The 72,089-nt window shown below is 39.0% G+C and overlaps 1 long non-coding RNA gene across 2 annotated transcripts; it reads right to left on the bottom strand.

The window, feature by feature from the left end:
* Positions 1-50,151: 50,151 nt before the first annotated feature.
* Positions 50,152-56,533, bottom strand: LOC121395230. 2 transcript variants are annotated; one of them, XR_005962350.1, is made up of 5 exons: positions 56,404-56,533; positions 55,527-55,632; positions 51,796-51,921; positions 51,564-51,626; positions 50,152-50,763 (listed from the first exon to the last, which is right to left on the bottom strand). It is a non-coding gene; the product is annotated as an uncharacterized LOC121395230 (long non-coding RNA). The 2 variants fall into 2 exon arrangements; XR_005962349.1 differs by lacking the exon at positions 56,404-56,533 and having other exon boundaries at positions 55,527-55,842.
* Between the last annotated feature and the right edge of the window lie 15,556 nt (positions 56,534-72,089).

The following is a 72,089-nucleotide window of genomic DNA, read 5'->3' as shown; positions in this document are numbered from 1 at the left end:
TAAAAATATGGATGTCATATGAGACCTTCAAGTATTTCTAATCAATCCCCCCCCCTTTTTCTTTTTTTTAAAAACTGCTTTATATATTTGCCTTTGGGCGTTCACTTAGGCTTTCATTCATCCTTCCCAGATAGACATAAATATCTATTCTTCTAATTTTATTCTGCCTAAGGATTTACAAGACCTGGTGTTCTCTTACCTGTAACCATTCTGCCATTTATAGTGTCATCTTGCTACAAATAATACTCATATAATATTTAAACTCCTGCTACTTTCACTGGTGAACCTAAGGAGATATTGATGCATAGTAGCATCTACATATACATACTGGTATTATTATTTAATGTATAATTACCATGCACATTTACTCTGATTTACAGGTGGCCTCTAATATGAGGAGAATGCCTGATGCAAATGACCAATGCTCAGTTGCCAGGGTGAACAAAATAGGGGACAGGGGGCATCCCTGTCTTGTTTCCCTTGTCAGGGGTAACATGGGCAGGGGGGAAACTAGTCCATAATACTTATACATTTCATGCTTTAGCCACTTTGCACTCACAGGACCAAAAATAGTGAATGGGTCGGCTTAGTGGGATTGAGTGTAATTTGTGGTTGAATGCTTCTTTGATGCCTTAGATCAGGGGTCCCAAACCTTTTTTACTCGTGAGCCACATTCAAATGTAAACATAGTTGGGGAGCAACACAAGCCTGAAACATGTTCCTGTGAGGTATGAAATAGGGCTGTGATTGGCTATTGGCTAGCCCCTATGTGTACTGGCTGCTTACAGGAGGCTCTTTGTGGCAGTACAGCAGTTTTTTATGCAACCAAAACTTGCCTCCAAGCCAGGAATTCAAAGTGCTTTGAGACCACTGAGAGAAACATTCAAGGGGTTGGTAAGCAACATGTTGCTCCAGAGCCACTGATTGGGGATCAGTTGCCTTAGATGTTAAAAGCAGAAGAAACCTCCTCGCTGTAAATAGCATCTGCTGTTACTCCCTTAGACTGACTTATCATTTCCAATTCTATACCATTTAAACTCAGTAAAAGATGGATCTGTTTGATGTTTTTGGGATGCCCAATTTTTTTCTGTTTATCAGTTTACATCGGTTACTGATTCTTTTTCCTTTGTGGTAGAGAGCTCAGTAAACTGTTTTGCACTTCATAAATAGTCAAAAGATTTTAACTTAGTTAGTAATATTATTTCAATTCAAAGAGACAAGAGCTCATTTATGCTACAGAGAGTGGTGGAACTCCTAAAGCTTTAAGTTAGGAAGTGAGCTTGTGGCCTTAGAAATGGGCTCAAGCTAATTATATGTGATGTTCTGTCAAAAACAAAGGGTATAATATTTTCATGGATGCCAAGAATATATACTTACAAGGAGCCCTTCATTTTCACCAAGAATAAGCTTCAGCAGTATTTTTATTTTTTTGCCAGGAAAAATGGATGAAGGAAGCATTTGTTAACAATTAATATAGACAATATTAATTTACTGCAAAGATCAGTTGTACTCAGAGTACTCATTAGAACTCAGATAAACAAAACCACTGTTGATCTGTCTCTGTTTGTATAAAATCTTAATGTGTTCACTTGGAAAAAAATAATGCTCAATATACATGTTTCATCAATCATTCTATTCATTTTGGAATTTATAGAACATGGGAAAGCTGTGGTAAGCTTCCTTCGCTACAGCAGAACCTAGTGGTGCTGACCTATTAACTTGAAGCTAAAAAACACAGAAGTTGAAAATATTGCCCTGTTCCAGAAATCTAGTTGTTTAGCTGCATATGCATGCCTTTTGCCTATGTAGAAATAATTGTTATAGATAGGGCTGGAGGTTTTTGAAAGTTGGCCCAGATGTCTGTCACTTTCTGTACAACAGATGTGAGGCTGATGCATGAGGCCCTTTAATCCCCATCCCTGATGTTTTCATCTACATGATTTCCTTTTCTTTAGAGAGGAGAGGAAGGGAATGCTAACAAGATCAGATAAGAATTATGTGGTTCCACTCTGTCCCACTTCAAGATAAAATCTTGATAAATAGCTGTAATTATGAATGGGAAGTAAAAAAAAAGTTACAAGAAAGAGTATAACATCATAAAGGACCAGGCGATTCAGTACACTGAAGGGATGTGCTGGTGCCATGATGCCCTCCATTTCCATGTTGTTATCTAATACAAAATGAAACATGTTTATGGTAGGATTAAATTTCAAGTTACTGCTAGGTTTCTGGTTTGCTTTCCTTAACCATTGACCTAGGACAGGAGTTGAGTTGTCTCCTGTAAAGTAAGGCTTGCCACCTGCCTTTTTTTCTTATGTAACAATTCCCAGAAGCCATATTGGCTTATTATGATTGTTATGACTTTGGTCCTGCACTTTACAAACCCTCTTTCTCTCCCTCTGTTTTGGGGCTTGAACATTTTGGTAATCGGGTCAGGATACTCATTTCTCATTAATTTTCCTAACTTTTAAGAATCCTGATATGAGTAACCTGGCCTGACCAGTATGTTCTTGAACCTGCATGGTTACCACCTGTAAACACAAACCTAGTCCTTATTACACGGAACTTGCCAACAACTTGTTGGTAATCCATGACACATATAGTAACATGATGACTTAATGGATACAAAACAACTCAATCTCATTATCCATGTCTGTGAGTTAATGACTCCTTATTGTGCACAATAAAACATATATTGTGGGCAGATTTACTTAAGAGTGAATTGTGTTTTGTTTGGTAAATATTCACCAAGATGACAATTTGCAGCTACATCACCAGTTTACTAAAAGGGAAATACGACACTTTGCTGGAGATAAACCTCAGCACTAGAGAACTCTTGTTTGGCAGTTGAATTTTTGCTCAGGCAAAGAAACACAAAGCCGCTGATTTGATCAAAGTGTGGACGTTTCTGTCATTGCCCTTTTTTGCCAAAGTCTACTTCACCAGGTTCAGGTGGCAGAACTTCCATTATAAAGATAGAGCAGCCACTTTTAAATCACAATCTATAATGCCATTTCCATGCTAATTTTCTCCATGGCCAGAATTCTCTGGTTAAAATTCTTTCGAGAATTTTCCCTACTTTTATTGTATCGGGAAATATACTGGCTAATTTTCACAGAGAATTTACACCATGAGAATATTTCTCTTGAAAAAAGTGAACTTACAATTTTTAGCAAATATATGCCCCTATATATTTATATTTTTACAAGTACAGTACTATATGACAGAAGGTGGTTAGCAACAGTGTTCACTTGACTCCCGCATAGGGCCACATCACTGATAGGGTCCATATACGTGTTTGAAGAGCAAGTCCTACAGGCATAAACAAATTGTGCAGCATAATGTTTTGGCTTGCTAGTAAAGGTAGTGCAGCAGCCAGGCTTAAACAGAAGGGGATGGGGACCCAAGTCACTCCTTTGCCTGGAGCCAAATTTGGTAAGAATCCATTCTGTTATTACTGTTAGAATATCCGGCAACTAAATTTTAAAGAGATTAAGGTGGAATCCCACCTACTTGAATTTCTGAGGTGGTACAGGTATGGGATACATTATCCAGAAACTTTTTATAAAAAAGGCTCAAAACTATGGGAAAACCATCTTCCATAGAATCCATAAAACTATTTCACATTTATTTTCTTTTTCTCTGAAATAATAAAACAGTACCTTGTACTTGATGTTAACTAAGCTGCACAAACCCATATTAGTGGCAAACCATTCCCATTGAATGATTATATAATATTTAAAATTCTTTAGCAGACTTAACATATGGTGATCCAAATTACAGAAAGATCCCTTATCCAGAAAAACCCAGGTCCCGAGCATTTTGGATAATAGCTCAAATACCTGTACTGAAATGTGAGGTGGAGATGGAGAAATGCACCTAATGTCTGTGATACTGTATAAGAAATCATCTTGAAGTCAAATGGCTTTTATGGTGACATTAGAGCACAGGTCTACAGTTTGCTAAGAACCTCATGTCTTTAATAAATATTTTGGCCCAGATTTAGTTCAAACGTATCTCAAGTTTTATCAAGTAAAAACTCCATTCAAGTCTATGGGAATCTGAATTAGGAGGATTTATTCTGTTCCAATTGAATCTTATCTCTTTGTTCGCTTTATAGTTGGCATGTCATACTGGTATTTGGGGGGCTTAAATCTCATTGCCTCCAGTGTTTGTGTAGCCTATTGAAGGGGTCTTTTGTATTACGCAGCAGTCATGTTGTCAATGTTGTAATTTTTTGTATTTTTATTTATAATTAGAGGTAAAACTCTACAACAATGAAGAAAGGTTTGCTAAGCATCCTATCAAACCCATATATATGGCATGTACTGTAAAATAGAACATTTTGCTGCAAACTATAAGATATTTTCTCAAAGTTCTGCAGCCTTTATACTGACACTTGTGTATTCTTGCTCCCTTGTGTTGTCATGGATAGTGATGGACGAATTTCTCCCATTTCGTTTCGCTGAAAAATTTGCAAATCTCCCACGAAATTCACAGTGTCGAAAAATGAGCAATTGCAATTTTGACACTAGCAGCAATTTTGAAGCCAGTGTTAAAGTCAATAGGCATCGGTACAGTGTCGCCAGCGAATTTTCGTGGCAGTTTTGCGAATTTCAAAACAAATAAATAACTGTCAATGAAATATATTTTGACAAGTAAAGGGTCAAAGATCAATCCATTTTCACATTAATCGGTCATTTGTTGAAGAAGACGCTCTAAAATCAAAATAATGATTTCAGTTAGGTGTAAAGTAAATGAAATAGCCATTACTTGGCACCAATTTCTAGGTTTGTATTATTAAAACCTAACTAGACCTCACAAAGCTTTCAGTGTTCTCTGTCTTGGCAAGTATGTGCCATTTGGAATATTTATTTTAATCAGGCTGATATTCTCTAATTAGTATTCTCCATAATTATTTTCTTTCCTTGAATTCCTCTGCTTTTAAGCTTACTGTTTGTTTGTGAAGTTGAAAAGACTAAAAAGTGTATGTGATGAATTAAGTTATTATCAGATTCATAGTTCAAATGCTTGGGTTGCCACTAACTGTAAAATCAATTTAAAGAGAAATTGTTTGATGCAATACGTTTAGTTCATCGTGTGTGGTACTGGCATAGGTTAGAGTGTTTTTGTAATAGCTTTTTGGCTGCGTTTCAGCTTTCAAGGATTACGTTTCTTACTTTTTTTTTTTTACGGATTCTGTGGACAACACAAGGTATCATTTTTAAACAAAAACTGCACCCTAGTCACTAACGGGTAGAGATGGGCGCACACTTTCTTCGTGTCATGTATAGTTGTTATAATGGGGCCATTTCTTCTTATGTCCTGCAAGTGATAAGTATCATTAGTTTCCACTTGATAAAAAAAAAATTATTCTAAAGCTCAAAACAGCTTTAAATAAGGCTACAATAAATTCTAGCCTAGTATTAGAATAAATTCCCCAAGCATTAAAGCCAGGATTCTCTATTGAGATGATTCACAATCGTTGTTGGTATACACCATTGACCATGTCCAGAGATGTTCAGCTATATTAAAAGGCAAGAGGTTATGAACCAAATATGGCTTATCTAAAGTATTTAAATTATTTTGCAGATATGTACTGCAAATGATGGTTATATTCTATTCTACTGAAGAGCAATTCCCAAAAAAGGATGACATGGATAAGTAGGGATGCACCGAATCCACTATTTTTGATTCGGCCAAACCCCCGAATCCTTCGTGAAAGATTCGGCCAATACCGAACTGAATCCGAACCCTAATTTGCATATGCATATGCAAATTAGGATTCGGATTAGGTTCGGCTGGGCAGAAGGATTCGGCCGAATCGGAATCCTGCTGAAAAAGGCCGAATCCTGGCCGAATCTCGAACCGAATCCTGGATTCGGTGCATCCCTATGGATAAGTGATATATTTATCTAGAAGGACACTATACCACACTGCCTTTCTATTAAATTATTTATTTTTGAAATGGTTCTCTACTCATATCTAGTGATGGGTGAATTTATTCGGCAGGCGCGAATTTGCGGCAAATTTGCGCGATTCACCGCCAGCGAATAAATTCGCGAAACGCCCGCGAAAAAACGGACGCCGGCGTCAAAAACGAGACGCTGGTGCCGTTTCGCAAATTTTTCACCATTTCGCGAATTTCACGCGAAATTCGTGAATTTTTCGCCAAAGTGAAATGGCGCAAATTCGCCCATCACTACTCATATCTGTTTTTGGGTTCCTCGATCCTCTATAACATTGTTCATAAGTTATATATACAGTATCTTAATAGCAATGGAGTCAATATTTTTGGAATGTGATTTTCTATTTCTTGAGAATTGAAGACAAAAAAGTGTGTCATCTTTTTAAACCTCTGACGCATTTAGTATATATATATATATATATATATATATATTACATCAGTCATTTTAAATGCTTGACATTTTTAAACATATGGTTTGCAATGCGATGGGATGGATTAATTAGTTTAGGACTCAGTATTAGGAATGTTGTTAGGATGATGATGTGGAGCTGGCCATGAGATGGAAAATGTGAGGGTGGGTAAGAAAGAGCAAAAAAATAACATGTTTCCAAATGCCAAAACAGCTGGTGATTGATTGGAGGCACATGGGAAAGTGTCCTGCATGCTGTGCTGGCCAAAATCCATATTCAGTTCAGTGTTCAGAACTTAGGTGAAGTTATGTTTTGACCACATGGGTAAAGCAAGCAGGGCCCTAGTCTTTTAGAGCACCACAAGGGAAACTGCTCTCGGCTAAGCAGAAAAATTCTAATGCAGCAGAGCAGAAGAGAGAAGTGCTGATGTTGCTTAGAGGGGTGAGAGAAGTTTTTTCATATCTGCCTATAATATAACAAATCAGAAGGGGTCCCTGTCTGATGTGTGTCATTGCTAGCTTAATGTATCTCCTCATACACAGTTTTATGTTACCTTTTAGTGTTACCCACAGTCCAGTTCTGCAAGGGTCAAATGTGTGTGACCTTGGAAGATATTTAAATGTTCTACACATCTTTCTGGTGGCAGAGATAACTGTTTAATCTCTAGCTAACAATTTGATCATCTTATTATAATATAAGTTTCACCTTGGTCTTTTTTCATTCAGTTGTGGTTTTTAGTTATCTGACACAAAACATTGTAAAGAGTCTGCAGTATGGTGCACCACCAGGCATGAAACATGTTAGGTTGTTTATGTTATGTTTATTAATTATTTCTACTGCTGTTTTCACTCTTGATGGTTCTCACACGTATTGCAGTATTACTGGGACAATATTCCACTCACAGATCACTGTCAACTATAGCGCCTTTGAGACGATTTTCTCCAAGTGCCACTAGCACTGACGTGATTGAGTAGTTATATCTGTGCATTTTCTTACTCATTTCTCGACTTCTGCCAGTACTGACATGGCCCTGCACCTGTAATAACTTACCCCAGTGGTCTAGTGGGAGGGGGTAGGCAGGGACACCTGCTGCCCCCTCGGCGGGGACACCCGCCACGCTGAACAGTTTCCTCCATAATGTGCGCCTCCTAGGGCGCGCGCTTTGCGCGTCTCCTCTGTTTGTGGGCACAATGCGCGCTGCCTGTTTTGGACGGTTCTGACTTCTGTAATCCTGACCCTGCCTGGTAACCGACTCTTCTATGTCCGTATCCCTCCTGATTGATCTCCTGGTCTGACCCTTGCCTGTCTGACTCCATTTTTACTCTGCCTGCCTCGACCCGGCCTGATTTGACTATGATTTCTGCCTACGCCTTGGACTGTGACCTTCTGCCCATGCTGCAATTTGTTTAATAAATTAGCAAGGGTTTACCCTGCTAGCAATACCTGTGTGCCAGTTAATTCTGTTGGATCCATTGATACAAGGTGGGATGCCGATTCCTCCATTGCTGTGCACCAGGGGTTATCAGACTTGAAGGCCAGGGTGTGCGAGTGCAACTCGATTCTTCTCCCCAAAAGACTTTGCTAACGATTGTGCCCCTTTGCTTGCCCAGAACCCTTCGCTTGGCACCTCTCTTAATAAGACCTGGCGGCATCCGATTAGCCGAGGGCTCCTCCCGAGGTGAAAGGCGGCTGTTAAAGGCGGAAGCAAGAGCCGAGAACAAGGTGCTTAGCATTGGTTCTGAATTTAGGGTGCTGACCGTGACAGCACCCTCATAGTCACATATTCTCCAACTTAATTTAGTTGCATTAACATGCCCACTCAGATTGCTCAGTGTTATACCTTCTGTTGACAACCCATACCATTAGTGACCTAGTGGTATTAATGGAGCTTTAGTACATAGAAGCCAGCCTACTGTTTATTTACTCTTTAAGCCATATAAGTATACCAGCCTTGGGTTCCCCTGCATTAAGCAAAATTTCACTGGAAAATTGGGTTATATAGCGAATGTCAATAGAGAGTCTGAGCAACAGTCTGAAAAATGAATTTTCAGACTTACAAAAATATCAAAATATGAAAAAAAAGCTGATGTTTAGCGTACAGTAGGAAGTGGCTTGTAATAAAGGGAATGCAATACAACAAACCTGGAAAGTAATATTGTTTGATGAGTCATATGTTCTTATTTAACATCCGGAGCAGTTTGTGTTTCCAAAAAGCCAAATGCATCAAACTTAACTGACTCCTCCAGTCTGTCTAACTTGTGTGGGAACAGTTCTCATACTCGTAGCCAACTCATGGAAGTCATTGTAGAAATACGCCCAATCAATTCAAAGCCATTTTATTTAAACAGGTATAAATGAAAAATCAACAAAAATCATATTGTGTTCATTAGGATGGCTCTTACTGCCTACCATTCATTTGAATTGGAAATGTCTGTTACTGTTACACTTTTTAGATTCTCTTTTACAACAATAGGGAGTCAGGTGGAAATTCCATACTTAATCCATATGCATTGGGTTGTGGACTATACTAGTTAGGATTAGTGTGAAATGATAACACTGTCCATTTACATAAGGTAAATGGAAAACAGAAAACTTTCCTCTTAATAGATGGTATTCATTGGAACAAATAGTCTACCCTATGCCCAATTATCTCTAAAGAGTGTGTTCACTGTTCTGTGTCAAATTAAACAAGAAATAAGGTATTTGTATGAATGAAAAACACACAACTGTGTATTGTCAGTTCCTTTAAATATTTTCCTAGAAGGCGCGTGAGAGGCATGCGGCAGTGACGGGATGCTCTTTCTAAGGTTAATTTGCACTGAAAAAGGTTTTGTACCTCTTATTATTGAGTGGTTTACCATGCAGTTAGTGATACGGAAAAATACATTATTTTCACATACATTGACTTGTAAAAACATATTTGAGGTTAACCTAATGAATACCAAAACTGGCATGCACATTTTTCATTGAAATTACAAAGTTTATTCAGAATAGTATTATTATTTTGCCACTGTTGAGATTTGAAAAGCTTAACAGTAACACAATTCTTGCAGCATTGTCTCACACATTGAAAAAATATGCAGAATGGGGTAACATTATGCATGTGTGATAGCACATGTCTGTAGATCAGGGATCCCCAACCTTTTGAACCCGTGAGCAACATTCATAAGTAAAAGGAGTTGGAGAGCAACACTAGCATGAAAAATGTTCTTGTGGTGCCAAATAAGTGCTGTGATTGGCCATTTGGCAGCCCCTATGTGGATTGTCAGCCTACATTGAGGCTCTGTTTGGCAGTACACTGGTTTTTTTACAACCAAAACTTGCCTCCAAGCCTGGAATTTAAAAATAAGCACCTGCTTTGAGGCCACTGGGAGCAACATCAAAGGGGTTGGAGAGCAACATGTTGCTCACGAGCTACTGGTTGGGGATCACTGCTGTAGATAGTGGTGTCACTACTGTAGTTAACAGGTATAGTTCCAGAACAGGTATGGGATCCATTATTCAGAAACCCATTATCCAGAAACTTCCGAATTACAGAATGGCCATCTCCTATAAGCTCCATTTTAATCAAATAATTCCCATTTTTAAAATGGATTTCCTTTTTCTCTGTAATAATAGGACCGTAGCTTGTACGTGATCCCAACTAAGATATAATTAATCCTAATTGGAAGCAAAACCAGCCTATTGGGTTTGTTTAATGTTTACATGATTTTCTAGTAGACAATGTATGAAGATCCAAATTACAGAAAGTACTTCAATAAACTCAGGCACCATATACACGTCAATGTATAGTTCCTTCTTCCTGGATATATTTTCCTTCTCGTATGGAGATGGGCATAGTTAAGGTACTTTCCACTGATTTATTGGACAGTGAAGAGCAGCTCAAAGTGTTTAAGAAATTGCTACCAGGACTTACTTATCTGGGCAGTATGATTAATGGCTTTGACCAAGAAAGTAAATCAACTTCTTTGGTTTCCCTTCTTGGTCAAGACCTAAGTCTTTGTTTCTTGATTCATATGGATACAAGACACCTAAGATTGCATATAATTCAATAGGAGAAGTCCCAAAGATATTTTGATCTGCACTGGGTTTCGTGCATAATCCAAAGTTTTCGTGCAAAAATCCCAAAAAAAATTTCAGGTGGAAATTCTGAAAAAATTCATAAAATTCGGATTCGATTTAAAGAAAATGATGGACATACTTGACCATAGGAGATACTTCAGTTCTCACCAGCAACTGACTAGCAGTGGTAAAAAAAAAAGTTTCCTAGAAAAAAAATTAAATTTATTTTTTGTTGACGTTCCGCTGTATTATTTTGTGTCTATCCTGTCTTGAAATAAATCTCTATTAGAGAATAAACTATGACACTACCACCTGCGAGAGAAAGAGTGCAAAATATTTAAAAATACCCGGTGACATTAAAAGAAGAACTTTTAATCAAATACCGATGTTTGGCAATTAGTCTCCTTGGGGAAGCCATACCACCAACCTTTATTTTCCTCATCATATGCCAGCCAAAATACCAGGTGCTATTTGTGCCAGAGAATTATACAGAATTAATCACGCTAACACTCCAGATGTATGAGTTATTTTGTGACTGCAGAGAAAACACGTCTTTACTTAGTATGTACAGAAGTGTACTTTTCTCCAAATTAGCAGCAGTATTTTCCTTCAGAAAAATAAGCCTATGGAATTTGCTTAAAGAGCAAGAATTAAGCACATTCATTAACATGCAGTGGAATATCTTCCTCTGAAACAGGCATGTGTGTCAGTGGAAACTTGCGTATATATATATATATATATCTCCACAGTATAAGTAAGTATTTCTGTCAATAAATACTTAGATTTTTCTTGGGAAATTAGTATAACAAACCCGACGCCTACTGATATTTCATGTTATGCATTAAGGATCATATTTTTGTGCATTCCTTAACCCTGGTGGTCTTTATTTTAACAAATCTAATTAACACAAATAATGTTATTGCATATGTTGCCGGAATCTGTGAATCAGGGAGAATAGCTGGCAGATGATGTAGTGACTGGTAATTTGGCTATGGCTAAGATTCTAATGAAAATGTCTTCTCCCAGGCAAGCTGTTCTGTATCCTGCATCACTCAGACAAATAAATCAGCAAGCTTTTCAAGTGAGGTGAAAAATATTTATGCACTGCTGTGCCCCCTATTGTAAAATATGAAGCTATTAGAATCAAATATGTGTTCAATAAAATATATATATCAGGAGGAAGCACAATGAGTACTTCTATACAAATCGAGGCACATTTACTAAGGGTCTAACCATCGAAGTAAAATCCTTCGAATATCGAAGTCGAAGGATTTAACGCAAATACTTCGAAGGAAAAATTGTTCGAACGTTTTGAAGGATTTTAATCCATCGATTGAAGGATTTTCCTTCAATCAAAAAAAGCTTAGAAAACCTTATGGGGAAGGTCCCCATAGGCTAACATTGGTGCTCGGTAGGTTTTAAGTGGCGAAGTAGGTAGTCAAAGTTTTTTTTAAAGAGACAATACTTTGACTATCGAATGGTCGAATAGTCAAATGATTTTTAGTTTGAACGTTCGATTCGAAGTCAAGGTCGTAATCAATGGTCGAAGTAGCCTATTCGATGGTCGAAGTACCCAAAAAAAAAGTTTTTTTAGTTCAAATCCTTCACTCGAACTTAGTAAATGTGCCCCATCATGTTATATCTTTATATTTTATGGAAAGCGTCATTAAGCACTGTTGTTGCAGGACCTTAAATGCTAGGATGAGTGCAAATAATATTCACAGCCTTGGCTGATAAACAAAATGGGTAACATCTAAACTTAAACCTTAGTTGCAGGTAATAAGATGTTTAACAATATTAGAAATAAGGACCTCCCTCTACTTGTTGACTTGCTCTCCAATGCACATCAGCTAAAACTTGACAAAATACTCAGTGTGATGCACTGTCAGCATCTAGTGTCATGGACAAATCTCTGTGCCAGCCATCCATTCTCTTCTTTCCCTACAAGTTTCATTCCATTCACTCCACCTTGGACATTTGGCCAGCATTCCCTCCAGGTTCTAAAATGTCATGTACAACTCTGAGCACCTTTATGTTCATAGTTAATTCCAAGGACCAGCCCCTTTGCTGCTTCACTACAAGTTCCACTGCTCATGGTACCCCCTGGTCAACAAACTTTTAGGGGGGTTATTTACTAAAAAATGTTTTTCTGGTCTTAGTTTTAAACGGGAAAACACATTTTCTTCATAGAAAAAAAACCTCAAACTTTTCAAAGGCTGCTAAAAGTCTGAATAAAAAAGTACTCCATCTCAAACCGGCCAAGATCATGTAGAAGTCAATGACAGATGTCCTGCTTACAATCGGAAGATATCATGATCTGTGATGGGTTTCATACAATAATCTGAAGAATTTGTGGTTTTTGGGCGATAATCCAAATCCAAAAGTTTTTTCCCACACCAGATTTTTTCGAGTTAATTTATTGAGAAATAAGGTAAAAATGGGGATGGGAGTTTGGTCGAAGTGGTTTTAATAAAATAATGAGAAATAATCGGATTTTAGTAAATAACCCCCTTGATGTCATCTTCTTCAATGTTTTCATAAATTGTAGTAACTTTACAGTCATGCACCACTCCCTTCATTCCATCTTCACAATTCACGCAGCCCCCTGCATCCTAGATATCAGATCTGTCTCCCTCTACTCTTTGATTATGATAGACTATTAACTTGAACATGATATGCTTAATGTTTAGCACCAGGCTTTTTCCTCCTGCCTAATATTATTTTTTTCTGTCTACAGCCCCCCCCCTCCCCATCTTCACACCATACTAGTCTCTCTTCCTCTTTAAATTTTATTCTGCAGAGAAACCACAGATCTGTCTTTTTTGTGGTGCACTCATAGTAATTGCTGGTGTAACAATCACATTATCAGGAACTTTGCACAATGATAAGTACCTTCGGATGCACAGGTGGACCTTGTGGATTCCGGTGTTCACTGACACTTTTTTGGGGCCCTGGGCTTTCTGCTGCGGACCCAACAAGGAAGTGTGTAACAAGTCCGTAAGCGAGGTACTGGCAGTGATTAGGAGAAGACGTAGTCAGTCAGGCGAAGAGTTCAAGGCAGGGGTCAGGAATCGTAGTCAGGGGTCGGCAGGAGTCAAAACCAGGATATCATCATCATTTTTCATCATCATTTATTTATATAGCGCTGTCAAGATACGCAATGCTTTAATATCAGCAGGAACAGATAAACTGAAGCCAGCTTGGGCATTCTCAAAATGGTGGACTGGCCTTTTAAGAATGATTTGGCACCAAAATTCCAATTTTGTCATGATTCTTAGCATCATGACACATGCTTGGCTTCAAATGCCAGCATCACTGGGGCCAGGAACCCGGAAGTGCACGCCTGCGCACCGACAATCTTGGAGCGACGCTCCTGGAGGTAAGGGACTGCAGCAATCTCCCGGCATGTCTCACAGCTGGCAGCACTGCTATGGGCAACAATATGTATATAATGTGAGAGCAACACATAAAAAATGCCAAGACATAATGCACCTTTTTGTGCCAGCTTAATGGTGGTTATATTGTCACAGTAGATGAAGGTTGTCCAGCTGTAGTCTTGCAGGACATTTATGTGATTCGGTGTTCAGAAACACTGGAACATTACAACACTGTTGGACTGGCCCACCGGGATACCAGGAAAACTCCCGGTGGGCCAAGGTGTCTGTGGCCCCTCATGCTGCTAAACATTTGGCCTATTTTATGGCTATTCCCTATTTCTATGAGAACAAAGAGACTAAATAGATGGAATAACAGAGTATAGTATGTAAAGAAAAGAGACTAGGAGAATAGAGGTTGAGTGAGTAGAGGGAGAATAATAGTACTGAAAATGAGCCCCTTGTCTAAGATTAATTGGTGGGCCCCTGGTCAAAGGTTTTTGGGTGGGCCCCTGGTGTCCCAGTCCAACACTGCATTTGATTACATTTATATAAAGGGATATGTACAATGGAATAAGTATTAGATGCATGCATTGATTTGTATAAACTTAATGGAGATGTTATTTAGTATATGAGCAATGGTTATATGTTCAGCTACCTGCACTCACGTCTTAGAAGCAATAGAAGCCTGGGTAAGTCCTCAAGGTGCATATATCTATATATTTATACTGTTTATATAATTGCTATATATAATTCGTTCAAGAACAGGCTTTTAGAACTCCTGGAACTCCAATACAGGAGCAGGATTTGGGCATGATGGGATTTGGTGATTTGGGAAGTCTATCTGCTTGCCTTTATATTTTTTTGTTTGTGACATTTCAAAGACCTTTTACTATAAACCAAACATTATTAGTTGGAATATGCCAGAGGCACTGTATTGCTTCAGATGCTCGCAGCATTAAAATAGGACAATGGATTTCTGTGCATCCAGCAACATAGGGGGTCCATTCTTAGCAAACACTGTAGACGAAGCCAACTACTATAATATTTCTAAAGATCCTTTGTAAGCTCTAGTAAGTTGTAAGTTCTACCACTGGGCATGCCTGCTTTCATTGGTGTGCTGGGTTAATATATCATAAGTCAAAAACATACAGTATTACTGTATACTGTAGCTACAGAGCTCAGGTTTTATGTTATCTATAATTATGTAAATACATACTGTAAATAATTTGGGTTTTAAATTAGCAATGAATGTAATAGGAAAGTGAGCTAAAAGGGTCACAGATATAAATACATTGTAACTGTAGGGGGTGCTTTATAATTATTTTCACAAATAGCTTTAACTTTTTGTGATATGCATTATTTCTGTGCATTTATTAGTGTGTTTCCTCAGTCTAAGATTTTTCCTCTTCAGCTAACAACTCAAGCATGTTGTTTGTCTGATGTGCAGATTGCTGATTCATACTGGAATCAACCAGTTAAAATGTGTCAGGGCCTCACAGCATGAGTGTGTTGTTTGCAGCTAGAAAAAATGGTGTATACAGTATATTGTGGTAGATTGGATAAGAAAAGCTGGAAAAAGATCACTCTAGCCTTTAGTTTCTACCCAGGGATCAAGATATGCTCCAGGAATGGAGACTTTAGTAGTGAGGGACTCCATTCTGCAGATCCAGTGCGGTCATTGGAGCTCACCTTCCACAGGAAGGCTGTCCTGTGGAAAGGATATTTAAAGTTTATTAGTATGCTGGAACATGTCTCTCAGCAGTGCACAGCAGGTTGGGGACCTGGCTGTGTAAAGTACTCCCAAAGGAGCTGAGAGTGCTGCCTGTGTCTGCACGAAGCAGAAGGTGACCAGGACTGAACGTAGTTGTTACTTTGGCCAAGAGTCTGACTAAAGCTGGCCATATGATTTTCGGATCGTGTGTGGAGAGTCCCGACATTTTTCGCCCAGCGGAGATCGGTCGTTTGGTCGATTGGACAGGTTAAAAGATTTTTGTTGGCTGCCGATAATATCTCTGCATGTATTGCCGATCGTACGATTTTCAGAGACTGTCACCAGCTTTGGTCGGACATAACTTTCGTACGATTGCTGTCAGGGGCAGAACATCGGCTCATCTGTTCTTTTACTACTTTATTTGAGGGGAAAGGATAGTGGCAGGTCGGGAGATGGGGAAGTCCGATCGTACGTTGTTTCGTACGATCGGATCTTTGCATCTATGGCCAGATTAAGAGAGTGAGGGAGCCAAGAGGCTGAGGACTAGTGATGGGGGAATTTATTCGCCAGGCGCGAATTCACGGCGAATTTGCGCGATTTGCGGCAAAAAATTAAAAAAACAGGCGCCGGCGTCAAAAACGAGACGCCGTCGCCGTTTTGTGAATTTTTCGCCGTTTTGCGAAATTCGCTGATTTTTCGGCAAATTCGCCCATCACTACTGACTTTACAAAAAGGAGCACTGTGAGTACAGGGGTGAGCCAACTGTTTTGCTGGTTGTCCAGAAGGGGTCCAATCTAGTAAGGGACTTCTTCAAGTGTGTGAAGGTAGTGCCCAGTGGGCAAGGTTTTTGTTTTATGATTTTTGTTTGTTTGCCACAATGGTCACCCCTGGGCTGGAATGTACTGTCTAAGTTTGAAACTTGGGAAAATAAACTCTTAACTCTTTACTCTTAAGAGCCGTGGTGTCACTATCTTTCTGCTCCTTTGTCCTATGCTGCCTGTCTACCATTGTCTAAGTCCCCCAGAATTTCCATGTGCAAGCTGCCAGTTTGTCACAAATTAAAAAAGCTCCCCTTTGTTTTCCTGGCAAATTGGTCTTTTTAGTTGATGGACAATTCGTACGATCGTACAATGTTCTCACGATGATGATCAGATCTTCTAAAAATCTCAACATCTATGGCCAGCTTAACTCATTATTCTGTTCTCTTCTACATCTAAACTGAGGCGCACTGCACAGAATTGCCAATCATTTGCTTAATGACTCCTCATATACTGACATGAATGGTTACTACTCTCTAGTTTTTGAGGGTTTGCTTCAGTTTGAAGGAGAGACCATGCATACAAAAAACTGCAATATGTGGTATGTATATCTATTCATTTGATTGGGTTTCCAAACAAGTCAACTTGGTGGCCAAATTCTGGTGAAGTATTTGGGACATCTGACCTCAGGCAGACCCAAGGCTTCTGATAAAATGTGCACAAATCCAATATTTTCTGTTACTGTTGGATTATCCTAATATGATGCAAATGCACAGACTTTGAGAAACAAAAGAAGGGGATAAGAGCTGAATATTAGCTACATAGATTTGCTGGTTTATTTGTATACACAGACCCTAAAATGGTACGACAAGAGCTAGTTAAGTTACAGATATAGTTTATATTTTTGAACATATTAAAGGACAGATACCCTCATTATAAATAGATTTTATTTTTCATTTTCCATAAATGGAATGGGGAATGGGGTTGGCCATACACATTTCTCAATATGCAGCTTGTTTAGAAATTCCCTTGAAGGTAAGAAACACTAAGCTTTTCTTCTGCAGCTTCCATCATCTTTCAAAGTTAAGCATAGAAGAAGTTCCTTCCCATGTTAGTTATTAAGCAGCAGCCCTGCAAGTATAAGCCATTATAGTGAGGTGCTAAATATGCAGCTTTACATGAGAGGAATCCTCCATTACCAAAGAAGCCAACTACAGTATAAAAACATCATAACTGCACTCATGAGTAAAAGATACTGTAGCATAACATTTAAGTTACAGTTTATTTATGGAGAAATAAACACAGCTTTGGACAAGCTATATAGACATCCAATATACTTTCAAGAAGCAGAAGAGAACTTGAGAACCACTATTCCTTATGGATACCTATGTCTGTCATTAAGTTTCCAAATAATATACAATGTTCTCTGACGCTGCTTGTTTTAATTATTGCTGTGCATTGTGTTGTGTTGAATTTGGGGCTCTGGATCTAGTCCTGGGTCCCTTGGGGACCTAACAACACCCCTGCCCATAAATTATTATACATTTTTCTGAAAATCCATAGAGGGACTGAAGTACAGTATAAACACTGCTCATAAAACAGAAAATTGTATTATGTTTTTCTATAACTCTCTGAAACAGTGCAGAAATCTTTTTTTTTACGTCATTCTATAAATATAGGTTGAAAAATTAGAACACTACAAAGCATTTGGAGAGGTTTATCATGAGATGACTAGTGTGCTATACAAGTGGGGGTTTATAGTAAGCATTTCTTGGCAAGAGAAAGTTCAGCATATGAGCAGCAATATCACTTTGGTGGAGCACTTGTCTGGTGAATCAAACATTTAGAAATTTGATTATGAAAAATACTTTCCAGACTCAAGTGAAGGGAAACAAGTAGGTGCATGCATATAGGATTGCTTTGCTGCAATAAACACATCATAAGATATTTCTATTAAATAAAAAAAAAAAAGAATACACAACTGGAGTGCATATATACATGATATGTCACTTGGGAAATCATTTGTATCATGAGATCATATTTTAGGCCTTATGTAGTGTGAGTATGCCAAGTCCTCAGTGAAAATAAGTAGAATGCACTTGATGGTTGTCATTATAGCACATACAGTATAGGGCCCAAGGGTGTCCGCAGATAGGGGCAAGGGGGGTTTATGCCTAGTGAAAAGTGGCTAGTAGTGATGGGCGAATTTGCACCGTTTCGCTTCGCTGAAAAATTCACAAATTTCCCACGAATAATTCGTGAAACGGCGCCAGCGTCTCGTTTTTGACACCGGCGAACTTTCACCAGCGAATTTTCGTGGCCGTTTCGCGAATTTATTCGTCGGTGGCGAATCGCACAAATTCGCCGCGCCTGGAGAATAAATTCGCCCATCACTAGTGGCTATTGATCTTACGCTTAGGTCAATTTGAATAGGGCGGGTATATTAAAGTTGTATGGACATCTTCATTATTGATGTTGGTGCAAATGCTTGAAATTACCACTTTTTATTACAAATGCCAAGGAACCTGAATAAAGACAAAAGAGATCATATAATGCCTAGTGATGGGCGAATTTATTCACCAGGCGTGAATTCACTGTGAATTTGCGCGATTCGACGACGGTGTTAAATTTGCAAAACGGCTGCGACAATTCGCCACTTTCATATCTCACCGATATGTAGTCATAGTCTCACCGATACGAAACGCGTCAGGACTTTATGTTTTAACTGACTGAAATAAAAGCTGTTTTTACCTACGAGTGGTTCCAGGAGTGCTTGCCGTTTTCTCCACTTATACAAAAAAGCCTTGAACACAGTTAAGTCATGATCACATTTGTTTGTTGATGCACTTCATTGTAAAGAGTTTCATTCTCAAGGTACTTTATGATCTTCAGTTATCCTTGAAACCATAGTCAACGAATATTGGCAACACAATGTAGCAGTAGACTGAAGCAAATTCAGTGACTGGCCTGTTTAGGGTTTTGTTAATTAATTATGCCTAATAATATCAAAATAATTGTGGAATTTAACTTATTTGTGTTTAGCTGTACTTTATTTTTATTCAAATAAAGTTCAGGAACAATTCACTGGAATGGAGCTTCTAAAGCAGTCCCGTATGCCTTACTATTCCTGCTTGGTCGAGATGTCCAATATATGTAAGAAATCTTCCATACTTTGAGTTGCACGCTGGTATTATTAGCAGTTAGCTGAATGTACATAACAGGGATAAGGAAGGAGGGTGTATGTGCGTGAAACTAAGTATGGGTCATATTTGCTAATTTTGTCTTAGGACTTGACTATAGAAGAAAGCTGATGAGATATTATATTTAAAGCAAAAAATATTACAATATTCTGTAATTTTTTTTTAGTGGTTGAAAACAAAATATGGCATAATGTTAAGTAGTGTTTAAAGAAAGCAGAAACGTTATTGGTACATTTAAAACTGGAACCTATGGCAACAGATCAGTGGATGGCTTTCTTCAGCCCAAGGCTAAAACATGACTTGTTGGAATAAATTCTTGTTGTTTTTATAGGAAAATATATTTCTTTGCAAACACAGAATCTTTTACTTTGAATGCAGAATCAGAAAAGCAGTCCTTGCTTCCTTTATGGCTGGCATGAAGATTCATAAAGACCCCAGCACGATCAATTAGCTGAATGATTCAGTGAGCTCATATTTAGCAGTCATTTACAGTAACTACAGAAACCATTTAAATAGCTGAGCAGAAATGGTACCAATAACCTTAAGCCTCACATTTTTCTAGTCAAGTTTTTAAGGGGAAAAACTCAAATTTTCAGAAGAAAAAGATCTACATTTTTTTCGAGATTTATTATACTCCAAAGCTGCTAAAAATCCAAATCCAAAAATAGTCCAGCTAAAACCTGTCGAAGTCATGTAGAAGGCATTGGCCCCCCAGTCCGACCCTGCAAACATGTCCAAGGAGAAGCTTCACCTGCAGATCAAAAAGTAATAAATCAGGACTCAAAATGTTATAAAATCTTCTAAATCATGCATTTTTAAAAAGGTAACTTTTTCTTTTCTAAAAATACTTGGGATTTGTTTTCTAGAAACACGTCATCCAGAAAGGTCCATTTTATGGCACTGGCATTTCGCATATTGTCTAACTTAAATAAGGAATTCTTAAAGGGGTAGTTCACCTTTAAGTTAACTTTTAGTATGTTATAGAATGGCTAATTCTAAGCAACTTTTCAGTTGGCCTTTATTTTTTATTTTTTATAGTTTTTGAATTATTTGCCTTCTTCCTACTTTAAAATGGGAGTCACTGACCCCATCTAAAAAAACAATTGCTCTGTAAGGCTTCAAATGTACATTATTGCTACTTTTTATTGTTCGTATTTCTATTCAGACCCTCCCCTAATTATATTCCAGTCTCTTATTCATATCAATACAGGTATTGGATCCGTTCTCCAGAAACCCATTATCCACAAAGCGTCGAATTATGGAAAGGCCATCTCCCATAGACTCCATTTTCTCCAAAATAATCCAGATTTTTAAAAATAATTACTTTTTTCCTTGTAATAATAAAACAGTACCTTTACTTGATCCAAACTAAGATATGATTAATCCTTATTGGAAGCTAAACCAGCCTACTGTGTTTATTTAATGTTTACATGATTTTGTAGTATACTTAAGGCATGAAGATCCAAATTACAATAAAGATCCGTGATCTGGAAAGCCCCATGTCCTGAGAATTCTGGATAATCAGTCCATACCTGTACATGGTTTCTAGGATAATTTAGACCCTAGCAACCAAATTCAGCTGAAACTGCAAACTGGAGAGCCGCTGAATAAAAAGCAAAATAACTCAAAAAACACAAATAATAAAAAATTTAAAACCAACTGCAAATTGTCTTAGAATATCAATCCATACATCATATTAAGACAGAACTTTGTCTGTTAATTGGCTTGTGTGATCTAACATTTATGTTTGTGTGCATCATGAATTGTACAATCTCATGGGATGGCCCTTCATTCTTAAAATAGCAATTTATTTAGGATTACCCAATGTCATATGCTATTAAAATATATATATTAATATGAAAATGGTTTATTTATACAAAGCAGGGTTTTTACACATGAGCTGTTTATGTTATATAGCTGACCTTTACTGTTCAGGGGTACAGATTTCCTTTAATGTGGCATAAAATGTAATCAAAATCCCTTTTAGCATCAAACATTTGAATAAACTGATAAGTTATCTATAATTCCAAGTCCATCAACGAAAAATAAAAAGCATAGGAGGATAGTTCAAAAATGTTAACTAAGTTCATATCTTGACATATTGCCCTTGGTCATAAATTAAAGAAGCAAAACAGTGGTAGATAAAGAACGCTATGGGCAGTGGAATCAAATTATGTTGAATTTATGCAAGTCTAAAATGTTTTAGCAGCTCAGAAATATATTGCCCATTATCTGGTTGCTACACGAAAAACAATTGAAATAAAATAGTAATTTAAGGGGAAAGTAATCTTGATAGGGTTCACTTATCAGAGAGAGGTAAAATGCAAGAAACAACCCCAAAGCACATGCTTCTTACCCTCCCACAGTTCCACTTGTCTCTAAGCAGTTTTGGGTCAAGAGCTCCTTTTTCTCTCTCCTTGCTTGATATTAGGGATGGGCAAATCAGACCCATTTCTCTTTGATGAAAATTTGCAAAATGGCAAAAAATTGGGCAACTGCATTATAGTCAGCGGTTTGCAACATTTTTCAAACCGCGCAACTTTTTTTCATACTATACAGTAGAGTGAAATAGGGGATTTCTCCACAAATAATAAAAATGTGCATTTCACAATGTAATATTCTTCGTTAGACTGTGATTGCATTGTGAATTTTATTTGCGCATTGCAAACTTTGAAGAAGTGCTTGAAGGTGGCATAATCTTTTGGAGCAAACATAACAGCTTTTTTAGAACTTTTATTACATTCACTGAGCACTGGCGCAAACTATAAAATTCGCCAGATCATCTCCCACTGTCGGAAGTGGTCGGCAATAAGTTTCGGGGTTATATATATATATCAAATCTATATTAAATTGGCGCAAAGGAAAATTTATTCGGGGAAAGGCATATATTTTTTTATTGCAAACGGTTATTCTGTTACCTACTTTTTATTACATTCCACCTTAAGGGCATTTTTTTTTTGTGGTTAAACGCGGCTAAATTTTCCGCGAATCCCAACTTGTTATATTTGTTGGGATGAGTAACTTGTTATCATTCATGCAAAGGAAGGAGAGTCAGGGCACATAAAGATCTTCAAATCCCTTTAGCTTCTTCTCAGAGCCTTATGTCAACGGATCCAGTAGTCTGTCTCAAGCCATTGCATTGCTGATGGTTGCCATTATGTGCCCATTAGTGCTTCCATCTGCAACTGGTAAATAAGCCTTCTAATTATAATCCTCCTCTTAGCATGTGCTAAATTGTTCAGTTTCATTTTGAACACGTCTGACTTTAGACAGCATGAGAGGAGCCACACAGAATCTTTTTTGTTAATGATAAGAAAAAAAAATACCAATAAATATATTGATACATTAAAATTGTGTTTGATAAAGAATCCTCTTTAATTGACCATGTTGGAAGTGGCAGATATTGATATTATGCCTATGCTAGTACCCCTGCCCTGCCTTCTGTACCTGTGCCTACAGCAGCCAATCAGTTTGCTGCCTCCTATTATTCCACTGGTTGCTTAGTGACTGATTATGATTATGGATTTAAAAAAAATGAAACATTGAGACAAGCAAACCTGTCACTAAATGTAAATTCCCGACACTGCTGTTTTGACATTTCTTTAAGGCAGTTGGAATTTATTCTTGGTAGTACAGACACACTGTAGTAATTAGTTATGTTGAATTAAACATATAAAATAGTATCTTCTTACATATTGCACAGTCGGTGATTAAATAAACCTTCCAAACAACTGTTCCTTTCTGCTTACAGTAACATTCCAGCTAATTGATTCACACAGTCTGCCTTGCAAGGCGCTCCTGCCGATTCACCATCGCAGAATTCATTTTTGGTGGTCTTAAGGTTTTATAATTGCTTCCAACTGAAATTCTAAAATAAATAAAAATAATAAAAATAAAGGAAGTCTTGGAAATAATGCTTTGCATAATTGTAGCAATGAAGTGTGCAACTGATATATAAAGTCTTACCAAACCACAAAGAATTTAACATCTATTCTAATGGATTTATGGGGGAGATAAATGTGAACCTTCTGCTTTACCGACGTAATACTTGCCATGGTATTTTTAGGGTTTGTAGCTGCATTATATATTACTACCAATAGACCAATGTGTAGACCAATAGATTCCCATGATGACTTATGTATTAGCCAAGCCCTTTACATGTTAGTGAATTACGAACACAGCATCTCTCAACATCCAAAGGTGGGTAACCTTTCCCACATTCTTCCTAAATATTTTTGGACAATGATTATTATTTGTCTCTCCATGTTGGTGGTTATTGTGGTTGAAGGAGTTATTGTGGTTAAAGGAAAACTAAACCCTAAAAATGAATAGGGCTAAAAATGCCATATTTTATATACTGAGCTTATTGCACCAGCCTAAAGTTTCAGCTTGTCAATAGCAACAATGATCCAGTACTTTAAACTTGTCACAGGGGGTCACCATCTTGGAAAGTGTCTGTGACGCTCACATGCTCAGTGGGCTCTGAGCAGCTGTTGAGAAGCTAAGCTTAGGGGTCGTCACTAAGGGGCACATTTACTATGGGTCGAATATCGAGGGTTAATTAACCCTCGATATTCGACCGTCAAAGTAAAATCCTTCAACTTCGAATATCGAAGTCGAAGGATTTACCGCATTTCCTTCGTTCATACGATCGAAGGAAAAATCGTTCGATCGAATGATTAAATCCTTCGATTGAATGATTAAATCCTTCGATCGAATGATTAAATCCTTCGAATCAAACTTGAATCGAAGGATTTTAATCCATTGATCGAACGATTTTCCTTGGATCAAAAAGACCTAGAAAAAGCCTATGGGGACCTTCCCCATAGGCTAACATTGATGCTCGTTAGGTTTTAGGTGGCGAAGTAGGGGGTCAAAGGTTTTTTTAAAGAGACAGTACTTAGACTATCGAATGGTCGAATAGTCAAACGATTTTTAGTTTGAATCATTCGATTCGAAGTTGAAGTCGTAGTCAAAGGTGGAAGTAGCCTATTCGATGGTCGAAGTAGCCAAAAAAACACTTCGAAATTCGAAGTAATTTTTCCTTCTATTCCTTCAGTCGAGCTTAGTAAATGTGCCCATAATTATCAAGCAGAAAATGAGGTTAGTCTGTAATATAAGCTGATGCTACAGGGCTGATTATTAAATTCTGATGCTAATTGCACTGGTTTCTGTGCTGTCATGTAGTAATTATCCATATTAATTACTACTCAACCTTATATACTGACATTTTTATTCTATATGTACTGTATATTTTGATTCGGTCCCTAAGCTCAGTAACTGACAGCACCATGGAGCATGTGCAGTGAATCAGCAGAAAAGAAGATGGGGAGCTACTGGGGCATCTTTGGAGACACAGATCTTTGCTGCTAAAGGGCTGTGGTTGCCTTGGGCTTGTACAGAAGCACAAAACATAATGTACAACATTTCTAGCTACTTCTTTAGTTTAACTTTCCTTATCCTTAAAAAGCATTGCTAGGTGAATAGTTGTCAAAGGTCGAGTTCCATTGTGCAGATTTTGTCAAATTCAAAGTGCAAAGTGCAAAGACCTGGTACTTTAAAGGAGAAGGAAAGCTCCAAACAATGGTAGGTGCCAAATGTGTGGGCACCCCTCAAGGATTTTATTTACTTACCTGATAAGAAAGAAAAAGGGAGGGAAGAGGATTGCACGCTTGTAAGTGCCCCATGCTGGTGCAGTTTTCTGCACTTCTGCACGAAGAAAGAATGAAGGAAAAGGACAACTCACACCCAGGCCAGTGCAGTTTTCTGCTTACAGCAGCACCAGCCTGGGATATCGGGTAATAATTACAATCCTTGGGGTTTCACTTACATTAGCACCCCCATTTGTTGGAGTTTTCATTCTCCTTTAACATGAGCATTTTGGTGGTAAAAGGCAAACAGCTCCCTGGGCACTAGAAAACATTCTATTGCAGTTGCTTCATTGAGCGTTTGCAGGTGGACTTTAATAGTTTATCATTAAGGGTGCAAACAACAGTGGCTGAAAAACGAAACTTAATTTTGTTTTCTTGTGGTTGTTCCTTCCTAGGAAATGTCTGGAAAAAAAGACATGAAGTATTTGTTTTTATCAGCCATCTTTTCACATAGATCAGCTTGTATTTTAGATAGTTTTCCTTATAAGTGAATGTTTTTTTAAAAATAATGTTTTACTTACAAGCAAGTTGTATTTTTATTGCTTCTCAAGTGATATTTTCATTTTAAGCAGCACGGGGTCTATTTCATTAGACCGTATGCTGCCGGCAAGGTTTTTAAACAGGAAATAGTGATATCTGAATTCACATAAACCTAATTGAGCTTCCAGTGGCTCATTTACTCTCACTCTACACAGTTGAGTTGACTGGAAATTTAGAGGAAGATTTGTGGCATCAAGTTTTAAAGAAACAAGTTTTTCCACATGAAAAATATGGGGCTCATTTATCAACACTGGGAAAATTTGCTTCCAACTGAAATGCTAAAATAAATAAAAATAATAAAAATCAAGGAAGTCTTGGAAATAATGCTTTGCATAATTGTAGCAATGAAGTGTGCAACTGATATATAAAGTCTTACCAAACCACAAAGAATTTAACGTCTATTCTAATGGATTTATGGGGGAGATAAATGTGAACCTTCTGCTTTACCGACGTAATACTTGCCATGGTATTTTTAGGGTTTGTAGCTGCATTATATATTACTACCAATAGACCAATGTGTAGACCAATAGATTCCCATGATGACTTCTGTATTAGCCAAGCCCTTTACATGTTAGTGAATTACGAACCCAGCATCTCTCAACATGCAAAGGTGGGCAACCTTTCCAACATTCTTCCTAGATATTATTTGTCTCTCCATGTTGGTGGTTATTGTGGTTGAAGGAGTTATTGTGGTTAAAGGAAAACTAAACCCTAAAAATGAATAGGGCTAAAAATGCCATATTTTATATACTGAGCTTATTGCACCAGCTAAGCTTCGGGGTCGTCACTAAGGGGCACATTTACTATGGGTCGAAGTAAAATCCTTCGACTTGAATATCGAAGTCAAAGGATTTACCTCATTTCCTTCGTTCATACGATCGAAGGAAAAATCGTTCGATCGAATGATTAAATCCTTCGAATCAAACTTGATTCTAAGGATTTTAATCCATTGATCAAACGATTTTCCTTCAATCAAAAAAAACTAGGAAAGCCTATGGGGACCTTCCCCATAGGCTAACATTGATGCTCGGTAGGTTTTAGGTGGCGAAGTAGGGGGTCAAAGTGATATTTTCATTTTAAGCAGCACGGGGTCTATTTCATTAGACCGTATGCTGTCGGCAAGGTTTTTAAACAGGAAATAGTGATATCTGAATTCACATAAACCTAATTGAGCTTCCAGTGGCTCATTTACTCTCACTCTACACAGTTGAGTTGACTGGGAATTTAGAGTAAGATTTGTGGCATCAAGTTTTAAAGAAACAAGTTTTTCCACTTGAAAAATATGGGGCTCATTTATCAACACTGGGAAAATTTGCACATGGGTAATAACCATACTATTATCTATACAGACAGACAGAAGTGGGTCAGCTGACACTCTAGGAGAGTCCACAAGGGTATAGATATTAAAAACAATAGCAATATTTATTGAAAAAAATTAAAATATATATTTTATATATCTTCATTGGCCCTATGTGCTTTTATGCCCAGTAGGCACAGTAGCCATGAGCATATATTTGTGGCCCTGAGAATTTTCCGGTGACCCACTTCTGTCTGCCTGCATACATTTACAGCTCCCTGAGCTGAGGGGCTGGTGCACCCAGGGGCGATTTTGGGGCTGCTGCTGCCCCCTCCTCTTCCGCTCCAAAAAAACGGAGCAGGTCAGCAGGTGGGGTAACATCGCTAGTACATTGAGTGCAATAGCGATCTCTGCTCTAGCGGAGCCAAAACCAAGTTAAAACCTGGACATTCAGCTCTTAAAGGGGCAAATTCACTAAAGTACAAAGCACCTAACGCTAGCGCAAATTCGCCAACGTGACATCATTTCATTACTTCGCCGATTTACTAACGGGTGCTGGCGTAAATTCGCTAGCGAAGTGGACCTACTCTAGCACTACTTCGCACCCTTACGCCAGGCGAAGTTGCGCTATGGCGAAGGGACGTAACTACGCTAATTCACTAACTTGCGCATTTTACTGAACGTTACCTCTTGCGCCAGACTTGCCTTCGCCAACTCGGGCAGGCGAAGTGCAATAGATTAGATATGGATCGCTTCAAAAAAAGTCCCAAAAAACGCTGGCGTCTTTTCCTTTTTTAAGGCTGAAAAAGATCGTAAATTCTTTTTGGGGGTACCCTCCTTCCCCCCTACATTTCCTAACATATGGCACCTAAACTATACAGTGGGCACATGTGTAGGGCGATATAACAACTCTATTTTATTTTATGAAGGTTTCCCAGGCTTGTGTAGTGTAATGTATTTGCTGCTACATATACATTGTACTTTAACTTGGCGCCGTATGCAAATTAGACATCGCTAGCGTAACTTCGCTTTCCTTGATGAATTAACGCTAGCGCAACTTCGCTACCGTTCGCATCCCAGAGCGCAACTTCGGATTTTAGTGAATTAGCAGCGCCGTGCCGAAACTTCGCCTGGCGAAGTGTGGTGAAGCCTGCTCTAGCGCAACTCCGCAGGTTAGTGAATTTGCCCCAAAGTTACAAGAGGGGGCTTTTTTGCTGCCCCTTGCAACCAGCCGCTCGCTGCTGCCTGAGGCTACGCTCTCATCCTGCCTACGCCTACGCCTCATCCTATTCCATTGATTCATCTTGGTGAGTTATCTACTTTGATTAACTGTATAGTAACCATACCAACCAATCAGTGGTTAGCTTTGTTCAGTAAATTGCAGGTAGAACATTATAAACAAACAATTGATTAGTTTCCATAGGTTTCTGCCATATAAAAATGTGTCCAGTTTTGAGAAATGTACCTTAGCTCTTATTTACAGATGAATTCAAATTGATGTATTCATTTATGCTAGAGAAAGGCAAAGTTGGGTATGTATTCATTTTCACTATTTTCTATCCAGGCATCAATAATCTCACGTCTAGTAGTTTTCTGAATTTTTTTGTCAGTCAGTTTATTTTACGTTTCCACATTTCCATATTCACCGCTGGGACTGCACACTTGTGCTGCCTCAGACATCAGTTCTGACCAGTTATTCGTTTAGTCATCAGTAACTCCTGCTACAAACTGTCTTCGTTTTCCTGGTACTGGTCTCATTCTCCAAAGTGAGTAAAAATAGCAAGGCCTGGTCAGCATAAGCTTAGTTTTGTTATGGCACAGCCAGATCAAGAAAGCAAACATAGGCAGCTAATAGCCCCACTGACAACTGATCAAGAATAGCTTCCTAGTGACTAACCTGCATATTTGGGTTGAAATTAGTAAAACAGGGTTGTGTTAGGCCCTGGAGTGCTTTGGGCACTTGCCCAAAAAGGTGTTGGAGCCTATCAAAAATGCCTGGCAAGCTGGTATTCTGGATCAGACCTGTAGAGAGAAATATGATGCTGGAGACTACTGCCAATGATGGAGGAGAGCACATCTAAAGAGAACATCATAGACATATGAGTAAGTGCCCCTTTCTTGTAAACTTTTTGAGATGTATTTACCAGCACCACTTTGGTCAAATTGGTCCAGTTTGTACCAGCCTGCTACATAAGAAGTTAACATTTCTACAACCTTCATTATCAGGTTAGGGCTTCAGTTTGTTAACATCTTGTTATTCCGTACTGAACAAATAGCTTAAAGGAACAGTAACATTAAAAAATAAAAATGTTTTAAAGTAATGAAAATATAATGCAGTGTTTCCCTGCACTGGTAAAATTGCTGTGTTTGCTTCAGAAACGCTACTATTGTTTATATAAATAAGCTGCTGTGTAGCAATGGGGGCAGCCATTCAAAGGAGAAAAGGCTCAGGTTACACATCAGATAGCAGATACGCTCTGTCTGTCTAATGGTGTTATCTTTTATCCATTAGTTATCCTGTGCCATATAGCCGTTTTTCAATTTCCGCCATTGCTCAACAGCAGCTTGTTTATATGAACTATAGTAGTGTTTCTGAAACAAATATATCAGTTTTACCAGTGCAGGGCTACACTACATGATATTTTCATTACTTTAAAACACTTACATTTTTTGGTGTTACTGTTCCTTTAAGTGGGAGCACTTACCGGACTTTAACTGGCTTCAGCGTGCTGCACGTGCACCGCCATCCCCTGTAGTGATGTCTCGTCCATAATAGATTCAAAGAACGGAGCACCGAGGAGGCCAGGTTAAAAAAACGTTAAAAATGTCAACATTTATTCACAAATTCATTTAAAATCTCCATAATTACAGCAGCAAAACACACACTTAGGCTGCCCACTTGACGCGTTTGATGGCTCCCTGCCACGAAACACGTCAAGCGGGCAGCCTAAGTGTGTGTTTTGCTGCTGTAATTATGGAGATTGTTATTCCGTCCTGAAAGCCTCATACTGTGTTCCCGGGTGCAACTGAAATACAAGACACAGAAGTAATATTACTCTGCCCTATGTTCACTTTCACGAGTCAATTTTAGTTTATTCATTGTGCCATGTGATTATTTTGCCTGTGAATAAGTATTCAAACGTCACTTCATTGTGAGTAGCATGCAGAACCCTGGCATCTCAAAGGCATTTTTTGAGTAATCACTTGGGTATATGGAAAGAAAGCAAGAGGAAATATATAAATGATTCATTATAGAGAATAGAATTCTAGATGAGGGTATGTGTTGAGTAAGTGGAAAGAGAAAACCATTATAATAATTAGTCATGAAATGTGTTGGCATTGCTGTTAAACGGAGTGCAAGCTTGATAGGATCTGAGTCCATTTATAAAACTGCTAAAAGTCAAGTTCCCTTAAAATAAATTTAAAAAGGCTGCTGCAAAATGTTTCTACATTTACCTTTATAGTCAGTACCAGATCATCTGAATCAGTGACATATCTAATACAGGCATGGAGACCTTTTATCCAAAATTCTCAGGTCCTGGGGTTTTCCCGGAAAAGGGGTCTTTCATTAACTTGAATTTCCATACCTTAAGTTTATTTAAAAGTAATTTGAACATTATTTAAATTCAATAGGATTGTTTTCACTCCAATAAAGATATATAGCACGGAAAGCAGCGCATGGCGAGAGTGGCTACGTGCCAGTGACTGGGAACTCTGATCGGCCTGCTGCCCCTGTGTGTGCAACTTTCTTTCTCAGACACATTAACCTCTAATGTGACGTATGCACTGCACTGCAAACATCCACCATGTGGCCCAGCTCCACTCTGAACAGGTCCCTGCCGCAGGGACTCTACAGACGCGCCAATGAGCCAGCAATACGCAGTCATGGAAACCACGCTCCCTGATGCAGCAGCCGCTTCACATGCTGTCAGTACAACATGGGAGGAGAAATCCAGCGCCACACAATGGATGGTCGGAGCAGAAGTGGAGTTTCAGAAAGTTATTTCTTAATAAAGGCTTTGCAATTTTATTTGTCTTGGTGTTTATTTCCTGATGTATACTAACGAATTTTTTTTTTTTTTTTTTTTTTTAAAAATGTATGTTACTGTTCCTTTAATGTAACTGAATCAGTCTCAGTGGGACTTGGCTTCTACTATTAAGTGTTGTTCTTAGATCTACCAGGGAGCTGTTATCTTGTGTTAGGGAGCTGTTATCTGGTTACCTTCCCATTGTTCTGTTTGGCTGTTGGGGGGAAAGGTAGGGGGGGTGATATCACTCCAACTTGCAATACAGCAGTAAAGAGTGGCTAAAGTTTTTCAGAGCACAAGTCACATGACTGGGGCAGCTGGGAAACTGACAAAATGTCTAGCCCCATGTAAGATTTCAAAATTAAATATAAAAAAATCTGTTTGCTCTTTTGAAAAATGGATTTCAGTGCAGAATTCTGCTGGAGCAGCACTATTAACGGATGCGTTTTGACAGTTTCCCATGACAGTATCCCTTTAAATCAGTGCAATCTGCTTGCTGGTCATTCAGGTCCCTTGTTAAGCAGCCGCTGCGCTCATAGCTTCATGGGTCTCTTGTTCCATATGCAGTAGTATATAGATAAGCTTGCATATTTTGGTCCTAGCAAAACCATAAACTTATCTATAGTAACATTGTCTTTAAATTCCTCAGTAGAATATAAAAAAAACCTTCTTGCAGGAACGGAATCATTCTTAATCACAGACAGAATCACTACTTTAAGTTGAGACAGTCTTTCTGTGCCAACAATGTCATTAATGAATAGATGAAAAGAAGTGGCCCAAAGTCATAGCCCAAAGGTATTGCACTTATAACATTTCCATTACTTTCAATTCTCTTCATTCTGTTCTTCAGACAGTTTTCTATCCAAGAGCTGGCTGCGATCTATAGTCTTTCATGTACTCTGTAACCTTTTTTTGTGTGGTACCATACAAGGTAAAAACTGCATAGTGCGTCCTATACAACCCCTAGATGAAGGTATTTAATAATTTCTAAATAGGAAGCAATTGACAAGCTCAGTCAGATAAAGCCAAACTAGCTCACACCTGTATTAAAAGACAAGGAAAGCCAAAAAAATAAAATCCCATTTTTACTTTCTTTAATGAAAAAGAAACCTATTTCCAATATACTTTAATTAAAAAATGTGTACCGTTTTTATAAGAAACCTGACTGTATGCAGTGAAATTCTCCCTTCATTTACTGCTGTGGATAGGAATTGTCAGATGGTCCCTAACTGCTGAGCAGGGAAACAATCATACTTATGAACAGCAGGGGGAGCCCCCGCCTTACTTAACAGCAATGCAGAACTCAAGCAGCTTTGTTTATGACGATCCCTAAGCAGCCCAGACCACACTGAGCATGTGCAGGGTCAGGGTCAGGCCAAGATGTTTAACAAAGTTACAAGATGACAGCCCCCTGTGGCCAACTTTCAAAGCATAAATCATTTTTTTTAATTAGGCTTGTGGTGCAGTAAGTTCATTCTTATGTTTAGTATACAAAATACAGCATTTCTAGCCTTATTCTATTTTAGACTTTCCTTGTCCTTTAACATAACTGAATATGACCCAAATAAGATGATGGAGCTTCATGAGTGAAGTTAGAGGACATAACTGTGCAACTGTTCTGCATCACTAATGTAGTTCTGTATTTTTAAACTGTGCTATGACTTGTTTATAAAAGAGGACAACCATGATCACTTAGTTGGCTGTATGGCTGTACTGTAGTGGCATGAAAATATATGAGATAATGATATATCTCTGGGACAATGCCAACCTGACACTCCTACTGGCTCTAGGGATTTTACAAGAACCTCTAGTACATGTATGGGACCTGTTATCCAGAATATTTGGGAACTGGGGTTTTGAAGTATGGAAAACCTTAAGCCTGCGAAAAATAATGCAAACATTAAATCAACCCAATAGGATTGTTTTCTCTCCAATAAAGAATAAATATATCTTTGGATCAAGTAAAAGGTACTGTCTTGATATTTCAGAGAAAATTTCAATATGTTTCAAAATCTTGAATGGCTTGATTAAAATGGAGTCCATGGAAGATGACTTTCACGTAATTCTGAGCTTTATGGATAATGGGTTTCCAGATAACTGACCCTATACCTGTATTTGAAAACTTAATTTGTGGTTCTCTATCTGGTCCTGCATTATGTACCTTTCAGTATTCACACAGACACTACAAACAGAAGGGGGGACGGAGCTTCAAAGTCATTTTGGACATTCTTTTAGCATGATTCTTGCCATGGGGGGGTCTGAACTTAAAATTGACCTTATAAATTACAGAGCACCTTTTTGCCCCTGCTCTATGGGCACATCTGGGGCACAGCCAACGCAGCTATTCAATTGTCCATAGGGATTTGACCTTGGGTTTTCTGGATAACGGACCTTTCCCTAATTTGGACCTTGAAGCCTTAAGTCTATTAGAATATCATTTTAACATTAAATAAACCCAATAGGCTGGTTTTACTTCCAATAAGGATTAATTAGATCTTAGTTTGGATCAGGTACAAGGTACTGTTTTATTACTACAGAGAAAAAGGAAATCATTTTTAAAAATGTGGAATATTTGATTATAGTTGAGTCGGTTACAAATATTATTTTAGAGGCAGTTAGGGAAGCACAAACAGATCATCATTTTATTGGTTAGAAAGTGTGAACTAGTGAGCGATCAATAGACACTTTAAGAGAATCTTTAAACAATTTTCTCAACCATGACATGATCTTACTTTCAGAGTTGGTTTATTTTGGTTCCATACCAATGGCAAGAAGTAAACTTGCGTAATCTTTATGCCTCATCTGATTATAAAGATGCATGTCTTTCTGCTCAATCGCTTGTGCTGTATCGTGGGTGGTCAGTAATGCAGGATAATTGTTGACGGCTGAATGTAAAATCACAACAGCAGTCTGTTTTTAAACCCTTTCCTTCAGAGAACTGTTTGTATGTAAACATTTAACCAAGCCACACGAGCCAGTGGGTAAACTATTTATTGTAGGAAGCTGTTTATAATCTTTTTCTGGCACCCAGTCATACATAATTATATGGCTTCACGACTAATAAATGATGAGGGCAGGCTGAAAAATTCCATCAAGCCTACGTATGGTCATTGTGCTAAATTAAAGGGATACTGTCATGGGAAAACATGTTTTTTTCAAAATGCATCAGTTAATAGTGCTGCTCCAGCAGAATTCTGCACTGAAATCCATTTCTCAAAAGAGCAAACAGATTTTATTATATTCAATTTTGAAATCTGACATGGGGTTAGACATATTGTCAATTTCCCAGCTCCCCCCAGGCATGTGACTTGTGCTCTTATAAACTTCAATCACTCTTTACTGCTGTACTGCAAGTTGGAGTGATATCACCCCCCCCAGCAGCCTAACAACAGAACAATGGGAAGGTAACCAGATAGCAGCTCCCTAACACAAGATAACAGCTGCCTGTTACAGTAGATCTAAGAACAGCACTCAATAGTAAAAGCCAAGTCCCACTGAGACTGATTCAGTTACATAAGGGGGCCGATTCACTAACTTCGAGTGAAGGATTCGAAGTAAAAAAACTTCGAATTTTCGAAATGTTTGTTGGGCTACTTCGACCATCGAATGGGCTACTTCGAACTTTGACTATGACTTTGACTTCGAATCGAAGGATTCAAACTAAAAATAGTTTGACTATTCGACCATTCGATAGTCGAAGTAATGTCTCTTTAAAAACTTTGACCCCCTAGTTCGCCATCTAAAACCTACCGAACTCAATGTTAGCCTATGGGGAAGGTCCCCATAGGCTTTCCTAAGTTTTTTTGATCGAAGGATATTCCTTCGATCGTTGGATTAAAATCCTTCGAATCGAACGATTCGAAGGATTTAATTGTTCGATCAAAGGAATAATCCTTCGATCGTTCGATCGTACTATCTGCGCTAAATCCTTCGACTTCGATATTCGAAGTCGAAGGATTTTAATTCCCAGTCGAATATCGAGGGTTAATTAACCCGGCCCCTAGGTAGGAGAAATAACGGCCTGCCAGAAAGTAGTTCCATCCTAAAGTGCAGGCAGAAGTCATATGGCTGGGGCAACTGGGAAACTGAAAAAATGTTTAGCCCCATGTCAGAATTCAAAATTGAATATAAAAAAATCTGTTTGCTCTATTGAGAAATGGATGTCAATGTAGAATTCTGCTGGAGTAGCACTATTAACTGATGTGTTTTGGAAAAAGCATGTTTTTCCATGACAGTATCCCTGTAACATAAATCACAAGAGCTTTGTATGCAACTAACCCTGTCTGAATGTATGGATTATTATTAATTGCAGTCATGACTGTTTTCATTAAGCAAAATGTCTACTATCTTACAGAATATTAATACTGATTTACAATTCGGTTCAATAAAAACTGCAATAAAAGCATAATTAAGGTTTAATTAAAACCCACAAAACACAGTAAATATGGGAATTAAGCTTGCACTGAAATACATTAACCCTTATAGATTTGTGTTGAGATCAGACATAAAGTCACATGATAGAGGACATGAATAATGATGTCACTCTCATAAAATGTCATAAACGTGATGTCAAAGTTTAAAGACCCCCCCAAAGATTGTTGCCTATTTTACTTAATTTGTTTATTTTATTAATCTAAGATATACAGTATATATTGGCAACACCTTTGTTTTCTCAAAGATACCAATGTGCTTTATAATTAGGTCTGACCATGACCCTGTTACACACGCATGCACGTTGCAACAGTTGTCTGATATGTTAAAACTGACATTGTGATGTACATTTTTGATAATTACTTGGTGACTTTTGGTCATGTTTATGTGCGATTGATAATAAAAATAATGTTTTATCTACAATATATTGTATTGCATATTGCTTTCAAACTTTATTTGCATCCATCCATTTCTTTTCTCTTTATGTGCAAGTTCTCAGTATATTGTCTATTTCTGAGTAGCTGTTCTCCATTGGCATGGCCCTCCACCCACCCCTGCCTTGGGCATGGCCCTCCACCCACCCCTGCCTTGGGTATGACTATGATGGGCGAATTTGGGGCGTTTCACCAAAAAATTAGCGAATTTCCAGTGAAATTTGCGAAATGTTGCGTTTCCATTTTTTTGGACGCTGGCATCCGTTTTTGGCGAAATTCGCGCCTGCTGAATAAATTCGCCCATCACTAGGTATGACCATCTACCCACCCCTGCCTTGGGTATGACCCTCCACCCTCACCTGCATTGGGCAAGGCCATCCACCCACCTATCTGAATGGTTTCCTTCCACTGACACCAGTAAAGTTTCTTTTTAGCAGGCTCCAGCACAATTTGCTGCCATTTCCAGTTGAGCACTCAGTAATATAACTTATAACTTATTGTATATTAGTCCTTTGAGGTCTTTAACATTAACGTGCAATCCCACTGAAGTCTTTTGTGGCTTCCACATGCATAGATATGAGCAGTCAAGAAATCTGCAAATCTTCTTTTAGAGGTATGTAAAGCCAAAAAGGCAAACAAAAGCAATTGAACTAGAAATGAGCCAACACCAATAATTATCCCCTTTTAATAATTTTTAAACGGCTGATGTGGCACTTTAAAAGCGACTGTCCAACTTCAAGTTTCAGGGTTCAGGGTGGTCAGTCCTGATTTATGTACTAACATTCTTATGTCTCTACCACACCACAAGTTTAGTCTTTAGGTTGGACAGTCCTCATTTTCTGGAGCTCTTTCTCTGTAACTGCAGCCCTTGTGGTGATGATTGATTTGATTTATTGAAGCTTTATACAATTCCTTCTACTGACGCCTATTTAGAGGATATACCTAAATGCTAGTATTTGAGGCTGCCAGATCCCCCTATATGGGGAGCAGTGTGAAAGCAACCATAAACCAACCATGCAAATTAACACCTGTTACAGAACGGCACAAGTTACCTTGTATTTTTTATTCTTTTACAGGACAAAGTACAGCTGCAACAGTCTGTATGCGAGGGCACTGCTATTATCACTGCATTGATAAAAGGCAAGAACCCTGCACTCGTGGGACAACTTATGGTTGCTTAAAAGCTCTCCAGTTTCAAGAAATATACATTTACACTGGTTTATTATTATGGTTTATTGATTAAAAGGATTTGGGAATCATTTCTTTCAGACAAGGGATTATGTGGTATTTGTTTGTGTAACATGTACCTCTCATAGTATGCTCATTCAGGTCTGTGTGTCTACAAATGATTTTGGTGCTATAAATATTTGGAATATTTTTAGACTTCTTAATCTTAAAGGGATGGTTTTTTGCAGACTACAAAAAAAAAACAGACTCACTGTTCATCCAGCCGTTTTCCAAAATAATCTTTTCAATTAAAAAAGTATCTGTTATAGTTTTTATAAAATTGATTTAAATCTAATGAGAAGAGCTACTTTCCGCGGAAAAGTTAGTGTATTTATAAAGAGGTGGAAATCGATGTATGTATTAAAGGGTATGATTACAAAGCAATAACAATTAAAATGATGATGAAATTAAAGCCTCATGGTCAATAAGCTTTTTTTGTTGCTGGGGTCAGGGACCCTGATAACGATATGGTATTTAAAGTTGCAGGACAGAAAGAAGGGCTGTGCATCAAAGTGTTAAGGTGATTTCCTCTGGGTGACAAGGTAGCGTAGACCATCACTTTAAAGGATAAGTAAACCTTTAAAATAAGTAAATGTAAAATTGATGAGGGGGCTATTCTTAGCACTTTTGTAATTTACATTCATTATTTATTTTCTTTTTATTCCAAGATATTAAGAGATACTTGTATCGTTGATATGAATGAATTTTGTTCCAACATCGCCATCTGCTGGTCAGTTTCTGACCAGTCTGGCCACAAAGTAGTCAAGGAAGTTATCAGGAGAAAGAAACAGGCTGTGCTGATGTTCTTCTGCTTAGGAAAGATGTGAGAAAGGTTTTTAATTTTTGTCCTAAACAGAAGAACATCAGAGCAGCCTCTTTCTTTCTCCTGACAACTTCCCTGACTACTTGGTGGTCAGACTGGTCGGAAACTGACCAGCTAGTGGCGCTGTTGGAACAAAATTCATTCATATTAACAATATATGTAACCTTTAATATCTTGGAATAAATAGAAAATAAATAGTGAATGTACATTACAAAAGTGCTTAGAATAGCACCCTCGTCAATTTTACATTTACTTGTTTTAAAGGTTTACTTATCTTTTAAGGGCAGCAAAAAAAGCTGAACCTTTTCTCCAGACTATAGAAACTGAATTGAAAAAACTGAACTGAATTCCTTAGAATGCAGCTATTGATCACAGGGTTATAACTGCAGTAAAAGCTTCATACTCACAATAAAGTCACCTTTTCCCTTTTTAATATTTTTTAACAGCTTTTTTCCCCACTTTTCACATTATATTTTCTTCATATTTTACCAAAAAACAGCTTGCTTTTTCTGTTATTGGTGTTCAGACATTTCTCCATCTGCTACTTACCAGTGGCCAAATGTACGCGAGTGACGATCACAACCAATTTACCAGTTTCTCATGAGACGCACAGATGGCATCTCTGGACCCCAGAGACAGAAATCACAGGCAAGGTTTGTAAGTGAATAGTGAAATATATAGTGAATAAAGTACCCCCTCTTGTAAAATGTAAGGATATTATTAGTTACCGAGGAGTTTCATGACCATATAAAAACACGAGGCCGAAGGCCGAGTGTTTTTATACAGGTCATGGAACTCCGAGGTAACTTCTAATATCCTCATATTTTACAACTGGGGGTACTTTATTTATTATAATACACAAATTTTAGTAAGTCATGTGACAGAAATGACATCACTACTCACCGTTTATAACTGATGACATCACTACTCACCGTTTATAAGGATATAATTTACAGGATATTCATGGCTTTTGTGTATTATAAAAGCCTATGTAACTCCCCCTGCTGGAAATACTGTATTCATGGGGAACTACATATCTTTATACTCTGTGCTGTGCACAAATCTGTGCTCATAGTGCAAAGTGCAGTGTGTATAATTGCATGAACCAAGTGCCGTTTTTTTTTTCACTTTTACAACCCACCCTGCACTCCTAAATGATGCCCCATGTCTTTTTTGTGCCTCCTATTAAGCTGCCATTATCTTCCAGTACATGGCTTTTACATTGTAAACCTGTCCATAATTCAACTCCTGTTGGAAAGTCTATTTATTGTGATGAAATAGCTGTGATGAACTGACCTGGGCTGCACTAATATGTATATACACTAAGAGCTAGTGGGCCATCTATCTCTCTGACTATATTATGATTAAAATGTTTAAATTGAATCTGTATATAAAAAGGATGAAGTGTCTTTGCATGGGATAAATTCAGTGGGATTCATATAATTACTGGAGGTGGGGTTATATAAGCCAAGGAAGGAAACTGGATGTCTGTAATTCACTTAGGAGTGGCCGCTTAAGTGCCAGGTGAAAGTCATCCATTTGTAACTGGTAGTTAAATAATATGTACTGTAGTTATACAATACCTTTTAGTGGTTGGCACCAAGATGTTTTTTTTCCTGCAATTGTTAAAAACCTTTACAGCAACCTGGAAAATTACATATTTAAAACATCGATGTTATTCCATTCAGTAAAATAAAATGAAATAGACAATATTAAAATGGAGATGAAGCTCCACCTAGTGGGTAGGTCTGGAAACTGTAGCTTTCATGCTTTTACGTTTCACTGTGATGGGAATAATTTGGTGTGAGAATTTCAAGAGAACTTCCAGTACTGATGGATATCTTTTTCAACATCTCTGACTCAAGGGGGTCCAGCAACCACCGAAAGTCCAATGATAGAATTTATTATACCCTGCCAAAGAACAGCGTTTGGAGGGGGTGGGGGTACAACTGAGTACCAAAGCACCTTTGTTTCTACTCCCCTTACCTTACGTAATTATTACAATTGCATTCATTTGTCTACTTACTCTGTAAAGGTGTGTTACCTTTTTCTGCCAACTTTTTTGGTCAAGTGTAAATATATATATATTAAAAAATGTCAATTTTTTACTCTCTCCCGCTCCTAGGCTAAAGGTACATGATGCGATTTGCCTGCTACTGCCATGCGGTGGAAAACACCCCTGTCCACCTCTCACCATTTCTATTATATTATTGAGAGAGCCCTGACCTCTTTTCACTGCTCTGTATCCATTAGGTCATTTTACATCGAGTCATATTAGTTGTTTTTTTTTATAAATCTGTTTTTATTGATTTTAGAAAAAGAGAAAAAGAAAACAAAATAGAACGGTATACAACAGCACAGTCAATACAGAGATAGAGCACCATTAACCATACAGAAAATAGCATCAGTCTGATAGCCATGCACAAATGCAGAATGACTCTACATCAACAATCTCAGGAGACCAGACCGTCATGAGCAGCATGTCGAGTCTCGCTCGCCACAAGTACATGGTTACGCATGGTGATGGCCACAAAAGCAAAAACAAAGGCATTGTAAACAACTCATGAGACGATGAAGCTGTTCAATCTTTGCGTTGACATGGCTGCGCAAAATAACATATAGCCTGGGGTGCTAGAAATTTGACCATAGAGTGCCGATGTATCCGGTTTTGGAGTCAGTACACAGAGGGTACAGTAAGAAAGAAGGGAGAAAAGAGAGAGGGAGGGAGGAGGGACTGGGTAGAGGAAGGTAAAAGGGAAGGTAAGGGGGGGGGGAAAAAGAGGGGAAAAAGAAAAAAAGATAACAGAAATGGCATACCGGCCTGAAGATATCCAAAGTCGTAAATGGCGTGGTCGAGCTCAAATCCACTGACCACTGATTGGAACCTGCTATGGGTGGATAATGATCAAATATAAGCATGATAACAACGCTACTAGTCTAGATAGGCCACCTGGGCAGGTACTGCTGGAACCCCTCGCCTCCCCAGGAAACTCAAGAGAGTGAAAATAGAGAGTTATAGATAGAATAACAGGTCGAATCTCACACGGTGCACAATTGGACATAAGAATCTGAATTGGTAAATGCAATCCAGTGATACCATTTAGTCATGAAATTCTGGAAATCACTAGCAGTTTCAGTCTTCAGCTCCTCGAATTTATGTATCTCTTTGATCTTAAGCAACCAATCTTTCACGGACGGACTGTCTGTCTGTCTCCATTTAAGGGGAATTAATGCCTTGGCAGCATCTAGCATTATGGGAACAAGAGACTTCTTGTATGTCTTTAGTGGCAGTGAGGTGTCATGTAAAAGGACGGCCAAAGGGTTATCAAGGATTTCTATGTCTGTAACAGTTTTGATAGTGTTGCGTATTGAGGTCCAAAAAGAGTTGAGTATAGGGCAATCCCAAAAAATATGCGTCAAGGTGCCGAGATGTTCCTTACATCTCCAGCATGTAGGGGAGACCGCCTTGTAGATTTTGCTCAACTTGGTAGGGTAACGGTACCACTTAGTTAGTAATTTATAGTTAAGTTCTTGGAGTTTAGCGCATTTAGAGGATTGGTGTACCAAAAGAGTAATTTTTGCCCATTGGGCGTCCGAGACAGGTAAGGTCACATCTCGTTGCCACTTGTCTTTTAGGATAGAGAGTGGGGACGGTTTGAGGTCTATAATGTTTTTGTATATCCGAGAAATCGCACGGCTTGGTGGGTTTCCCAGGGACCAAATATGTTCCATGGGAGTAAGAGTAGGTCTATCTTTATGAGGTGGAAATGTTGCCTGTAGAAAGTGGCTGATTTGCCGATACTTAAATCTATCTAGGTCAGTCGGCGTGATATTAGGCAATAGTTCGTCCAGGTTTTTCAATTTGCCACAACGGTAAAAACAAGCAGCTCCTGCGTGTAAGAGAATGTCCCAACCCCTGTAGCTATCTAGATTCAGGCCTGGTGTGAAGGCAGGATTGCCAAGAACCGGAGATAAAGGGGAGGGGGAGTTAATCCATTTGCGTGATTTAGCTAGGTTGTCCCAGGTGTCTAACGTGTATTTAAGTTTAGCATCTGTCCTATCTCTATACATTCTGTTAGCCGGAGATAACCAGGGAGCCGCCCACAAAGGGGTTACCAGGGATTCCTGCTCTATCTGTATCCACAATTTGGTCTTCCCATAAAAGGCCCAGTCTAGGCATCTGTTTATAATTGTGGCTTGATGGTATATCTGCCAATCTGGAAGACTTACACCACCCTGTGCTTTAGATGCTGTTAGTGTTGACCTCGCCAATCTCGGGTTTTTATCCGCCCAAATGAACTGTTTCGTGAGAGTATGCAGTGTTTGCAAGGTCCCCTTGGGAGGGGGGTATGGGATGGCCTGTGAAACATATAGGAAGCGGGGGAGAATGTTCATTTTAAGGGAATTAACGCGGCCAAACCACGATAACGTTTTAGTTGTCCAATCCCTCAAATCCGTCTTAATGGAATGTAAGAGATCACTATAATTTCTAATGACGATTTGTTTCACGTCCGGAAATATTTTTATGCCAAGGTAGGTGAAGCATGTAGTGGATGTCCTGATCGGAAACGAAGTAGTAGCAGCCGAAAACTCCTCCCGGGGAATAGAGACATTTTGAGCGACAGATTTAGTCAGATTTATTTTAAAATTACTAACCGAATTAAATTTATGCAATTCCGCAACTAAGTTTGGAAGCGAGATCCTGGGGTTCCGCAAAAAGAAAAGCAGATCGTCTGCGTATGCAGCGATCTTATGTTCCACAGAACCAATTGTGACTCCATTAATGTTTGGGTCTTTCCTAACCCTGTTGAGAAAGCTCTCAAGCGAGAGGATGAAAAGGAGGGGGGAGAGTGGGCAGCCTTGACGAGTCCCGTTATGTATTCTAAATGATTGCGAGTATTCTCCATTAACCCTAAGTTTAGCAGATGGATTGGTATATAAGGTAGTTATCCACGATAGCATTCTAGGTCCTAAGTTTATGTGTTGTAGGGTGGCTCGTAAAAATGTCCAGTCTACCCTGTCAAAAGCCTTCTCGGCGTCAGTAGATAAGAGCATAACAGGGATGGAGCGGCTTTTACAGTAATGAATTATGCTAAAGAGTCTGTTCGTGTTGTCCCTAGCCTCTCTGTGCGGGACGAAACCCACCTGTTCCGGTGAGATCAGGGAGGTCAGGACTTGATTTAACCTGGTGGCGAGTACCTTCGCGTATAACTTGGTATCGACATTCAGTAGGGAAATGGGACGGAAACTGCCAGGATCTGTGGGGTCTTTACCTTTTTTATGAATTAAGGTTATATGTGCCGCAAGGGCTTCTGAGGGGATCGTATTAGTGGCTGTGATGGAGTTAGTAGCGGCAACCAAGTACGGTAGGAGGCAGTGACTCATTTCCTTATAGTATGATATTGAAAAGCCATCAGGCCCTGGGGCCTTACCGGCTTTGGTAGTCTTAATGGCTGCAGTAAACTCGTCTATAGTCAAAGGGGAATCTAGGGTCTTTCGAATATCGTCAGATAATCGCGGGAGATCGGAATCCACAATATAGTCAGCACATTTAGTCAAAGTATCAAGAGGTTTGTGTGGTATAGTAGTTGGGGGATGAAGCTGATAAAGTTTAGTATAATATTGACGAAAAACTTCTGCTATATCCGTGGAAGTGTGCACTGTTTTCCCATCCAATGTTCGAATTTTAGGAATATAGTTTCGTAACTGCTTTTTCTTTAATGCAGCAGCCAAGAGACGGCCACATTTGTTGCCGTGTTCGAAATAGAGTTTTTTATGAATTTCAACGGCTCTAGTCATGTACGCCGAATATGTGTCCCTGAGATCTTTCCTAGCTTGTGTCAGTTCGGCAAGTATGTGTGTGAATTTGGAGTATTTATGTTGCGCCTCGAGAGATCGAATTCTAGTTATCAGCTGTTGTACTTTAGCGTTGCGTTCTCTCTTTTTGCGTGCTCCCAACTGTATCAGTTCCCCTCTAATAACACATTTGTGAGCCAACCATAAAGTCCATGGGTCAGTCTGTTCTAGGTTATTTTCTTGAAAATAATTCTGAAGCTTTTGAGTGAGGTCCCTCTTCGTAGTTTCCTCTCGGAGAAGAGAATCGTTTAATCTCCAGGAGAAGACTCTACGAATGGGTACCCGCCGTGCAAGAGTACACGTAATGGGGGCGTGGTCCGACCAAGTTATAGTGTCTATTGTAGCGTCTTTGAGAAGATTGATATCGACATGACGTATGAAAATGTAATCCAGTCTACTATAGGTATCATGCGGATGGGAGTAAAAAGTATAGTCGCGTACAGAGGGTTGCGTGAGGCGCCAGGTGTCCACTAAAGTGAGAGATCTAAGCTGTTGTTTAAAAACTTCAATTTTCCTGTGTGGTATGCTAGATCGTGTGGTAGAGGAATCCAGGAGTGGTTCAAGCGTCATGTTCAAATCACCACCCATAATGAGCATACCTTCCTCAAAATCTGTTATAGCATGAAGTGTTTGCGTTAGGGCAGGTAATTGCTCATTGGGAGGGAGATAGACTGAGGCCAGAGTGTACATGCAGTTATTGATATTCCCCTTAACTAAAAGGTAAGTGCCCGCCTTATCGGATTTTGTCGCTATGGATGTGAAGCCCACAGAATCTGCTACCATAATCATGACCCCCCTCGTTTTGGTGGCTAAAGGAGTGCTATGAAAGACGGTCGAGAAACCTTTAAATCTGAGGAGCGGAGTTTGTTGTTTTTTAAAATGGGTTTCCTGGATAAAAACTATATCTAGTTTAAGTCGTTTTATGTCCCGTGCGAGATTGTACCTTTTGATGGGAGCATTCAATCCCTTCACGTTTAATGAACCAACTCGGATGTCAGACATCATTCACCGTGGATACCGAGGGGGTCCAGCAGCAGCGTCCCATGGCAGGAGAGGCTCGTGTGCGGTAAGGGAGCAGGTATGACGGAAACCCAGGCCGGATGCCAAGAAAGAAAAGTAAAGAGAGAAAGTTGAAGTACACAAAAGATAAACATAATCAAAATGAGCAAGATAATAACAAAATGAAACTGGGGTGTGATTGACCGAACAGCGAGTGGGGGAATTCCCCTTCCCACACTCGAGGTTAACCCAAAGGTCAGAGGTAGGGAGTACGTGAAAGTGGCGCGCAAAAGGAGCCTCAGCCAACCTCCCGTACCCGAACTGCCACGTAGACGTGGCGAAAGAGTCTCTATAAGCAAAGATATAGACAACAGGATAATAAAAATATCAACAGTATGACCTCCACTGACGGGAATACCAGAAGGGGATCGGGGAGCCATAATTAAGTGCAAGCATTCAAAATCATGGAAATATTATCCCTTGATTCATAACATAAAGATTGCAAACATAGGACAGGGAAGGGAGCTGCCAAAGGGTGGTAGGAGTTATGCTAGATGGCGAACCTTGTTATGAGAGAGAAGTAGATCTAAAATAAGTGGTAAGCATTAGACCGGAGAGTGATTGAGGGGCATAGGTGATGGGGGGCCTAAAGTAAAACCAACAGTAACAACATATGGAAATGAACCAGCTGTTAAGCTATCATATCCTCAGAACCAGAGTGAGCTGAAGAGATTGATGTGCTGTAAAAGGAATGAATCTACTGCACCTGAAAAAATATAGAAATCAGTCAAAATAAGGTGTAAGTGGGATGTGCGGCACTGTCCAAAGTTGTTCCGGCAATTGCAAAACAAGTGAGTCCGGGAACTCCCCTCAGCAAAAGATAGCTAAGAATGCCAAAAATCTGGAGAAATAATGAGACTCAGTACCAGAGCAGAGGTCACTCAAAAAGTTACTCAGTTAAGGGTTGTATCAATATCCAAAATGGCTCAGGCGTAGAAAATGTTGCAAAGTCCGGAAATGTCTAGAGTATAGGCATCAGTCTTCCATTATGAGAATCCAGTGTCCCTGCATGAGAAGAAATCAAACCTATTCAAAGGGTCAAACAATAGTAGGAGAAAAGCAGTAAGGCAATAAACCAACATGGGTAGGTACAGGCTTGGTGTGGGAAGGTTTTGTCATTACTATATAAAGTAATTTTTTTTTTTTTTTTTTTTTTCCCCATCTTTTTCCCCTTTTCTCCCCTTTTTTTTTTTTTTTTTTTTTTTCCCCCCTTTCCTTTTCTCTTCTCCCCTTTCCCCCTCTTCATCCTCGAACTTCCTTCGTCTCTCCTGTTATCCTCTCCCATCACTGCTCCGAGTCCTTGTCAGGACGTGTCCCTCCTAGAAAACAGAGGTATGTAGAAGCGACAAAATTGTGCCCATAAGCCAGCATCGTGTTGTGTGAGCAGAGGCCTCAGGATCAGTCCATGCGCCTAGGGGTGGAAGGGCTAGAAGGTTTACTCATTCTGCTCCTGCAATGCCACTGTTCCGTGTCTAGAGTGTCCACCAGGTCTCCATTATAGGCCAGTTCCCTCCATTCTTTAAGGTCAATAGAGGGCAATCCCAAAGCTCTCACAAAGTCCTCCAGGCCGTCTGGTTCCTTCAGACTGTATTGCCTGCCCTCCTTCACAACAGTGAGGGCAAACGGGAAGCTCCACCGATATGCAATATTTTGTGCTCGCAGGACCGTGGTAAGTGGCCTAAGGGCTCTGCGTTGCTGGATTGTGAGCCACGCCAGGTCCTGGAAGATGGAGACTTCATAGTCCTGGTACTTAAAAAGCTCCACATTCCGCAATGCGCGGGTAATGTCCTCTTTAATAGTGAATTTGTGGACACAGCATACTACGTCCCGGGGTCGTTCCGATCTAAACCTCGGGGCGCCCAGAGCACGATGGACTCTGTCTAATTCAAGAGGGCTGGCGGGATCTCTTCCCAATATAGAATTAAAGATGGCTCTTACCGTGTCGCCAAGGTCTGCTGCGGCAACGGAGTCGGGAATACCTCTAATCCTGAGGTTATTGCGGCGGCCTCTATTGTCCAGATCCTCCATATGTTTCCGGAGTAGGTAGATAAACCTATGATGGTCATTAGATCTGTGGACTAGATGATTATGGGCCTGTTCCGCCTTGCCGAGCCTGGCGTCCATCTTGCTGCAGGCCTCGCCTATACTGCGCAGCTCAGCTTTGATTTCCGCAAGGTCTGCTTTCTGCGACTCTCGCAGTGTTTTCGCCATCGCCCTTAAATCATCCTTGGTCGGTAAGGCAGACAACAAGGCGCGGATGTCCGTGCGCGTAGAGGCAGTGCTGTAGCCGGAGGCCGTAGACCCGACCGGGCTTGGACTGCGTGCGGCCGACTCCGCCATCTTGGATGTGCGTCCGTCCGAGCGGTGAGAGGATTTCTTGCCAAGAAATGGTGACATCGTGCTCTGGGCGGATTGTGAGGCACTCTGTGGTGTCTGCTCTGCTTTCTTGCCGTGTTTCCCCATAGTAGTGCGGGTCGGGTACTGCGTAGAGAGACGCTTCTGGCAGTTCGGGACGGGAGAGTGTATCAGGTGCGACCGCTCAGCACGCCATCTTGCCACGCCCCCATATTAGTTGTTTTAACTGCTGCTTTTCTCTGCCAAATGTAGGGTTGGAACCATAGGCCGTGCCTCTTTAGGATGTAGAGTTTTGAAACTGGGACACAACTTTGAAGGTAAGAGACCCAAAAAGCATCCATCCATTGTTTCCTGGCTCTCCCTTACATTGTGAGACCCTCCCAGGTTTTCCACCTGCCTGGTTTTGAATTGGACGCCCAGTTCCTAAAAGTGTGCTAATGCAGTCTTCATCTCCCAGGTTGAGATAGACCCAATAGATGAATCGATCATTGGCACCAGCTCCAATAAAGATCAGCCCAGCTCAGGTCCGGATTTGTGGAAAGGCCACAAAGGCCCGGGCCTAGGATGGCAGGATTTTAGGGGTTGCATGCTGCCCAAACACAGCCACATTGGTTCAGAAAGCACTGGGGATGCACAGGTGATACAATAGTTTTTAAAATTTCCCATGTGCCAATCCCCAATGCTCCGGACCCGATGAAAATTTGCACATGTGCAGAAATGAAGGGGAGGGGAAGGGGGCAACGAATGGCAGCGGGCCTAGAGGCGCACACAATGTAAATCCAGCCCTGGCCCAGCTCAATGTACATGGCCAGCTTTAGGCCAATGGAACACATAGTTGCATCCTTCCTGTATGAGTTGTGACTGGAATTAATGCAATCTACCAGTCAATGAGTTCCTCCATGTTATGCACATGTTTATATTCTCTGCCCATAATCTACCCTGTGTGCACAATAGCAGGTATATCCTGTTCATTCCTGTTACTACACTACTCACACAAGATGGACTTGGAGAAGGCAGCCTAACACTCCATAAATACCAAGCGTGCTGAACTTCTACCAGTATTCTTCTACCATAGACTTCTGTGGTGTTTATAAAAATGGCCTGTAGATGTCACTGTGCTCAAGACTTATACTGTGCATACTTACTATACAGCTTGTGGTGTTAGAGTTGCTTACTGTTGTGTAATGGCTGCACGAGTCTCTGCTAATAAAGCACTGTTGTACTCTACTCATCCTCGGCTACCCAAAACATAACAACTTCCATACTTTGTAAGACCTGGAGTTTTAAGGGCATGGCCTGGGCATTGAGCGAGTGTGACCAAAAAATGACCCAGATCCAGTTCCTTAAAAGTCTGTTTGGCTTATCTGCTTGGAAAGGCTTATGGCGTGTCGATAAGAGAGAAGCAAGGGCTTGTTTCAGTTGGGCTGACCTATTCTCAGCATTTTACAAACACGTTTATAACACTGATTTATACATAAAAGTGTATGAGGAATCTATTCAATGAGCTTCATCAGTGACTCAGCAGGTGTTGCTTGTTGCTTATCAGCAATGACTTTTGTATAGTTTGAGTTTGCATCACAACAATTCCCATAATGTTTATAATTTAGTTACACTATTTTTATGACACTAAGGTGCAAATTCACTAAACGACGAAGCACCTAACTCTAGCATTAATTCGCAGGCGTATAGAATTTTCGTTAATTCGCTGATTCACTAATGGACACTGGCGTAAATTCGCTAGTGTTACTTTGCACCCTTACGCCTGCCGAATTTGCGCAACGGATGTAACTACGCAAATTCACTGACTTATTCTGAACGCTACCTTTTACGCCAGACTTCCTTCGCCACCTCAGACCAGGTGAAGTGCAGTAGAGTAGATAGGGATTGCTTCAAAAAAAGTTCTGGGTGATAGGCTGAAAAAGATCGAAATTTTTTTTGGGGCTACCCTCCTTCCCCCTACATTTACTAACTCATGGCACCTTAACTATACAGTGGGCACATGTGTAGGGCAAAATAAAAATTTTAATTGCTGTTTTGAAGGTTTCCCAGGCATTTGTAGTGATGCTACATATACCTCCATTGTAACTTCAATTTGGCGCCGTATGCAAATTAAGCATCGCTAGCGTAACTTCGATTTGCTTGGCGAGTTAACGCTAGTGCAACTTTGCAACCTTACGCTTCCTCTGAGCGCAACTTCGGATTTTAGTGAATTTGCGTAGCGCTGGCGAAAATACGCCCGGCGAAGTGCGGCGAAGCAGACGCTGTCGCAACTACGAAGCTTAGTGAATTTGCCCCTAACCTTTATTAGATAATAGCACCTGTGGGCCTATTCAAAGAGCTTCCCTCAGTGATACATCACATCTGCCTTTAACCTTAGTGTCTATGAGGAAATGGCAGTATAGATCCAGCCAACTAAAGTGCAGAGTCACCAAGATACTTAGGGGCAGGTTTATCAAAAAGTAAGATTGGATTGTACCACACAAAGACTATTTCTATTCATTCCTATGGGATTTTCAGAAGCATATGGTGAACTCTGACTTTTACTCATAGATATTTATATATTACTATAGCAGCTAATATACATTTCCATACCAATCCTTAAATGATTATGAAATAAAACACCATATTGTTCAGTAAACTAAAGTTCTTTTATTAAACGTGACTGAATAAGTGAACTGACATTATCTTATCTTATGGCCTTGGCAGTACAATCAGTTGTTGGTTTGTGATGAACACTTTTCTGCAGAAGAATTTACAAATTATTTATTATACAATATATTGGGTCTGAGCTTTTGTAGTTTTATTTGGCTCTCAGAAATGGTCATTGATTTAGTTTTTTGGTTGGACTGACTTCTGTGTGCCAATATATGAGATAATGCACCATGTACTGATAATAATTGTCTATTAGACTCCTCAGACATTTATAAAAAGACCTCTGTGACATATATAATAGAATACAGTGAATGGAGTTGACTCAGGAGGTCATTTATTTAAATTCGATTTCAGAAAAGTCATACTTATAAAATATGAGGAAATAAAACTTACACATTCCAGTAGCTGGTGGACCTTGAAAAACATAAATCTATCCACCATCAATATTAATCCAAAGACACAATATGTTGCTTTCACAGATGTGTCAGTATCACTTTAGACTATAACCAGAAGAGCATTTTTAAAACCCTCCCCCCAATCAACATACCCATGCCATCTGGATTATGATCTCAGTCAGGCAATTATAGGCCAGTAAATTTGACATCTGTGGTAGGCAAATTATTTGAAGGCTTCAACATTTTGTTCTAGTAAATGGCATTGGTCTGACACCATATGGGGTTTGGGGAAATAGAATTTTATAGATGGCATCATTCTCTAACTTTGATGAATGGTCTATACAATATGGTGATAGCCTCATAGCATTGAAAGAGGAGAAAATGTGGAATATCTCAAGCTGTTTTTTTTTCCACTTTCCCTTTAAATGCAGCTCAATTGAATTGAAGTTACTTGTCCCCTTCATAGAAATATGCATCTCACTTGGCATATCCATCGCTGGCTGTCTGTATGTTTTGTGGCTTTAGGTCTCTGTAGTAAGGCAAAAGAACAATATTAAATTAGTAACAAAGGGGAAATATTTATATTAAGTAATTTAAGCAATATTATTATATAGTATATATTATTATATAGTATTAATATACTGGAATCACATGCCACTTTGCCTTGAAGAGATTCTGTCATGATTTGTATGATGTATCCTACAAGATTACACTGTTTATACTACAAATAATTCACTCTATAATATAAAATGTAATTCCTGAAGTTGTAATATTGGTGTGTAGGCGCCATCTCAGGTCATTTTGCCTGGTCATGTGCTTTCAGAAAGAGCCAGCACTTTAGGATGCAACTGCTTTCTGGCAGGCTGTTGTTTCTCCTACTCAATGTAACTGATTGTGTCTCAGTGGGACCTGGATTTTACTATTGAGTGCTGTTCTTAGATCTACCAGGCAGCTGTTATCTTGTGTTAGGGAGCTGCTATCTGGTTACCTTCCCATTGTTCTGTTGTTAGGATTCTGGGGGGGGGGGAGGTAGGGGGGTCATATCACTCCAACTTGCAGTACAGCAGTAAAGAGTGACTGAAGTTTATCAGAGCACAAGTCACATGACTTGGGACAGCTGGAAAACTGACAATATGTCTAGCCCCATATCAGATTTCAAAATTAAATATAAAAAAAAATCTGTTTGCTCTGTGGAGAAATGGATTTCAGTGCACAATTCTGCTGGAGCAGCACTATTAACTGATGCGTTTTTGAAAAAAAAAACAAACATTTTTTTCCATGACAGTATCCCTTTAAGAACAACATCATTTAAATTTCATCAATGCTTACCGATAAATAATGTTGTTTTCGTGTAGGAATTTCAAACCTAACACGATGCAACCGACATAAAATCTGTAAAGAAAAGCAAAAACATCATTGAATCAGTTCATGTATATAAACTATGCACTGTGGCTATTGCTAAACCTAATGGTGAATACGACCACTTGGCACCACAATGAGATTAAAACTGGTTCAAATCTCTTACCCATGAGACCCTCCATAAAACTTGAAAATCACTTACAAGTCACCTCTGCTGCAATAGTCTATTGATAAACAGAGGTGAAGTGGAGTCTGGAATGAAGTGAATAAACCAACAAGGAAAGTTTTCCTTGATACTAATTCCAGGACTCTCTTCTCTTCTTTAATTCTTAAAAATAAAAATACAAAAATTACTTTTTACCCATTTCCTAAATGACCATGACCAGCCTATTGGGATTCCATTTAAATGGACAATGCACAATACCCAGTTTATTTAACAAATGAATGGCTCACAATTAATTTAGCCTTTGTATGGCCACATTCAGGGGATTATTTATCAAGGTCCGAATTTATCTCAGCATTTCTAATATCCAACTGCGAGCAACTTCGAATTCCAGAATGGACCTTATTTATGAAGAAAAAAGCCAGAAAAAATAGAATCGGGAAAAACTCCGAAAACTTCGGGCTTTGCCCGAAAACTAGATATTTTATGAGTTTTCAGAGTTTTTTGCTCCAAATCCCCGAAATCATCGGTACGGACATCAGCGCAGACACTGGAACCTTCCCCATTGACTTATACAGGACCTCGAGAGGGTATGGTATTCTGAGTTTTTAGACCATCGGACTTTAATAAATCTCGAATAACTCATTGTTTTTCTTTTGCTCTGAAAACTACAAATTATTCGAAGTTCGGATATTCGTAGCTTGATAAATAACCCCCAAAATATAAGGAGACCACATAAATAGGACAAGGAATAATCCTAGAAATTCCGTCCTTACTCACCCATTAATATACAAATTTTAAGTTATTTCTTCCTTTTTTACAGCCTTGATAGCAACCTTTTCTCTTGAATGTTTGTGTTTTGCGAGGTACACCTTGAGAGACAGAAACATAAATATTGAATATTTATAAGATCTGATAAAGATCATTTTTTTTTAAAAAAAATTGTTATTTTATTTGTGTCTTTCTCGTCGTAGTATTTGCACCCTGAATATGCACAGTAGCAGAATGTTACATGATGATGCAGGGTAAAACAGAGTATTTGAATGGAGATGAGAGATTTTAATTTCATGTAATATTAATCATTTAAAAAAATTGCATTGTTCTTCAAAAATTTACACTAAAATAATAAAAAGAATACACAGGGCAATTCATTCAAATTTGATAAGCAAAGTAACTAAGGAAAGTCCATTTTATACTCAGGCTTCCAGATAAAGATGTGGGACCCAAGGGTCAGGCCAGGAAGGCTGCAGCACATGTGGGTGTTAGTGTGAATTTGAAAGTTGTAGTTCAACATCAAACAGAGGATCGCAGGTTGGACTTTACATCAGAAATATTTAACATATGTAACAATAGTGATGGGGGAATTTGGGGCGTTTCCCACGAAATTCGAGAAATGGTGAAAAATTTGCGAAACGGCGCTAGCGTCTTGTTTTTGACGACGGCTTCCGTTTTTGACGTGTCCATTTTTTTTGATGCCGGCGAATTTTCGCAGCGGTTTCGCAAATTTATTTGCCAGCGGCGAATCACGGGAATTCGCAGCGAATTCGCACCTGGCGAATAAATTCGCCCATCACTATTGAACAACACTTTCCCTCTAAGGGAAATTTATGTTAAAGGCCCTTGGTAACTGCTCTATATACCGCACCCTGCAATCATTCCTGTTGCGAGTGCAAAGCTTCTTTTGTTATTTGGCATATCTAAATCAAATATAGGTATAAGATCTATTATCTGGGGACATGGAGTTTTCCGGATAATGTCATTTTGATCACCATACCTTAAGTCTGCTAAAAATCTTTTAAATGTTAAATAAACCCAACAGGATAGTTTTTCCTACAATATTGACTCATGTAGCTTAGTTCCCATCAAATGCAAGGTACTGTTTTATTGTAACTGAGGAAAATTAAATAATTTTTAAAATTTATGATTCTTTGCTTAAAATAGACTCTATGGTAGAGTCCTGCAGCGAGTCAGGTACCCGCGGGTAACCACGGGTTACCTGCAAAAACCTGTGGTAACCTGCGGGTTCCGTTTAGAAGCTCCAGGTGCAGGTATACCCGCGGGTCGGCAGTTCTGCGGGTTTGCGGGTTGCGGGTCGGGCCGCGGGTCTTCTCAATATCGATATTCACTCCTCTCTTCTGGTCACGTCTACTTCCGATGACGACACTTCCGGTTTACAATGACAGCACTTCCTGTTTTACGCCTTTTTTTGGGATCACGTCTACTTCCGATGATGTCACTTCCGGTTTACAATGACAGCACTTCCTGATTCTTGATGGTCAGGGGGTCGCGGGTCCGGGTTGCGGATAAGGTACTCGTGGGTAGGGTGGTGTAGCGGGTCCAAGCGGGTAAGAATGCGGGTCCGGTTGCGGATTGCAGGTTGCGGGTACGGGTCGAGTTCGGGTCCCAAAAAATGGACCCGTGCAGGACTCTACTCTATGGGGCAAATTTACTAAAGGGCGAAGTGGCTAAAGCTAGCCAGAAATCACATCCGCGGGGACAGGTGCAGGCGACAATTCACTAGCGTAAGAGACTGTCGCTAGCATTCATTCACAATCTATCGGAAGGCGACTTTTTGCTCTGGCAAATAGACGTTGCTCCGCAAATTCACTAAGTTGCAGATTTTACTGAACGTTACCTCTTTTGCCAGAGTTTACTCCGCCACCTCAGACCAGGCGAACTGCTGAAACAAAGCTACATCTTCCTCAATCTGATGTCAGTGAGATCATATCCTGTACCCCGGAAAGTCATAAAAACGTTTCTATTTTTAAAGCGGGATTGCCTTCAAAAGTCAAGATCTAGTAAAGATTTTTTTTAACACATTTGAGGGGCCTACTACATATATTTTAGGGTGGGCTCATGTCTAGGGCATTAGAGGAGCTTTTGTGTCTTTATTAAGCTCCCTTGGAGATTTTTAATAAAACATGGCCACTACATGCATTTACACCAACATCTCTAAAAACAACTTTTATACGACTTTTCTGTGCCTCCACTAGTCAAATTGACCTAAGCGTAAGATTACTAGCGAATTTTAGCTAGGCACAAATGAACACTAGCGAATCTTCGCTATAAAATGCTCGCACTGAAGAAGTATAACCAGCGAAAAGTCACCAGCGTTCTTCGACCCAGGACGCAAACTCACATTTTAATGAATTAGCATAGTGGTAATGAATTTGCGCCTAGTGAAGTGTGCGATACGGCCGCTGGCGACAATCGCCTTTTAGTGAAACTGCCCCTATGGGAGATGGCATCTTAAAATTTCGACCTTTCTGGATATCAGATTTGCCTGTAGGGGATTTCATACTCCTTCTACTACTATATAAGATATTTCTTTGGTCCTGTGTCAACTACTACTTTACCACTAGGTGTCAGCATTGCTTTTCCTTTCAGTGCTCCTCACAGTTTCAGCATCTGTTTACCATCTAAACTCTGTATGATTATTATCTAGGTGAATGTCACGTTTGCTTTCTGCTGCTTTTTGCTTTTTTTTCCCATCACTTAGACACGCTTTAACAGAATAGATTAAAAAGAAAAATATGTACTGGAAACATTGAATTGTATCAACATTGGTAGGTTAACCCTTTCTGCACTCGACTCTCTTTTTTTAACCATAAATGAGCCCTATAGTTTTTATGGTATAAAAAGAAAATATTAAATTGCTTGCCTACAACTACAGTTGCTCAGTCACAGGTCAAACATTGGTAAGACTCTCCTATTCCCATAGGGAGCACTGATAAAATGGCACTCTGCAGAATGATAAACGAAAAACTCACCTTTGCTTTTATCTCGTCTCTTAAAATAAACCTCTTTTCTAACTTCTCCCTCACATCAGGACACTTCAGCTCAGGTGATTTATGATTCTCAGTTATAACAAACCAGCTGTGGAAACAAACATATCCAAAAACCAAATTGGGAACCATAAAAAGCAAACTAGCAATTCAGCTTGGCCCAGAAGCCGTCCTTTGTAAACTCTCTGGCAGTTTCCCCTCTGTGAATTCAGAGTTCCTCTCTTGAACTAAAACTGACATTCCCCTTGTCAAAACAGTGGATGACTGAATAGGCACTTGCAGAATGATAGCACCAGTGCTTGCATCTGCCTCGACACAGGGGAGGGGTGGGGTTGTGGGTGCACCACTGGGAGAAGGACACATGGACAACCCGTTTTCAGTGGGAGCAGGGATCACTAGACTGGCATGGAGAATAGATCTTATAATTAAAAATATTCAGTTGCAACCATATTCCTAGTGCAGTGAGGGTACCAAGCAGGACATCAAATACAAAAAATGAGATCAGCGCCTATGGCAACAGAAATTAGAAACTATATGGTGTAATACGTCCAATTACATGGACACCACACATTGTTTAAATGGATTATATCAGGAGTGTTCTCTTTACACCCTTAAAAAGTCACAATAGAAATTCAAGATAGGATTTTCAGATTTAAACATTTCCGTGTTTGGTCCAAGAGTACCTCCACCAGTTGGCCAAAATGCCTACTTACAGACCGGTGGTTTGGTTAAGCGTGTACAATAATTCCTCACAACATTCTCCCTCCACACACACACTTCTCCTCCGACTCCGATATGAAAACAAAATCCAAAAATAGTGTAATACAATTTTATTATTTTTTTTAAAAACAATTACACTCACATGGCACTCTTTTGGATCAGTCGCATATAATTCAAATCGGGTTGCTGCAATGTCCCAGAGGGTAATCCTGCCTGCTTATTTTAGATTCACCTCTTGATCCTTCCTGCAACCTTGTGCGCCGTCCTCTTCACCTGACGCCTTTCGCTGGTCTGTTTTCCATTTTATAACGTTTCAATGCCTCCAGAAACAGACATGTATTAGGTCTAAATCTGGTGCCAACTTCATTTTGCAAGAATCTCTGGCACAGCTAAGGATTGTTGGATCTAGTTTCTATAGCAGCGTCCAACGTTTTAATTTCTTTCCAGCTCTAAAATGTTTGAGGATGGTAAATGGTTGCTATCCATTGGGTGAATTTACCTCAATTTATCTCAACAAGCTTAATAAATGATCATTTCTGACCCACATCCTTCGTGTGTTTGAGCTAATTTAAAGGGGTGGTTCACCTTTACCTTAACTATTAACTTTTAGTATGTTTTAGAATGACTAATGCTAAACAACTATTCAGTTGGCCTTCATTTATTCTTTTTTATAGTTTTTGAATTATTTGCCTTCTTCTTCTGACTCTTTCCAGCTTTTAAATGGGGGTCACTGACCCCATCAAAACAAATGCTCTGTAAGGCTACAAATTTATTGTTTTTACTACTTTTTATTATTCATCTTTCTATTCATATTCCCTTCTCCTATTCAAATCAGTGCATGATTGCTAGGATTTTGGACCCTAGTCTAAAGGGGTTCTTAATGTTTGAGTTAACTTTTAGCATGATTGTAAAGTAGGGTATCCCAAAACCCAGAACTAACACCAAGCTCCCGGTCACGGCTCACACTTCTGCCTATAACAGTCGCCTTTTGCTTAGGGAGGAGCCCTCCACTACTCAGGTGCCACCAGGTCTTATAGTGAGAGGACCAAGGGGAGAGTTCTGGGCAGGCAAGGGAACTCATGGAACAAGAAGCATAGTCCTGGTTGTAATATAATTGTCCTATTCTGGTTAACCACAACCTTACCACCTACCATATCTATTGCGTAGTAATTTCTTTGCAAGAACCTAGCAAGCCTAGTTAATTAATCTAATGATCTGAGGGTATGGGGAAATAGAATTTTATAGATGGCATCCAAACCAATCAGAAACACGGTACAGTAACGAGATCCGATAGAATGGTCGAAGAACAGGCAGAGGTCGGTACAGGCAGCAGAACATGATGGCATCAGACTCATTGCTCATACCAAACCTGTAAGTGCCGGCGAGCATGCGTCATTTACAGAGTGGCGTGCGTAGCAAGAGGAAACAGCGGATGTCCCTGCCACCCCACTAGACCACCAGGTACTCCCACTATGATGTAAAGAGTGATATTCTGAGACAATTTGTAATTGGTTATCATTTTTTATTATCTGTGTTTTTTGAGTTCTTTGGCCTTTTAGTCGGCAACTCTTCATTTTGCAATTTCAGCAATCTGGTTGCTAGGATCTGAATTATCCAAGCAACCATGTATTGATTTGAATGAGAGACTGGAATAAGATTAGGAGAGGCCTGAATAGAAAGGTGGGTCATCAAAAGTAGTAATAACAATACATTTGTAGCTTTAGAGTGCATTTGTTTTTAGATGGGGTCTTTTGAAAGCTGGAAGAAGACAAAAAATTAAACAGTTCATGAAAAGGTGAACCACCCCTTTAATAGGGAAACTGGCTGCTCAGATCTGCCCATTTGAAGGAAACCTTGACCTGGGGGACAAACACCCCTCCAGAGAACCTGATATCAAGGACCCGCCAACCACTAAGCAGCCCTAAATAGTTGTCCTCTTGCTGGTATTCCCACGACAGAGAGATTCATCATTTATATTTATTTTGGGGACTCTATTAACTCTTACTTTCACTGCAAAATCCCTGCCCCCCATCACAGAGCCCTAAACAAACTCCTTCTTCTCTTTCTCACTTCTGGGAATAAATAACAAAACAGATTCTGTAAAAGCAGAAAAGAGTTAATGTTCTGTGCTCCAGAATGGGGGAAAGGCCTTCCCAGACCAAGGCCCACATGGAAAATCCCCATTTACTGGCAGGCGAGTCTGACACTGATCACCCTAAAGCATGTCCTGTCTGACTGTTGTGAAATTGGCTGAAACAATTTGCAAATTATTCTGCACAAAGATCATCTAGTTTACCAGAGAATCTGATTCATAGGATTTGCCATACAAATGACTTTAGCCTATGATTAAGTGTCCTTGGGGACACGAAACGCGTAAGGCTTTTATATTTTATACATAATGTAAAATAAAGATATTTGTACTATTTAAAATTTGGGCTCCTGGATTCTACTGACTTATTGATTGTGGTGTTCCAGACTGGTGCCTGCCTGCAATTTAAATTACAAATGACCTTACAGTCAACAAAATAATCTGAGATCTAAAATGTGACACAGAATATATATTTTATAATCCTGGCCCTGGAGCTTTGATCTTATAGGTGCACAATTTACAGATGGATCGATAACTTGTAGCAAATGGCTTACTATATCCATTTAGACAGATCAGCATCACAAATATTTCCATTGAAACGAATGCAGTGATGTTTTGTGAGCCATGGTGCATCATGTCGGCCAGGTCAGGTCAAAATAATGCTTCCACTATCTATTTCTAAGGAATTGTGTGATCAGCATGGATCCAATTCTTCCCTTATCTTACCTTTAAAAACTCAAAAAATGTACCTTTTTGTTTTTCAGCACGGGACTATAAAAGGAGCCTGGAAGTCGGGCTTGGGTGGGCGTGGGTGGAGGAAGGGCGGGTGGTAGACGAGTGCGGGTTAGGAAAATCCCGACCCGCACATCACTACTAGTAACACTGGACCAGTGTGTTGAATCATTTATCAACGGATAGAGGTTGATAAAGCCCTTAACGTCATATACTGTAGAAAACTGATTTCTATGGATTTGTAGAACAATGAACATTCCACTGAAACTTCAATGTTCAGATCTCCATTGCATTCCTACCCAGGGATCAAGGTGAGCTGCCCCCATTTAAATGTATCCACCTGGTACAAAATTATTGGATATTTGCTGATATCTCCAAAGCACTGGTTTCAAAACTGTGAGGCTTTTCCTGGTGGGGCTTTGTAGCTTGGTGGGGAGGCTCAGACTGAAGGCCAGTTAGGGGGAGATTTGGGGAGAATTCATATTTGTTTTTGGAGTTACTCCTGGAAATTTTGTATGGAAAATCAATACAAATTGGGTTTTGGGGTGTTTCTCTTATTTGCTGTTCTGTGTATTGTCTACTACAAAATGGATGATGCAACAAAGGTTTTCCATATCTGTAACCTTGTTATGAGGAAAGGGGCCTCACCAAATATTCATTGAAAATGAAAAACTTTGACAGGCAATGCTCTAGAGAGGATATATATGCCTGATACACGTTTGTTTCTGACTAATACGCTAGAAAAAGCCATTAAAAAACTCTTTTAGGCTTCGCTCCTTAATATCTGTACCATAGTATGTTGGATAATTATTATTACTGTTTCACTTTATTTTTAAAGGAACATCTGCTGAGCTACACAATAGGGAGTGTCAGTCCAAACTGTCAATGTAATTAAAATCAGGTCCAGGTTGAACTTGCAGATATTTGTCAATTCTTGCAATAACATACTGTATATTGAAAGGCTGTAAAGTGTTATAGATCATAAGTTATTCATTATATTATGGTTTAGAACAGTGATCCCCAACCAGTAGCTCGCGAGCAACATGTTGCTCTCCAACCCCTTGGTTGTTGCTCTCTGGGTCCTCAAAGCAGGTGCTTATTTTTGAATTCCAAGCTTGAAGGCAAGTTTTAATTGCATAAAAACTAAGTATACTGCCAAGTTGAGCCTTTTGTAGGCTGCCAGTCCAAGGGGCTACCAAATAGCCAATCATAGACTTTATTTAACACCCCAGGGGACTTTTTCATGCTTGCGTTGCTCCCCAACTCTTTTAACATTTGAATGTGGCTCACAAGTAAAAAAGATTGGGGACCCCTGGTTTAGAATGTGCTAAAGAGTGATCCCTGAGCCAGGAAGGCAATGCAAATATATGTGGGCATTTGAGAGAAAGTGTTAGCATGGCATAAAAGAACTAATAACAGAAACTAGCACAATATTGTTAACTTTCAGTGAAGTCACCAGGGTGTTGCAACACAATTCTGCATGTCTTTAACCATAGAAAGTTTATGTGTAGCACACCTTTGGGTGGGCCTGAAAACTGTGGACAACTCCCTGCAACTCCCAGCAGTGTGTGTGTGTGCCCCTTTAAACATTTCCTGTGAATCCTGTGAGTCTCCTAGTGCACAGCTCAACCAGGATGAAAGCAGCAGTTCAGAGGGTTGCTTCAAACAGATAAAGTATTTATTGAACAATGGCAGAGCACATGTCTCGCAGCAGTCAGGAAGTATAGATCTTCAAGTACAGTCACAGCAATCAGTGGAAAATAGTGATGGGCGAATTTATTCGCAAGGAGCGAATTCGCTGCAAATTTGCCCATTTCGCCGCCCACGAATAAATTCATGATTTGTTGGTGAAAATTCGCCGTCTAAAACATTTTGATGTCGGCATCACTAGGACTGCCTGGGCCTCCCATGGTGGAAATCTGGCCCTGCTAACCCAAACTACTCTCCTTGTTGAAGCCAGAAAGCTGCTCGGTAAAATAATCTGCCATTATCTTTTTCTCCTGTAACAATTTAAGATAAACAAAGAAACGATTGTAACAATTTAAAATAAGCAGTAGTGATGTGAGTGCCGACCCAATACCCGTGGGTTGGACGGGTTCAGGCCAACCTCACAACCCCATTTGCTCTCCCCACCTGGCACTTTACACTGACGACTTCCGGCTTTTACTTTTATAGACGCGTGCCTGCACGCCCCGCCCCTTTTGCGACACCATCAGAGGGGCGGGTTGCGGGTCTATAAAAGGAACCCGGAAGTTGGGCGCTGGTTGAGGGAGGGCGGGTTCACGTCGGGTGTGGGTCGGGCAGTTTAAAGTACAATTCACCTTCATTAGCAAAACTGTAATAACACATAAAAACCACAGAAATGTGTTCAAACTTTCATAACCTGCCAAATTTTGTAAAATGAACATGGTAATTAGGGGTTGTGTCCACAAAAAATGGGCGTTGTCAAAAATATTTTTGTCCCTCTTTCTATTTTCAAAATCTTGGGTGGTATGCCCGTGTGTGCTCCCTTTTAAACAAACATATACTGCCATCTACTGGGCAAACCCTGAACTAGCTCAATTACAACGGACCCAGGAAAAGGGCAATAGCCATATTTGTTTTATAAAAATACTTACTGAACCAGCCTAAAGGTTCAGCATCGCTTTAGCAGTAATGATCCAGGCCTTCAAAGTTGCAACAGGAGTTTCCCATCTTGAATTTTCTTGGTGCATTGAAAAGTTAAGCTTAATGATCATTGCAAACCATCAAGCAGAAAATGAGGTTTTCCTCTCATGTAAGCTCATGCTACAAGGCTGACTGTTAATTCTGATGCTAATTGTGCTGGTTTCTGAGCTGCCATGTACCAACAATTTAAATTATTTTATTAATCAGCCTTATATTGTGACATTTTTATTATATATATTCAGTATCTTGTGCGTTGTTCCCTAAGCTCAGTAAGTGAAAGTAGCACAGAGCATGTGCAGTGAATCAGCAGAAAAGATGAAGGGAGCTACTGGGGCATCTTTGGAGACACAGATCTTTACTGCTAAAGGGCTGTGATTGCCTTGGGCTGGTACAGAAACCCAAAACATAATGTACAACATTTCTACCCTACTTCATTTAAGCTTTACTTCTCCTTTTTTTAAGCTTTATTTAAGCTTTACTTCTCCTTTAAATATGAGACATAATCCATAAGGAAGTTACAATAATGAACAGGAAAGGAAAGTGTCAGCAGAAGTTGTTGAGTATTATTAATCTGTAGGATGTGCAAAATGTTTGTTCAGTTCAGTTATCCCCTATTCCTTTAAAGGAAAACTATTGAATACTAAAGCAACAGATAGTTTACATCATATTAAGTGGCATATTAAAGAATCTTGCCAAACTGGTAAATATATTTTAGTAAATCTTGCCCTTTTACATCTCTTGCCTTGAACCACCATTTTGTGATGGTCTGTGTGCTGCCTCAGAGATCACCTGACCAGAAATACTGCAGCTCTAACTGTAACAGGAAGAAGTGTGGAAGCAGAAGACAGAACTCTGTCTGTTAATTGGCTCATATTACTGAATAATTACAGTTTGTTTGGTATGTTTGTGTGCACTGTGAATCATACGATCCAAGGGGGAGGCTCTTATTTTCTAAAATGGCACTTTTCTATTTATGATAACCCAATGGCACATACTACAAAAAAAGTATATTTTTATAAAAATGGTTTATTTACATGAAGCAGGGTTTTACATACTGTATGAGCTGTTTTATGCAATATATTTTTATAGAGACCTACATTGTTTGGGAGGTATAATTTTCCTTTTAATCCTGCCTCATATGGGGGTGGGGTTTGGGTGGCAATTGGAATGCTGCTGTGCCGTGCTCCACTTAATTTGAGCAACTTTTACCTGGGTGGCTTTTTGACACACCGGCAAAAGCACCACCTGAGGCAAGGTTTTAACTTCATGCCACTGGTATGTGTTCCTATTAGAGAAGCACTAGTATATTTTGTGTCATCAACAATGTGACATCACAGCTGAAGTTGCACCTAGAGGGCAGTAGTTCTTCCATGACACCCCTCTTGTTTCTGTTCACTGTTCTCCTTTTAATATATATGCTACTATGTTCTCATACTGTGAGGAAAGGGAAGAGTAGAAAAGCAGATCTAGCAGTATACTAAATGGTTTTCTGCACAAAGCTACACCCACACACTCATGCAGAAAGCACATTTCTTTTCAGATAAATAGCACATCTGACTCATACCATTTTACTGCATTTCTTTTTTTCTCCCCTTTAAACACACTTTCAATAATACATTAATGTATCATGGAAATTTTCGCCCAAAAAGTCTTAGAAACGAGCAACGGCGTAATAATAAAAAAAAAAGCCTCCAATTAGCACTTGGAATTGGATATTGAAACTTTTCGCATGTTTGAAACGAATGCCACATATTTTTCCTTTTCCTTGTTATACTTTAGAATGACGCTTGGAATTCAGAGCACAATCAGCTTTAGGTTTTTGAAATTTGAAAGTGCTGAAATGATTCCGTATACAGAGTTTTGGCTCCAGCAAGGGATCACTTAAGAGCATCACCAGGTTATTCCACCATTTGTTATTGCCTTTGCCCCGAGGATAAAGGATTTTTGTGCAGGAGGTTACATTTTTGTTACACTACATTTATCATGTGAAATGAAATGGCTGCGGCAGTAGTACTGTATAAATATTACGCTCATTTTCTGTTTACTTTAGAACGCCGGAGTATGCAAACGTAAGCAGCGGTTATATAAATAAATGTCTGCGAGGCATCTCGGCTGTATTTATTGCAATATTATCCAGTAAACAAACACAGTGAAAAATTCCCAAATATTTAGTTGCAAGGTGACTGTAATTAGGTTTATGTTGGCACGATGGCAACATGATTTGAACAATCTTTTTGATTAAAATAAATTCACTGCAAATGTAAAGGCATTGGAACATTTAGCTATGGTTTCTGGTTTTTATAAGGGTTTCCTAAATTGCTTGGGTTTGTAAGTGTCATGAACTGTACAGTGCTGTTAAAGAGGTCACCTTTTGGGCCTCATTGGGGTGAATGACGTGCAAGTTAGAGGATAGACAGGGGGCGGAAGGATAGACGCCTACATAGTTAACTGTATTCATATTTGTATTCAGTTTTGGATCACAGAAAGTTGGTGACATTTTTTAAAGTGTAAAAAACATGGTAGATTGCACCTGTCTTCTGCACTTTGCACCCTGCCCTGCACTTGATGAGTGTCCCTCAGTTAAGTTCTAAGTAAAGCGCTTGGACCAATTACATGAATAACATGCAATGTGCAGGGCTCCCTTCTTCCATATGCTCTTTTTTTTACATTTATACAATTTCATGCAATGGAGGGGTATGAATGTGTATGCCTGTGGTCCACTGGGTGACACTTTTATTTTGGTACAGGTATGGGAACTGTTATCCAGAATGGTCTGGACCTGGGGATTTCCAGATAACGGATCTTTCCGTAATTTAGATCTTCATACCATAAGTCTACTAGAAAATCATATACAACATTAAATAAACCCAAGAGGCTGGTTTTGCCTCCAATGTGGATTAATTATATCTTAGTTGGGATCAAGGACAAGGTACTGTTTTTTTTATTACAGAGAAAAAGGAAATCATTTTTAAACATTTGGATTATTTGAATAAAATTCTAAGCTTTCTGGATAATGGGTTTTTCGGATAACAGATCCCATACCTGTATAACAATTGTGAGACCCACTTGTTAGAAGCTAAACTTTGCAGCTACTTTCATTAGGTACAGTTGGAATTTTAGGTGGATTGTCTGAAAAATATGCAACGTTGCTCCATTTCTTTGCAGTTTTGCAACAATACAGTAAATAAGTCATCAGTCAAGGATTTGAGTCGTGATTGCTATGGTAAGTGGGGTCATTCCTAAAGGATATACAGCTTGGAAGTTACTGAATCTGTACATAAAATAACAACAGGTTTAGCAGTTAATTCAGTGTGGATAGTGTGGACTAAATTACTGGGCTACCTTAATAATGGGGGTTGCAGTGTATCTAATCCTACTTAGATCAATCGCAAGTATGGGATCAAAGCAGGTGCTTATTTTTGAATTCCAGGCTTGGAGGCAAATGTTGGTTGTACCAGGTGTACTGCCAAACAGAGACTCAGTGTAGGTTAACAATCCAGATAGAGTTCTGGAAGGAGAAAAAAGAACCCCAATTGCTTCTCACTCGTTCAGCAGTCTCTCGATTATTTTAACTACCTATTAAATATTTTGTGATTACCATATAGTAATCACTAACCAGTTAGGAGAATAAAGTGCTTAATTATGAATTTACTTAAATTGAACCTTAATTCAGTTACATTAAAGTGGAAGTGCAATATACTTCATTCTATTGATTGTATTATAAATTAAAAAGTGGATGATAAATCCAGATAGAGGCTACCAAATGGCCAATCACAGCCCTTAATTGGCAGCCCAAGTACATTTTTCATGCGTATGCTGCTTTCCAATGCCTTTTACTTCTGAATGTTGCTCATGGGCTCAAAAGGTTGGGGATCCCTGATCTATATTATAGTTAAATCTTCTTGGCTTCATAGAGTGCACAGTACTATTTCATGGGAGGTGCACAACAAGTGTTACATAAAATAGTCCAGATATTCCTGGACTCCTGAGAATCTCTCCCTTAGGTATACAAATTGACAAGAAGAAATTTATTGGTTTTTCACCACCCCAAAAGCCTGAGGACAAAAGTTCTTTAGAAATGCCTGATTATCCTTGTGCCCCAAAACAGACAATTTGTCCCTATCCACACAGAATCATTTCCCTTAAAAGGTATATGTTGGACTTTTTACCCTAAGCACTGTGATGGTCAAAATGCTCCTTGTGCATTACCTTATTGTATTCTTTTTAAAATCCGTTTCAGTCAGTCAAACATCTTTATACAGGTATGGGACCTGTTATCCAGAATGCTTGGGACATGGGGTTTTCCGGATAATGGATCTTTCTGTAATTTGGATCTTTATACCTTAAGTCAACTAGAAAATCATGTAAACATTAAATAAACACAATAGGATGGTTTTGCTTCCAATAAGGATTAATTATATCTTAGTTTGGAGCAAATAGAAGGTACTGCTTTATTATTACAGAGAAAAAGGAAATTATTTTTAAAAATGTGGATTATTTGGTTATAATGGAGCCTATGGGAGAAAGCCTTTCCATAAATCGGGTCTTTCTGGATAATGGGTTTCCGGATAATGGATCCCATACCTGTATTGTATTTACATTTGATATAATTGAAGATGCATTGTTTGCCTCATTACAGTACAGGATGGGATTTGTTATCCGGAAACCTGCAATCCAGAATGTGTCGAATTATGGCAAGGCTGTTCATTTTATCCAAATAATCAAAAAAAAATGTTTTCTCTGTAATAATAAAACAGTACCTTGAACTTAAATATAACTAGTTCTTATTGGAAGAGAAACAAGCCTATTGGGTTTATTTCATGTTTACATCATTTTCTACTAGACTTAAGGTACGAAGATCAAAATCATGGAAAGATCTATTATCCAGAAGGCCCCAGGTTTTGAGCATTCTGGAGAACAGGTCACATACATGTGCTCCTGATTGACTACTATGGGTTACCAGACTTTGTCAATGTACTATATAATCCCATAACTTCTTTACCAAGTCCACGCCAGCATTTTGTACTTTGGCTCACTTTTTATGTTAATGCAACGACTATAAATTCTGTAAAGTACAATTAAATGTAATTATGAATGCATTGGTTTGGAGAAAAGAAAGCAATCAATTCAAATGGTAAGGGCTAAGAATTATTTTAAGCACACTACAACCAAGGAGATTAGCACTGTAACCTTCTTGCAAGATGACTATTCATATACCAAGTACTAGACACATATATTTAGAGAATTGCTCCCAACACATCAACAGATCAACACTGTCATCTACAGAGGCAAAAACAGAATGCTAAGCTACTCACACAGTCACAGATCAAAACAGGGACAATGCAGAAACACCAAGAAAATCCCATAAACATACTGTCACACAGAGAAACTTTCATAGGAAAAGCAGTGGCAGGGCGCCAGACAGCCCAGATGTGGGCCAATCAAATCACCTGGCTCTTGGTCAAACAGAACTCTTGGCAGCCCATCAAGATGGCCTGTCTGCATTATATAAGAATTTTTCATTAAATGTTTGGAGGGAGCACGGCAGTAGCTGCCAGGTAGTCCTGTGGGATACAGACTATCCATCAAAGTGCCAACATTCATCCTATGGACCATGGGGGTAGTCACTTTGCTCAATGCAAAATAAAATGTTGATGGAGTCAGGCAGTAGTAAAAGAAAAAACAGCAATGCTAAGAGCACAAAAGGTTTGGTGGGGAATGAAAGAACAACATTTCAACAAAGTGTTAAGGGAAAGAGACTGACCCATAGGGAATAGAAGCAAAGCAGCTGAAAACTTGATGCCTGTGGCGAGAAAATGAAAAACTACTTATACTGAAGGGCATGGAGACAGGAGGAGAGATCAGAAGTAAAGCAAAAACATAATGACCAATGTGTGTTGAAAGGTAGAGCAGGATATTAATATATATTATACATTATATATCTTAGATTGTAAGCTCTACCAGGGCAGGGGCTGATGTGAATGAAGTATTATCATAGCAAATGCTGGTGCTATATTAAAATGGATAATAGTACATAAACCTACAATTTTGAACACAATGTAAATGTCAGTATATAATGTTACCAAGAGAGCTAATGTTAAGGGGCCAATTCACCAAGCTCGAGTGAAGGATTCGAAGTAAAAAACTTCGAATTTCGAGTGTTTTTTTGTGCTCCTCGACTATCGAATTGGCGTAAATTCGCCTGAGTAGAATGATTCCAATAGATCGAGCGCAAAAACGCTGCGACTATTTGCCATTCGATAGTCGAAGTACTGGATCGAGCGCAAAAACGATGCGACTATTCGCCCATTCGATATTCGAAGTACTGTCTCTTTTAAAAATACTTCGACTGCCTACTTCGCCACCTAAAACCTACTGAATTGCTTTAAAAGCCTATGGGAAAGTACCATAGGCTTCTTTTCCAAGTTTTTGATTGAATAAAAAGGCATTTGATCGAATGAAAATCCTTCGAGCGAATATTCAATCGAGCGCCTATTCGCCAATTCGACTATTCGCCAACGCATAAATTCGCCCGAATTGCCTATTCGATTCTATTCGATTCTATTCCCCAGTCAAATTTCGAGGGATTTAACCCCTCGAAATTCGACCCTTGATGAATTTTCCCCTAATAGGTAATTTCACTTCGTTGGAATAATATGGCTGCTCCCTTTAAGCTTAATTGACTACAAACCATTAATAGCAGCAGTTGTACCTAATTCACTGCACTTTGTTTATTTTTGATTTGTTTCAATACCTCATACATACAAGGGGTCATTTAGGGAGTTATTTGCTGAAGTCCACATTTTTTGTGGTTGGAGTTTTAAAAGGAAAAAAGTCATGTTTCGTACCTATTGGAGCATTCACTCATAGGCTGCAACTTTTTGAGAAGCTCACAACATTTTTCCATATCAGTTATTACAGACTCTGGCTATTGATCTTACTTACATAATAAAATGTCACAAATGAACACAAACAGATTATAAAGTATAAAGTACCCCCTCCCAACATTTATAAGGGCAGTAGCAGTCACCTTGGATTTCATAAAGTTTATAAAAGCACTCCGACACATTTCTATGGCAACAGAACTCCTTTGTGACTTGGGGAGGCACATTTATTAAAAGTCGAATTTCGAATTCATGTGAGTTTTTTTTAAACTCTTTTAAAATATACTCGAAATTTGACTGGGGGGGGTTAAAAAATATTGAATATATAAAAGTTGGATGAATTTTACCGACTCGAAAACTCGAATTCGAATCCAATTCGACTAAACTCGATTTGAGTTTTTTCTCTGAAAAAAACTTGAATGTCAGGAAGGCTACTAAGATGTCCGTTTTGGTCCCTGGACCTCTCCCATTGGCTTGTACATGAACTTGGCAGGTTTTAGGTGGAGAATCGTCAAATTTGAGTTCTTGAAGGGCCAGAGTATGTTAAATCTCAAAATTTGAATTAAAACTATAATCGAGTTTGGATAATTCCAAATTCAAATTTGAGAGTTTTGAACATAAAAAAAATTAGAACATTTGAAGTAGAATTTTCAATTTGATCCTTAATAAATCTGCCCCTTAATATTTATAAATTACAGGTGCCTTATCCTATATATGTAAATATTTACCGCTTGTTTTGCCATTTACTCTAAATGTGTTTTGTTGTGAAATATCAGAATATCCTTTCGAAACTAGCTGTTTTGTGTTTTTAGGAAGCGCATGGATCCACTGAAATACAAGCTTGTATTTTTGCACTACAATATTCCTTTTGGAAAAGAGCCACAAGAGATGGGTTTCTGGCTTTCTCAGGGACAATTTGCCCTTTAGAGGACATAAAGTTGAAATCCAATAAATGACATGTAGATTAAGCATATGCTCAACAGATGTGAGTTTCAAGATTTATTTTTCACAATCAGAGCAATTTCAATTTCAATTTCAGAACAAATAAGAATTCTTATAGGGAATATCGTTCTAATTTAAATCCCCATTCACACATTGCAAGATTTCTTAAAGAACGAGATGCTGTGTAAGGACCCAGAAACAACTTGTTGTGCTGCATCTAATCAACACTCAATTTTAGCCAGTGGTGAAATCTAAACACACATCCGGCCTAAAATCTGTATTACTCTATGAAATTTGTCCTGCTCGCTTCTCTAGTTAGTATAGGGATAAGAAGTATATATACTAGAGAAGTACACATACATTATTACAACTGCTGCTTCTGTTCTTATTTATATATCCATTACTCATGGGTAGGTAATTTAATTATGACTATTACTATGAGCATGTGCTTGCCATTTCCAAACCTGTTCGCTTCAATTAGGTATAATGAGCTGTGAGATAGTTTAAGGTTATCAAGTTACCTGGTGGCATACCTCTGCTGATGTCTTTTCAGTCCCTAAGTCACCCAGGATTCCATTACATTTCTATGTGTTATGCTATGCTAACATTAAGGGGCCAATTCACTAACTTCGAGTGAAGGATTCGAAGTTAAAAAACTTCGAATTTCAAAGTGTTTTTTGGGCTACTTCGACCATCGAATGGGCTACTTCGACTTTCGACTATGACTTCGACTTCGAATCGAAGGATTCGAACTAAAAATCGTTCGCCTATGCGCCTATTCGATAGTCGAAGTACTGTCTCTTTAAGAAAAAACTTTGACCCCCTAATTCGCCATCTAAAAGCTACCGAACTCAATGTTAGTTTTTTTGGTCGAAGGATAATCCTTCGATCGTTGGATTAAAATCCTTCGAATCGTTCGATTCGAAGGATTTAATCGTTCGATTCGAAGGATTTAATCGTTCGATCGAAGGATTATTCCTTCGATCGAAGGATCAAACTATTTGCGCTAAAATCCTTCGACTTCGATATTCGAAGTCAAAGGATTTTAATTCCCAGTCGAATATCGAGGGTTAATTAACCCTCGATATTCAACCCTTGGTGAATTTGCCCCATTATGTGTAGTGATGAGCAAATCTGTCCCGTTTCGCTTCTCACCAATTTGTGAAACATCGTCATTTTCGAGAAATGCATTAAAGTCAAGTTATTTCTCACTCCAAATGCAGTAATGTCAATCAGGCATTATTTCTTGTGGCGACTTTTTTTTGTCTTGGAGACTTTTTTATCCAAATGCATTAAAGTCAAAGGGCATTTTTTTCTCAAGTAATTTCTCACTCCAAATGCAATAAAGTCAACGGGGGCATTTTTTTTTCTTGCAGGAACTTTTTTGTCTTAGAAAAATGTTTTCACTACAAATTTTTGCTCCAGTTTAAAAAAAATTCAAGTGGCCGAATGCAGAATTTCGCCACAAATCCATGTCTGCCAAAATAATTCTCTCATCACTAACTGAGCGGCTTGAATTATGTAACAAGGCCTGCTAAAGTATTGTTTTGTAATGTTGTATTAAGTTCAACATTCTGAAATGTATTCCAAATACATACAAAGTGGTAACCTACTTAACCCCATTGCTCATAAAATTCACAAAAAAATAAACTCAACATTTTCTGTACAATAGTAAATACACGTAAAAATGGGTAATGTATCTTAAATACACCAAGGAATACCCCATGCTCTCAATTGTTGATAAATCTCCTTCACTGGAGAGCGCTTACTCTGAATGTCCTGTACACACACACAGGGAATTCATTTATTATACAGAACACAGTGTACAAATCTTCTGCATAGCATCTTCCTAACATATCTGCAGGGTTATAACATGATATATCTGTTAACTTTCCTGCAAAGCAGCTGATGCCCACAGAGTTCCCAAAGAAGCCTTTCAGGTATGGAATGTACCCAACATTAGTCAATGACTGTCACAACTTTCTTATCAATATGGCACACTCTTCTCATCACCCAACACACTGTTATTTATGATGATTTATCAAGATTCGAATTAGAATATTTGCCACAATTCACATTTTTTTGCACAAAAACTGACAAATTCTAATTATATTTTCAAAAACTGAAATGTCTGGTATTTATTAGACAAAAAAAAAAATCTTGAATGTAAAAAAATCAGCACCTAAAACTAACAAGTTCATGTAGAAGTCAATGAGAGTTGTCCTTGGCAAAATTAAAGCCATTTTGTAACTCAAGATTTTTACATTTTCGAATGAGTAAACTCACCAATTCAATTTTTTTAAGCCCATAAACTTGAAAATTTTGATATATTTACATTTTTCCCCAATTGTATTGAATCAAGTTTTTCACATTATTATTTTTTCATAAATAAGCAAACATTTAAGTTTTTGGATAAAATGGAGTCTATGGGAGACTAACTTTCCATAATTCAGAGCTTTCTGGATAATGGGTTTCCGGATAACGGATCCTGTACCTGTACTACATAACTCCCAT

Source organism: Xenopus laevis, chromosome 6S, assembly GCF_017654675.1.
Source record: "Xenopus laevis strain J_2021 chromosome 6S, Xenopus_laevis_v10.1, whole genome shotgun sequence".
NCBI lineage: Eukaryota > Metazoa > Chordata > Amphibia > Anura > Pipidae > Xenopus > Xenopus laevis.
This window is presented reverse-complemented; position numbering and strand designations above follow the sequence as displayed.